Genomic DNA, 72,089 nt, shown 5'->3' with positions numbered 1-72,089 from the left:
CCATATTGCTCTACTTTGGGTTTCCCTATCCCACAATTTGTCATGTTATCAAGAAACAATTTCTATATGACAAGCTTTGAAATAAATTAAAAAAAGAACATACCAATAAATAAGCCACAGCACAGAGATTTATTGCACTACTAGTAATACCATTGACTGTTTTTAATGAAGGTTCTGGTAGGGCATCATATAATATAAACAACTGCCTACAATATAATATTAACATAATGTTACATATTATTTAGGTAAGAGTGGCTGTAACAACAACATATAATTGAAGTTACGAAAGCACAGGCCGAGGTGAAAATTCAGCTACATCAACGTGATTTTTATAAAATAATGAAATTAAATTATAAAGGAATATTAATTACATATTAAAAAATTCTGAAATAATAGAGTATATATATAAATGTGAATGAAGTTCATCGTTTTCTGTTTCTTTAGGATATGTGTGTAAAAATATATAAAGGCCTTACTCAGTGTAAATTAGTAGTTTGCAAGCAAAAACTGATATGAAGTAAAATGAATGAAATTTTACTGCCTACTTTTCTGCATCTTTTAGGCTAATATAGACAGACCAAGCTTTTTCGATTTCCAATTGTCTTGGGATCTTTAACCTGCACAGTCTGTAGCACATAGAGCCTGGTTTATTGTCTCATCCTATACACTTTTTTCATGTCAGCAAAATAGAGAAACAAAACTATATATATCGCATATACAGCATATATCGGCAGCTTACTTACGTTTGACAACCGAATGAAAATGAAAAAATAGGCAAAGTTTCAAACAGTCCATCTGCTTTCCAAAAATGAACTTTAGGATACCAGGCACCAGTTAATAAATTAGGGGCAGATAAACCCAATACCTGAAATATTACAAGAATAGTAAAATATTTATAAAGGAAATATCTATGACTAGTCATATCAAGATTGTCAAAGTGACTTGAAAATCCAATATTTGGCTCAATCACATGGAAACAGGTGATTCTTGTTAAAGTGATTCTTCAAAACAAATTCTTCTCCTACACCAGTTGGCCACACCCCTGACACCCTAGCCCCACACCCCCCAAGGGAGTGAAAACACCCCAGGTTGGGAACCAGGGCTTTATAATAAGTGCCCATCATTATGTTCTTAAGGACTACTGGAAAAACACATCAAATTGCATCAAACAAGTGTTTGTTACAATTTCACTTGTCACTCTACTGAACATTTGAAGTCACTGTGTGACTGGATTTGTTGAGTCAAAAGTTCCTTTCTGAGGGTCCATGTTTTATTTGTATTATTCATTTCAATTTATTTTTTGAATAAGTAAATAAGTACTTACATATAAGATAAATACAACATAAAAACACACACAAATAGTACTGGCTCGGCTAACAGCTCTTAAATCTTTTAATAATCCTAGAGGTAATCCTACCCCTAAACATAGAAACATTATTAATCCGGTACGCAGATTACTAGAACTCTACAATACAAAATTAAACGAGTTTTACATCTTACTTTCTGCATCTTATCAATAGGCTTATCAAGTCTATATAAGAAAATTTGATAATTTAATACATACAAAAAACAACATATATTCAATACAAGGGTTGCTTCTTTCAGGACTTGACATTTTGCAAACAGGACATCTCAATCTCAATCTTGAATCGATTTTCTAACTGTCTAGGGATCTGTAACGTACACAGACTGTAGCACTCTCAGCTTTGGGTTATTGTCCCATCAAAACAATTTAATGCTTTTTCCATGAAGGCCCCTTCAATAAGCATTACTGTCAGGGGGAAACCAATTTAAAAAACCAAGGTATTATCTTGAGCTTCGGGTTAGGGAGCATGCGTCTAACTCTCTGAGTCACCATGGCTTCCCCAAAATATGATGAGGGAATTCACAAAAGTCATAATGTCTCAAATTTCAATGATAGAAGATGTAGGATGAACTTACAGGAATTCCAAATATCTTGGCTAATATAATTGGTCCAAAATCTCCAATAACAACAATTTGAGCTATTAATGTACCTATCTGTAAACCTATCATACTGAAAAAGAGAAGAGGTAATACAAATAACTTAAAGCAAATAATATGGATTTTTCATTTCATGTCTTTTCTACAGATGACTCTACTTGCCATCCATGATCTGACAAGACTTTCCTTTAGATTGTGTTCAGACCAAAACTTTCTAAAACCCCTCTTTTTTGTATTATTATAAAGTGCTACATAGTGAGCAAACCAGTGTATTTTAGTCAATAACTCACCCTAATTCAACAGCCAGTTTACCAGACACACCGTAAGTATAATACGCTAAAAATCCATACGAGCTCCTTCTGGAGGTAACTCCTGCCTTCATTAAAATCTGACATGATACCAGTGTTAACCATGTACTTAATAATAACAGTAAAATACCTAGTAGAATTCCACACTGAAATAACAGAGAGAAAATGTCAAAAGATCAAGAATTTTGGAGATGAAGTCATACATACATTTACAAAACACTGGCATTGCAATTACAAATATATCTGATGAACAAGATCAGCTATGTGAACTCTCTGAAAGTTGAAAAGCCGAGTTATAAAGTGGCACCAGGTGCTCAGGAAGTTTGAGCATGCTTTGTTACCCTTACAGGACAAGAAATATCATTATCAAAATATAACGCGATTCTCTTTGGTCTCTCACTGGTCAATGAGTGCAGCAGAGTAGGACGTAAAACTATATTATTCATTTCATTTCATTTCACTGGTCAATGAACCTAAACTAATGCTGAATATCTTAAATACTGGTACAATAAATAGAACAAATACCTGTTTAAAACAAAATGGTGGTACAATAAATAACAGAAATACCTGTTTAAAACAAAATGGCATAGCCAGTGTAGAAATACCAATAATACTGTTACTAAGGTTGATGACATATGGCCAGTTTTGAGCCATTTTGATTGATTCTCTTGTCTCACTTTCTACATTACAATTTAAACATTTATAATTCTAATAGTGACAACCATCTGTTCTGACCCAGTTTCTAAAATTAGAAAAATTTTAATAGTTAAAGGTATTTGTCATTAGACGGATATCTCTGTCCCTTCTTGCTCTACCCACTTCCTAATAATTGTCAATATTTCACGATAAAAGAGATACGGTACCTAACATGATATGGGATAAATAGAAATAACACTTTATGCCCAGCTTTGTTTAGCATCAACACACGATGGGGCGAGGCAATACGAGGCGTATATTGTCGCATGTGGTATTGGGATGCATAGATTTACCAATATATCCTGTCAGCATTAGATTTACTAGGCCAACTAAGACATGAAAGATATCATCATTATTATAGTTCTATGATATCTACAATGTTAAGGCCCAGACATTTAATCTTTATTACAGAAGACAGTCCAGTTTTTGGTAGATAGATAGATAAGTTTGTCAAGGGCTTGAATGGTTAGAATGTCTTCAGATCGTACAATGCCAGAATAAACTTGTTTAACTTCCTTACACTTGGGCCTACGACGCACTTAGTTTGCGGCACTTTCTCCAAAGAACCTGCGCTGCACTACCAGGCTTTCTTTAATTCTCTCTCACATAAATCTTTGGCAGTGACACATGGTCACAGGTTGTGTGCAGCATCCATTGATTGTGTGAGTGTTAATACGCGTTTTAATTAATAACGGTATTTATTTACCTTATAACAGCTAATGGCAAGTTTATGCAGTGTATGTTTACGTTTATTTTGCAACGTGTCTATTATCTGTGGTTTCTAAATTGAAGAGTCAATAAAGGGACACAACTTTTGTAGACCACAGTTAATTCAAAATTTACTCAATCATCTTTCACCTTGAAATTTTCTCATTGAATAGAATAATCTTATACAAAATTTTAGCATAAGTTTTGAGCTAAAATATTTATGCACATCCAGGTCGATTTCAAATCATACACAAGAGCAGTCTATTCTGATTTTAGGTGAAATAAGTATTAAAAGTATATGTAACTCGCAATTTGTATTCATTTGATTTTGTGTTTGTTTTAAATCAAATCCAGGAGACAGGCAAAACAAAATACAAATCAGACTATAATAGCTGGATATAATTTGATGGATATCCCTAATCCTACAAATGAGCTCTTCCACACAGTTTCATACCCATAGAAGTATGCATGTCTGGAAGAGTTCAATAGAAAAATAAGGAGTGTCCGATACATGACTGGCACATCCATTCCAATTTATACTTTCCTCATCCTGATTGAGCATTAGTGTGGACATATGTTTCAGGTCACTTTAGTGTCTTGAAGCAGTGGCTGGTCAATGAGTATAACACATGCTCGCTAATCTGAATGTCAGCATTCTGTCCAAGCATGTGTTGTGATTCTGTATTTTTTTAACAAGTTTCCGCCTTGTCAGCAATGCAAGTCAAAGTGACGCAATGCAAGTCAAAGGGACGCAATGCAAGTCAAAGGGACCGACATTGAAAAGATGTCTTGTCATTGTTCAATGGAACAATATAACAAGGCTATGCATATTAAGCAAACCCCTAAATAGTAGGCCAGAGAAAAGTTCTCTCATTACACACTGCATAGCGTTGCTCCCAATTGGTCTAAACAAGGGCAGAAATGTGGGAAGTGTCTTGATCAACCTTGGTTTACAGACTAATTAAGGGACTGAGTTGGTGCAAGAAAAGTACTCTGGAGACAGACTAAAGATTTCTTCTCCAAAAATCTTGTGTTAGGACAGTACTCCTGTAAAATTTCACACTGGAGGAAAGGTCTTTTTAGACACACACTGGACCCTTTATAATCCTCTTAAGACTTTTAGAAGTATCACAGCACATTAAGAAACATCAGTTTTATGGATATAAACTTCTATTTATTTCTAAACACTTTTCATTATATAAAACACTTAATGTGATGATTTATCACTTGAGAATTTAACCTGTATGCGTAATGAAACATGCTTAAATATAAAATAAAAGTTTTTATCTATAAAACTGTTGTTTCTCAATGTACTGGATCCTTTTCTTATAAATTGAACAATTCCTTGGTGTATCAAGAATGTATTCCATATATACTCAAGAGGTAAGAGAGAAAAAAAACAAGACAAAAATTCCTCCAAATCAAATTTATTAAATAAGAATCAGAGGTCAGGGCAATCCATTTACTGAAAAGAAAAAATAAATTTTATTAGAAATGAATCATGTGTTCAAGAACATGGTCCAATTAGCAATAGTGAAGTCTGATATCTTTTTTTCTTAAGGTCCATAAGCAAATTCCAAACATTTTGTGATAGCTGTTTATTGAATGTATCAACATGTTATTAAATTGTATATTATCTTGCTTATATCTTGCTGTAGCTAGAGCAGACCAAGTTTTCAACATTCTGTAGCATAAAGCAGATTTTCTTAATCCAACATTCCATCAGTCAATATAGCACAGATCGACTGACAGGGACAACGGTAATATACTCCGCCATTCTCACGCAGGCGTATAAAAAACACTAATTAAATACTTAAAATAAATCAATTAACATGAGAATATCGGCCTACAATAGGCTAACAATTTCATTAAACATAAATCATTTAAATAGTCTCAAAGAATTCTATACGCTTTTACGATTCATTAAATAATTTCATTTTTCAAAAACAGCCTCCATACCTCCATGTTATGTCTTATTATTACTTTAAGTGTAATCTTTTTAAATTAATTAAAACAATGATGACTACAAAATGCAGAATAGAACTGTTGGGAATTATTTGAGACTATACAAATGAAATAATCAAATAATACAAATTGAATTTGAAAATTTTAACTCAGTTAACATATCAACAACGAATTTAGCCAGATGCTAAACTTTCATGAACAATTTGGCATACCTCTAATCTTTTTTCTGAATTTTGAATAAATGATTTAACATTATATCAACTTGTTGGCAATCAAGATTAATAATTTCAGAAAACCTTCAACAATTTTTAAATTCTTGGTTCCATAAATTGGTAACATTTGCATATACCAAAATATGAAACCAGCAAGACCATGGCAAGGCTGTACAAAGTGGTGCTAGTCATAGTGTATATTCAATCATGAAGCAAGGCAACAAAAATGAAACGGCCTTACAAAGGTCAAGGTCATAGTCAGGGTATCGACAGTAAGATGGAGAAGTCTATGAAACCAAACGACAGAAAAATACTAACTTTTTTATCTTTAGATGCTCCAACCTTTGCTTTAGCTGTACCTCGTACTTTCTTTTGTCTGTTTTTCCTTTCTTTACGCTGTTTTCTACCTGGTCTTTTAATTGCTGTAGCTCCTTGCTGCAAATCAAAACAAGCAATATATATATATAGAGTCTTTAAGCTTGGAGAATCTATAACACTTCAAAAGCATCATGTGCTAGAAGTAGAGTACTCTTGATAGCTCTCGAAGGATGGGGTTTGCCTCTTTGAAAGACATCAGTTCTTTCCATGCTCAAGAAATATTTAGTGATCACTTTCTCACCAAAATATTTACATAATCGCATTCATCATTCATTTAATTTTTGTACAAATCACAATATCAACTCTAGTGTACAGAGAATCTTAGTTTATCTTTGGGATCAACTCAATATGCATGCTATACTAATGCAGTTCCAAGAAAAAAAAACAAGGTTCTTACCCTAACTAATCTGTATTTAGGTTCAAATTTTTTGGCTACATTCATATTATCATAGATAAGGGCAAACCCAGATGTTTTGCCACCTCCGAATTTCGTTTTGAACCCGAAGCAGGTAATTACATCTGGGGTAGTTTTAAACATTCTTGCTAATTTTTCTCGGACTTCTGTTTTGGGTACAGTGGCCTTACCAGGATGAATGATATCTACAACCTGCAAATAAAAAGAAAACGAAAAGAAGGTTACATCTTAATTTTCTACATCTGATTGCAGTGTTTTAACAGGAAAATAGCATTAGCTTACCCTTTTTTTATTCTTTTTGTCCAATCCAAATAGGTATTAATGGTAATCTATCAGTATCAAACTGTTCTGTTTTTTTCAAGAAATGAATTGGGAGTAACAGCAAAAGGAATATAATTCTGATACAATAATCCTGCTTATGACCAGGACTTCAAGTCATAACTTGAACATTACCATTTCAGTGTTTAATGTGAAATTTTGTCAGGGGAATTGACAAGAGTTCACCAGATTCTACAAATGCTTCAGCTGCCTGTCATAAAAGGACCTGGAATACCAGTAATATCAGACATTTACATACCATTTGTTTTCTGCATAGTAATCGGTTGGTCAAATATTTCCTTGTTCGGATTGTGGCAGACGTGGTCTCACTCTGCAAAACAAAATTTACAAAGAATAGTTAAGTAAATGTCTCATTTTTTGTCTGCACCTTATCAGCTAATGAAGACAGACATCGCAATGAGGGAAATTTTGCCAGGACAGCAGCATTAGCCTTCAATTTCCAACTGTAGAGGAATCTTTAACATGAACAGCCTTTAGCGTATGAGGCTTTAGTTAGTTTGTTGTCTCACCAGAACGACTAGATGTCTTTTCCATGTCAGCCCCTCAGACCTTCATCACCGACAGGGGGAAACCGGGTTGAAAAATCCAAAGGTATTATCTCAACCTATGCCAGGATTTAATCCTGGATCTTCAGATTAGCAAGCAAGCGTCTAACTTCACTGAGCCACCACTGCACATCACACTGAGGTGTGGAAATTGAAAATGGGACAAACCACTACATGCTGGGTATTGGAAGTGCTGAAAGTGCCCTCCCTCCAAGACGGTTTAGTCGATTAGATAGTTTTCTGACTGAAAGTAAGGGAATAGCATGCAGAAGGGGGCACTGGTTAGATTGAAACTGTATTGAATTTGACAATTAATCTCACTCACGACTGATACAAGCAACAAGCCTCTGATAAATTCTTATTTTTGATTTGTTTACATCTCGTGAAGACATCAACCCAGTCCATGTGAAATGAATTCATGTCGCAATTACTTAGTAAATGTTTTGAGGACGTTCATTAAATAATACAGATAGATAGTAAAATAACTCAAGAGTGTTATAGAACAGCATATGTTAATGGATTCATTAGTCCATTAGAGATTTTAGGGGATTATTATGACCACTGATACTTTACCATTTTGCTTGTGATGTAGATCCACCGGAAAAGAATTTCAGATCGAGGCTTGATACCGGAAGTTTACATTGACAAGCTATAGCCTATGCCTGAACAGAAATAATTCTTTTTAAGAAAATTGCACAATATCATGAAAAGCTCGGTAAATCTGATTGATTTTAACATATTTATGGTGTTCATGCGTAGCATTTAGCTGCCTGGCTATTCAGACATATTATTGATTTGCATTGTCGAAAGAATTCAATCTCAGTTTATGAAACGAAAACTAGGTTTACTTTTACTTTCAATTTAGCAAACTAGCCCAATGATATTTCCTGTCACTTTCACATAATTTTCTGATATCTTTGTGTCCGTTATTTTCCACGTATCTGTAACAACAGAGCAGTATCAGAAGTTGAAAGAAAGGACTTACATAAATAACTAACTGGACAAAAGACAAAAAAGTTAGCACTTTATCAATGAAAAAAAAAATGGTTTTTTTTGATGATCTAGGAACTGGAATAATGTCAAGTATATTGAAATTTGAAGTAAAATCATGTCTGATAAGAAAAGAAAACTCTTAAAACAGACATCATTAGACAACTATATGTGTGGTGCAATTCAATCTAAAAATAAAAGACTGAAAACAGGTAGATTTGTTATGTTTTGTTAGTCTCAGCCATGTTATTTTTATTCTGATTATAATAAGTGTGAAAATTTACGTGTCAAAAATTTCTGTTGGGTACAATATGTTTGATTATTAGATATGGGTCAGGTATTTTACTAAAACTGTGTCAGATTCATTTTTAACTTCCCTGTTTCTAAAAACTGCCTATTTTCTGTTTCATAATGTTGAAATATACATGGTTATGGTTACCCTTTTTTTTTGTGAAAGTTCATAATGTTGTCTTAATTTGCCAGTGACAGTTTGATTGATTGCGACAGGATCATAAGAAATAAAGACATCTTGGCATTTACCTATTCTGAAATATATATTTTTGATATGCCAAAATATGAATAAAGTATGCATGGGTCACTTGATCTAGCTGACCTGGTGGTTTTTCTAAGTTTTATTTTGATTTTATTTGTACATGGATATAATTGTTTTCTTTCCATATTTGACAATTTTTATAATAATGATTCAGACATGAATAATGAAGAGAAAGCGACTGTTTTAAAAGCTACAGAGAAAAGAGTGTAAGTTGAACCCAATTTTCAATAAAGCTGTCCTTATCAGAGCTGGTTTTCCAAAACATAATGAGATGAGCTCTGGTCAGTTTCAATTTGTGATTTAGAAATTATAGACATGCCTTCTCTATAAATAGTTGTGTAGTGATTTCCATAGTTATTGATTATTTTTACAAAAAACATTTGGAGAACCATTCCTGGGGTAAATTTGTGATGTGATGTTCACATCACAATATCCCATATCTTACACCCAGAGTTAAGGTGGAATAGCTCAGTGGGTAGCGAGTTTGATTGTTGTATGATAAGTCATTAGGTGCTGTGGGTTCAAATCCTCGGCAAGGTGTCTGTACCAGTGCTTATCACCCTAATACTGTATATTAAGTGATATTGAATTTTCAGAAGGTTAATAAACTTCACCACCCTCTAATTTGGTATTGGGCTCATTTCTACATTCCTTATTTATTTTTTATTTTATGCAGGACCTGAATTATCTTTTTTTGCAGGCTTAGGAATCAGACGTGCAGTAATGAGACTGATAAGAATAGTCGTTAGTATTCTCTTCATGATTTTATGTTTGATTTCTGTCATCCTAAAGCTTTAAACATTGTGCCTGTCTTCATAAGACTAATCAAGATCAGAAAATTAGTATGTATGAGTATGAGAAAATGTACGAAAATCGCATAATTCCTTTGAAAATATCTCATACTTCGAATTTTTCAGCGTCTCAAAAAAAAGACAACACACTTTCTAACACAGATAATTCTGGACATTTTGACCGTGAGCTGTGAACACTATTACTGATTGGCTGTCTGTATGGATGCTTGCTATTACAAAAGAGACGGAAGTAATAAATTTTGATAAAACCTGATGTATTTTGTATTTTTTTTTTGTCTAGTATCCTCAACCAGTGAACAAAACATTTCAGAGCATGATGTGAAAAATAAAAACACAAAATATAAAGACAAATCATCAGCTAATGATAAAGAGGATGAGTAAGTAGAGTTTTTGTGGACTATGATCTTGTTGGAGAACACCCTTCAACTTTGTTTTTGCAAACTGATCCATTTTAACAAATGGACATCGATTTAAAGACCGGATTAATGTAAAAAACACAAATTTGGTCACAAATCTTTATTGATGGGTAAAAACTCCACTTTCTGTGCACTTTTTTCAGTGGTATTTCTATATCATTCTACACTTGATGTGTTGAGCACTATTTTAACAGTGGTATTGCTATATCATTCTACAATTGATGTATTGAGCACTTTTTTCAGTGGTATTTCTATATTGCTCTATAATTGATGTATTGAGCACTATTTTAACAGTGGTATTTCTATATTGCTCTATAATTGATGTATTGAGCACTATTTTAACAGTGGTATTTCTATATCATTCTACAATTGATGTATTGAGCACTATTTTAACAGTGGTATTTCTATATTGCTCTATAATTGATGTATTGAGCACTATTTTAACAGTGGTATTTCTATGTCATTCTACAATTGATGTATTGAGCACTATTTTAACAGTGGTATTTCTATATTGCTCTATAATTGATGTATTGAGCACTATTTTAACAGTGGTATTTCTATATCATTCTACAATTGATGTATTGAGCACTATTTTAACAGTGTTATTTCTATATCGCTCTACAATTGTTGTATTGAGCACTATTTTAACAGTGTTATTTCTATATCGCTCTACAATTGTTGTATTGAGCACTATTTTAACAGTGTTATTTCTATATCGCTCTACAATTGATGTATTGAGCACTATTTTAACAATGGTAATCTATATCACTCTATAATTGATGTATTGAGCACTATTTTAACAGTGGTATTTCTATATCGCTCTACAATTGATGTATTGAGCACTATTTTAACAGTAGAATTTCTATATTGCTCTACAATTGATGTATTGAGCACTATTTTAACAATGGTAATCTATATCACTCTACAATTGATATTATAACAGTGAGGATATTGGAATTCTATTTTCAGGAATGATATCAACTCTAAACCAAGTAAAACCGATCAACAGAGTAAATCATTTAGGGTAAGATTTAAATTGTTATTGACGTCTTGTAGACCAGAGAGCAAAAGGGGAAAGGGAGATCACTACAAATCACAACAAGAAAATGAACTTCTCTCAACATACGCAATACGCCTTCTGGTGTACAGTAAGAAATTCAAATTTGACTAACAACAAAGTATTGATCTAAATTTTATGGATTACTAAAAAGAATTTTAGCTTGAACAATTTTTTTGTGTTTTTGATATTTCATTCCCCGTTTCAGTATTATAAGAGCCAACATGATTAAAAATTGGATAACAATTTCATTTGGTCATTTTTTATTTTTCTCCATTGTAGTCTTAAAAGGTTTATACCAATATCAAGTTGAAATAGTCTAATTTTGATTGAATTGTATAAGAGCATACAGAATTATTTATTGAACTTAATGAACCCTCTATTAGACTCTTTACACAACTTTTTGGACTAAAAATAGTACAGCCTTAGAATTTGAAACATAAAAATGCTGCATTTCTTCATATACAAATAACCATGACAAGCTTGACACAGTGGCAGTTTTCTGTGGTCCAAAAGTCTTAGTACTTCGATATTTTTTAAATTGAAGATGTCATTGTGCTTCTTTCTTAGCCAAGTAAAGTACAGCATGGGCATAATTCTTAAAAAAATACCGATTTTAAGACATACAGTAATCTGATTGGACAAAAGTATTAAATCTCAAAAGGGTTTAGTAATTTAAGATTTGAACGACATATAGAAGCGAGGAGCACATATAACAAAACACAAGACAATATTATGGAATATAAAACACTTCTTTAATAAGGTTAGGTACATAACGTTTCAACACAATATACACGTGTCATCATCAAATGTAATGNCAAGAGAATATTTGGTATATATTTTGTTATGTTTTATTCTCTTGCCACTCTCATAAAAGCTGCTGATGTTATCGAAATGATAACAGATTGCATACAAAACTTTCTCAATGTACCCTTTGAGATTTACCACAAGATCAAAGATGATGGATGATGTAGTTGACGATATTGTGTCCAATTAGCAAGAAACACATATAAAGCATTTTGTGATCAGACTAGATTAGTCAAGAATGTAAATAATTTCAGAATGGGACAGAGTTAATGAGAAGATGGAGGTTGATTGAAGATGCCTACAAAGATACAATAATACCAGGTCCTTTTGAATTAGAGGTAAGGGTCCCTTCCCGAGTTTATTAAGATCTGACATGTTAAATGTTTCATAACTGACTCCATAATATCACATAATGTCATATAACTTAATGACCCTCACACTCTGATGCTATTCTTGTTGAAATAACATTAATAGTTGTTGACAGGATATCATGTCTTAGCTTTGTTCTATTTCTATAAGGAGTTTTGTCTTTATATCAGATTTCAAATCTTGTTAATTCACATGAGTTCATGTGAAAAACGTATCCGATGTCATATTTTGATCTGATTTCGAGACGAAATTGCAGAATCAGTAGGAGTATAATGTCAATGTATATCATTTGAAGTTTTCTATAAATCAAAATTTTCTGTTTTTGAAGTGTATTTCTTGTGACATATTGTATTTGATATTTCTAAAACTAGATTTTTGATCTTTTCATTTATTTTTGATATTTTTTCTGTTGTTTTTTTTTCAGGAAGCCATTTTATCGTATAATCAGCGTTATAGAGATAGATGGGATTTTGTAGCTTTTCGTAAATTTTTTCTGGATGTAAGATTTTGATATATTTCATCTTCAAAATTATATTATATATATATTAATGATATATTTGAATTTCGTATTGTAAAGATTTCATATATATGATATAGAACTGTTTTTTTTATATTCAAAACTTTTTGCCTTTTTCTAAATTATCCCTAATGCAAAAACATAATAAATCTCTATATCTTTCTAAGAGATATCTAAATATGGTTCCATTTCAAATCCTTTTCTTTTCAGTTTCTTCCAATACAAGAAAAAGAAGATTTTTTTGAATATACTTTACCAGAAATAATAAGATTAGCTTTATTATTGCCCTCATTATGTACACAGGTATGGAGTATTTCTTATATAATTTTAGATTATTAAAATGCATACTGCATTGTGCTGCCAGTCTGTTTAAAGAGATTGTCAAGAGGTTTTCTAACTTTTTTATGTGTATCGGGAACACTGATAGCATCAATTCTCACCAATTTTCAATCAGATGTCTGTTGTTCCTGAAATTGCACTAAAACTAAGTGTTTGATGATATAAATATGCTTTATCACATTAGGACTGTTAATTAGTGATGTCATAAAACGCTTAGTTTTAGTAGTATTGCAAGAACCCTAGAGGTTTGATAGAAAATTGGAATGGTACAAATTGATGCTATCAGTGTTCGCGATACACATGAAAAATTTAGAAAATTTAGCAAACCTTTTTACAATCTCTTTAAGTTTGTTGTAAATAATGGCCTTCCCCTCTAGCTATTGTAATAATTGTAGTAGACTCATATTTCAGGCTTATAAACTGTAGAGTTTAAAGTTAATGGTTGAAGAGTATATTTAGGGAGACAAAAGCCTTGAATAAATCACTGTTATTAAATAGTATATAGGGAATTCTTTTTAGGCAGAAATTCTAAGCACCCTAACAGTTTGTGTCTATCTATTCCTATGATATCTATAACTGTGTTTCCACTAAGGGAAAAAGCTGGCTTTGAGCTATCTTTCATGTCTTTCCATTAGGCAAATTGCCGAATTGTTACGGTTCAGGAACCTTTTTTTGCGTTCGGAAGTTTATTGTAATGATAGCTAGATTAAAGTCAGCTTACACTTTACTCAGTGGAATTCAAATATTTACCTTTATCTCATTTGGCAGTTGGGGGGTACTGGTCTTTCCGGTCTATCCCATTTAAGGCTAAAATTTTCAGGAACCAGTTAAACACAGTGTAAACGCAACACAATCAGCAACAAAGCTTTACTTTACAATTCTCATTTAAATATGCGGTTTATAACTTTGTCACTTCAGCCAATACCATTATTAAAAAAATTTGTCAACCACAGTGTGTCCCTGAGTCAGCAGCAGATAGCCTGTTTATTAGCTAATGCATTCCTTTGTACCTTTCCTAGAAGAAATTCTCGTCACAAAGGTTCTGAATATTCTAATTATCCTGATATCAACCTAAATGGGTAAATATTACTCTTTTTGATGGTAGAAAATAAATATTGAAAGAATTTGCAGTACAAATATCACAGTTTCTTGTATGAAAAGAGTAAAGTTAATGAACAATGAAAAGAGTTTGGGAATCTATGACATGAAGGTCTACTGGCTTATGTCTAATATTAAGATCTTGGATAAGTTCTGCTTTCAACATTTTTTTGACTATTTCCAAAATTTGATTATAAATGTAATACTTAGAAGAGGCTATACAGGATTATCTGATTTCTTTTTATACTTTTCTTTCAAGCCAATTTTCATTCAAAATGTCTTACAACTCTTTTTCCGTTTTATTTTTCTACAAAATTCATGTCAATGATATAATTTTTCCAATTTCAGCCTTTTTTCGAAATTCTATTATAATTTTTTGGGCTCAGATGTTGAAAAATTGTTAAAAATTCTGCTCATAATGCATTATTGTGATTTTTTTTTTAGCCTGTTTCAGGGAGGTGGAAAAAGAAAGAAATTTGAAAAGCTGAAATGCATAATTCATTATTTTGAAAGAGTTACCACAAAAAGTAAGTTGGAAAAATTGTTTTTATATTATATATTAAAATTATGAACTTGATTTTGTCTTCAACTCATTTTTAGCTTCAGGATCTCTGCAAATTGATTTTGAAGGGAAACTTTCTACAATCATATGTCCAATTAAGTTGTCAAATTAGATCAAAACTATATAAATGTGTCCAGATCAACAAGTGATTCGGCCAGAACAAGTTTGGCAACGTTGCCACCAATATTGTACACAATGTGACCTAAAATGGGTATCTCCTGATCAATGACAGAATAGAATAGATATTCAAAATTCCAACCTCAACTGAATCAGTTGTATGGATTATTTGGCTTCACTAGATCTTTGAATCAAAGAGCTTAACCCTTTGAACCCTGCATTTGAGTGTGAATGAAATAAGGTCATATACCCGGAACTCCATGTAATATGACTCTGAGCTTATGCAGTTAAAATTATGTGAGGTCACATGGGAACAGCTTTACCTTCAGATCCGGTGTATACCATATGGTAGAGCGGCAGTTTTCATGTCCCATCGCTTGCTAATAGCTCTTTTACCATCCGCCCAGATATCTACATGATTTATTGGCCCATAGAGCTGCAACTTGTATTGAAAGGGTTAAAGCTAGCAACATATATTAATGTTGTATCAACAAAGGGATAATAACTTTCCTTGAGAACGCACTTGATCTGGTGTGTATTTCCCAATCCATTCTTTGTGAAGATACCCACAGACTACCGCCCTAGTATGCTGTCTTTTAATATATTCATGTTTTGTTGTTTACAGTGCCCTGTGGTGTTGTAACGTTTACTAGGCAATATATAGACAATACACCCATCTGGGATGATTTTAAGCTTTTGGTGCCTGAACAAATACATGTTTCATCACAAGGTACTATCGAAGATGATGGCTTCGGCCTTTTACAGGTATGATAATAAAATATAATGATACTGCACTATTAAACCAACAGTTAGAATCTTTTAATATGTTACTCCTGGCTATTCTCGAAACGATCTTAGCGCTAGGATGTCCTATTCTAACATTGATTCGCTAAGATCGTTTCGAGAATATGTGGCCTGTTTTCTGGCCTCATGCAGAACTAAAAGGGATTGTGAAGGGTTGTTTGAAACTTTTTTTGTTATTGGGGATGCTGATAGTATTGAAATTGTACCATTCCAAGTTTCAGTCAGACGTGTGTAGGACTTGCAATTCCACTAATTGAATTTGATGGAAAATTAGAATTAAAGTTTAAAAACTTCTTTACATCCTCTATAATTTCTGCCGCAATAGGTCCTGGTCATTTAGTTATATACGGTGAATTCCTGCTCATGCGATTACCTTCAACAAGCAATCATCTTCAATATGGGACCACAATAAAGTCCACTTTACAAAGTTTCAATATAATTAACGATTGATAAGCGACCACCTTCATTACGGGACCAACAACCATGTATTTACACTCCCATAGAATCAAAACGAACGACCATAACAGTTATCATTATCTCCATTGTATAAATATCCCACGGTTTCACCTGATTGACCACCTCCATGAAGAGACTGTCTTGGATTTTTTCCTTGAGTGGTCTCTTAGTACAGTTTCTACTGACATATAACTTGCTATTTTAAATTGAATAATTCAGGTTGATTTTGCCAATAAATTCATTGGTGGAGGAGTGTTAGGACATGGTTGTGTTCAAGAAGAAATCAGATTTGTAATCTGCCCTGAAATGTTGATCTCCAGGCTGTTCACAGAAGCCTTAGATGATAAAGAATCTCTGATTATGAAAGGTACCTGAAAATTTCTACTCTTGATTTAGCGGTTAATAATTTGTAATTCAAAATCACAATTTAAATGTTTTTGGTAAAAGATTGTTATTCTGTTACCTTTTGATTTATTTTGGAAATGAGAAAATTGGGTCATTGCTCTGAGTTGCCTGATATTATAGAAAAGATCATGTAAAGTAATGGTTATATTACACCAACTTGTTCTTACCAGTTTTGGATTTTGATGGATTTTATACTTAATATCCAAACAGACCCTTGTCAACATTACAGTTATATCTGTTATAAACTGTTAAATGTACAGAATTTTGTGCCTTTACACATGACAGTGTAACAATATGCCCATATGAAACTTGTATGTGTGCTACTTAGGTGTTATCATAGAACTATGATATATGGAATGCCAACTCATCACTCCGTACACGACTTCATCGAAAAATGTTCTGCAGCGCATGCATGAAAACTTAGAGGAAGTGTTTATTGTCAGTCGCTTGTCAAACAGCAAGATGGCAGATATATATATATATATTAAGTGCTCTTAAAAGCAAAAACAATATCATGGTTTGTCTTAAGTACATGAACTCTTATTATTAAACATTCGTGTTTTAGGTTGTGAGAGATTCAGTAATTATCATGGCTATGCAGATAGTTTTGTTTGGGATGGAGATCATATTGATAATGGATTCAGGTAAACTTTCTGTGAATGTTTAGATAGTACTTACATAGTGTCCCAAGTTGCCATTCCCAGATAGGCTGATAAAAATGCAACAATTTGAGTTGTCTGCTACTAGTCAAATACAATTTGTAAAAAAAAAAATGACTCTTTTGATAAAAAAAAAATCTTTGAGAACTGGCTGATGTTAGAAGCCTACAACATAAATGTTACATAAATAAATACAACTAAAATTGATAAAATTCAGACTAATGTAAAGGCAAACTAAAATAAAAATTCACACAGATATTGTGGAGCCCCAAGCAAACATGACTGGTATTGTGACTTCAGTTCAGAGCTTTCGATATAAATGTTCGAATAAAATGAACAGCATGGCATGTTTATTCATCAACTACAGATCTAGAAGTGATGTCTGATACCTTGGGCGGAAGTCCACGATCCCAGACGCCTTTATATCACATGATCAACTTTGTTTCGCTTTAAAGAGACGTGTGCTATTTTGGGGGATTGATTTGAGTCTTGAAAATATGTCAGTAGTCTTCAGAAGTACTTGAAATGTACGAAAATCTTATAATTCCTTTAAAAATATCTCAAACTAGGAATTACTCACTCTTTCTGTATATGTTTTTTCTATATATCACAGAGTATCAGTCGTCATTTTAACATTAAAACGTTGATAATTATGGACATACATGGATTTGAAGGCTCAGATTTCGATGGTGCTGTGGACACTATTACTGAAATATTTCTGTTTCTGAGACTAAGGTATGCTTGGTTAAAAAGAATGGCACACCTGTCTCTTTAACCGTTTATTTACACATACTTGTATAATTTATTTGATGTTAATTGTATTCTAACAGAGATGTCAATGGAAGGTTGAATACAGATGTAGTGGGTATTGATGCTCTTGTTATACATTATCCCAGTGATCAGTTTAAATCTAGAATGGTTAAAAGAGAATTGACAAAGGTTTGGACATATTTCTTTTTCTTTTTTAATTTTCTTCCATATTATTGATATGAAATTTTTCTCAATAGATGTTGTCCACCTTGACATTGACTCAGTGAGTTCAAACCTTGCCTGGGTCAAGCAAATACCTTCTGATTTTTCACCAAGGTATCCCCATATCAGTGATGTAGGTGAGAGAGGCTGACACAGACAAAAGTGTCAAGTAGTTTAAATAGGGCAATAAATTGAGGCCTTGTGTGCTACAGGTTGAGCACATTAAATATCCCTTGACAATGGAAGATCAAAATAGAAATGCTAATGCCACTTTCCTGGAAAAATTTCTCTATGACACACTGCATGACATTGTCCGCTTGTGATTACCATCTTAGATGCAGAAAAGTGGGATATAGAATTTCATATCATTTTTAACCACACAAATTTCATATGCATTGTTATTGTAGGCATATGCTGGATTTGAAGTAGTAAATGATAAAAGTAAAAACCCCAGTAGACCTGCTGTCTGTACTGGAAACTGGGGATGTGGGGTATTCAAAGGTGATAAACAATTAAAAGGTGAATTAATTTTCAATTAAGTTTAATCAAAACAAACTCAATGTTGAATTCAATGTGATTTGCAATTGTGTTAAATAGTACTGTATATATTTTGTATAATTATGGATGTAATACACACTTTTTCTTACCCATTTATTACAAGAATTACATCTGTCTTACTGAAAAGTGGAATGATGCAAATAGGTTATATCAGTGTCCCCAATACCTCCTTTCCCTTTAAGTTATATAAATCTGGTTTCAATTATTATGTCTTCAACCAAAATTTGATGAACTGCTTGTATCTATGGCATAGTTTAAATTGTCCAATTTCTTTGCTCCTTTATGCAATATAGTGGTGATTGTTCCGATTTAATATTCCTCTAGTAGACCACCTTCATTATGAGACCATTTAGATTGTTACCTTGAGTAGTGTCCGAATACTTAATGTTTTTCTATATTTTACCATAGCTTTAATCCAGCTAATGGCCGCCTCTGCAGCTAAACGTGATGTGTGTTATTTTACATTTGGAGATGATAAATTAACAGAAGATATTTATGATATTCACAAATTCTTGAGAGAATCTGAAATTGAAATAGGTAACTTGATTTGTCTTCCATGTATAATAGGGGTTATGAAATTAGTTGAAATTGTGTAATGTAATAGATGATGTACGGTGCAGTTTTTGAGGTCGGCTTGAGAGTTCGTTCTTTACATGACTACATTTGTTTATGTGGAACAAGTGGTGAGCTTTCCTCATTATTTTAGTTAAACCAGCTGTAAATGGGTGAGGATATTGCGGGATTGGCCAAGGACCAGCTGTTAGAAACGATCCTTAACTGTGAACCTTAATTGTTATCCTTGTGAAATATAGTTGTTGCTGTCTTTTAAAGTAGTCCATGCATAGTTTGGTATTGATGATTAGGATGATTAGCCTAATCAGTTTAGGAAAACTTTCTCACAAATGTATCGATTAGCCTAAACTTCCTGGCTCAGAAATGCACAAAATAGCTTATCTATCAAATTGAATTGGCCTACAAAAACGCCTTCTGTCATCTTTATTCAGGTTTATCACTTTTCTCTCAAGAGAGATAATTCTTCACACAGACTTGATATCTTAAGACCACAATACATTAATTTGACCATAAGCTTACTATTGATTGTTTCATGTATTACAGGTGTATTAATGTTAAATATAGAAGGGTATTATCAAAATGTCTGTCAGTCATACAGAAAGCCTAAGAAGAAAATCGGCCTATTTCAGTTTATAGTTGAATCATATGAAGGCATCAATCATTCGGAATCAGAGGAGGAATTTGAAGAACTCAAAGCAGAAGATGAAAATAATAGTCATGACGTCCATGACTCCAGTCGGGAAAACAGTATTGACCTAACTGTGGATCAGATGGAAGAAATTAATGCTGCTGCTTCAAACGACGTCAAATTAACTTCAAAAGAAGGAAAATCTGAGGAGCATTTTGATACAAATGACCCTAGTTCAACAAATGCTAAGAAATCGTCCAGTAATGATTCTTCGCTAAATGATGGTTATATAAGTGATAAGAATTCACCTACTGACAGACCATCAACACCGGACAAATTGCCCATGGACAGTTCATTGGGTTCATCACCTCCATAAAACAAGAACCCCTAATAAGTCTCATACTGACAAATAGTAAATAAATATATAAATTGTTTAAGTCAGGGGTTTTCAACCTGGGAGTGATTACGCCCAAGGGGGGTAATTTTGACATTTTTAGGGGGTAATGAGTTGCATAAAAATATTTGGACAATTATAATTTAAGTTGTTCTATACAGTATGTTCTATACTATATTCTCTGACATGAAAAAGCTATAGTAAGGATTTATAGGGAGTGGGGAGTAATAATAAGGATTTATAGGGAGTGGGGAGTAATAATAAGGATTTATAGGGAGTGGGGAGTAATAGTAAGGATCATAGGGAGTGGGGGTAATAATAAGGATTTATAGGGACTGGGCGTAATAGTAAGTATTTATAGGGAGTGGGGAGTAATAATAAGGATTTATAGGGAGTGGGGAGTAATAATAAGGATTTATAGGGAGTGGGGAGTAATAGTAAGGATTTATAGGGAGTGGGGAGTAATAGTAAGGATTTATAGGGAGTGGGGGTAATAGTAAGGATTTATAGAGGGAAGAGAGGTAATAATAAGGATTTATAGGGAGTGGGGAGTAATAGTAAGGATTTATAGGGAGTGGGGGTAATAGTAAGGATTTATAGAGGGAAGAGAGGTAATAATAAGGATTTATAGGGAGTGGGGAGTAATAGTAAGGATTTATAGAGGGAAGAGAGGTAATAATAAGGATTTATAGGGAGTGGGGAGTAATAGTAAGGATTTATAGGGAGTGGGGGTAATAGTAAGGATTTATAGGGAGTGGGGAGTAATAATAAGGACTTATAGGGAGTGGGGAACACGACGTCGCAATATGATAGGGGTATCGTGGCATTTCGTATCGTGATACATCAATTCACCAATATATCGTGCCAGCACTATCTCCTAGATAATAACGATTTCTCATTATTCTGTTCTTTCTACTGAAATATGTTGTAGATTTGCAAAAACTTGTTCATTAATGCAAACTACTGAAGGCAAGCCTGATATCTGACTTTCATTCTGAAAAGTAATGTAATCTTTTGTAATGGAATACAATATCCTTGTCCTACATATTATTTGCACACTTTCTTACAAAGAAAAATGACTAATACAATTATACAGCACATTTAGCTGGTCCATAAAAAATGAGATGTCTGTATATGTCTTTTAATAATGTAATTTTAATGTAATCACTGTAATAATCTATTTATTAATTCAAACAAATTTTTAATGAAAGATATATCATTGAAACTGTTGTTTTTTTTTTATTATTTTGTGATAGATATTTACAAAACGTTTTTGATCAGGGGTTTTCAAACTACGGTAATTACCCCCAACTGGGTAATTTTGACATTTTTGGGAGGTAATGAGTCGCTTTGCATTCAAGCATAAAATTCGAGGGCAATTATGATTTCAAGTTGTTCTATTCAGGCCTATATTCTATGACATGAAAAAGATTGCAGTGAAAACCTAAGAGAAAATCTGGTAATAGTAAGGATTTATAGGAAGTGGGGGGTAATAGTAAGGATTTATAGGGGAAAGGGGGGTATGCAAACGATCTAGGATTCTGAAAGGGGTTATAGAAAGAAAAAGGTTGAAAACCCCCGGTTTAGACAGTTTGGGTCAAGAAACTAACTGAAAGATGATTTTAGTTAAAATCTTTTGATGATTTAAGGAACACATTTCTCTAGATTCTGGTCCATAGTTTCTCCAAGCACCTAAGTTTTCCATCCCCCTAACAAATCAGACTTTCTCGTATCGTAACTTTTCGATGTCTTTAGTCAAAATTATTACTTCTCTGAAATCAAGCAATCAATGTTCTTACAGGGACAGGTGGGCCATTTTGGGGGGTTGATTTGAATCTTGAAAATATGTAAATACTCTTCAGAAGAACTATAAATGTAGGAAAATCGCATAATTCCTTCAAAAATATTTCAAACTATGAATTTTACTCACTATTTCTATATATGTCTATTTGATATATCACAAAGTATCTGTGATATCACCATTCTAATCAATATACAGTAGAGTATAGATCTGTGACATCACCAGTCTAGTCAATATACAGTAGAGTATAGATCTGTGACATCACCATTCTAGTCAATATACAGTAGAGTACAGATCTGTGATATCACCAGTCTAATCAATATACAATAGAGTATAGACCTGTGATATCACCATTCTAGTCAATATACAATAGAGTATAGATCTGTGATATCACCATTCTAGTCAATATACAGTAGAGTATAGATCTGTGATATCACCATTCTAGTCAATATACAATAGAGTACAGATCTGTGATATCACCAGTCTAATCAATATACAATAGAGTATAGACCTGTGATATCACCATTCTAGTCAATATACAATAGAGTATAGATCTGTGATATCACCATTCTAGTCAATATACAGTAGAGTATAGATCTGTGATATCACCATTCTAGTCAATATACAATAGAGTATAGATCTGTGACATCACCAGTCTAGTCAATATACAGTAGAGTATAGACCTGTGATATCACCATTCTAGTCAATATACAGTAGAGTATAGATCTGTGCTATCACCATTCTAGTCAATATACAGTAGAGTATAGACCTGTGATATCACCATTCTAGTCAATATACAGTAGAGTATAGATCTGTGACATAACCAGTCTAGTCAATATACAGTAGAGTATAGACCTGTGATATCACCATTCTACTCAATATACAATAGAGTATAGATCTGTGATATCACCACTCTAATCTATATACAGTAGAGTATAGATCTGTGATATCACCATTCTAGTCAATATACAGTAGAGTATAGATCTGTGACATCACCACTCTAATCAATATACAATAGAGTATAGATCTGTGATATCACCATTCTAGTCAATATACAGTAGAGTATAGATCTGTGATATCACCATTCTAGTCAATATACAGTAGAGTATAGATCTGTGACATCACCACTCTAATCAATATACAGTAGAGTATAGATCTGTGATATCACCATTCTAGTCAATATACAGTAGAGTATAGATCTGTGATATCACCATTCTAATCAATATACAATAGAGTATAGATCTGTGACATCACCATTCTAGTCAATATACAGTAGAGTATAGATCTGTGATATCACCATTCTAGTCAATATACAGTAGAGTATAGATCTGTGATATAACCATTCTAATCTATATACAGTAGAGTATAGATCTGTGATATCACCATTCTAATCAATATACAGTAGAGTATAGATCTGTGATATCACCACTCTAATCAATATACAGTAGAGTATAGATCTGTGATATCACCATTCTAGTCAATATACAGTAGAGTATAGATCTGTGATATCACCATTCTACTCAATATACAGTAGAGTACAGATCTGTGATATCACCATTCTAGTCAATATACAGTAGAGTATAGATCTGTGACATCACCATTCTAGTCAATATACAGTAGAGTATAGATCTGTGACATCACCATTCTAGTCAATATACAGTAGAGTACAGATCTGTGATATCACCATTCTAGTCAATATACAGTAGAGTATAGATCTGTGATATCACCATTATAGTCAATATACAATAGAGTACAGATCTGTGATATCACCATTCTAGTCAATATACAGTAGAGTATAGATCTGTGACATCACCATTCTAGTCAATATACAGTAGAGTATAGACCTGTGATATCACCATTCTAGTCAATATACAATAGAGTATAGACCTGTGATATCACCATTCTAGTCAATATACAATAGAGTATAGATCTGTGACATCACCATTCTAGTCAATATACAGTAGAGTATAGATCTGTGATATCACCATTCTAATCAATATACAGTAGAGTATAGACCTGTGATATCACCATTCTAGTCAATATACAGTAGAGTATAGATCTGTGATATCACCATTCTAGTCAATATACAGTAGAGTATAGATCTGTGATATCACCATTCTAGTCAATATACAGTAGAGTATAGATCTGTGACATCACCATTCTAGTCAATATACAGTAGAGTATAGACCTGTGATATCACCATTCTAGTCAATATACAATAGAGTATAGACCTGTGATATCACCATTCTAGTCAATATACAATAGAGTATAGATCTGTGACATCACCATTCTAGTCAATATACAGTAGAGTATAGATCTGTGATATCACCATTCTAATCAATATACAGTAGAGTATAGACCTGTGATATCACCATTCTAGTCAATATACAGTAGAGTATAGATCTGTGATATCACCATTCTAGTCAATATACAGTAGAGTATAGATCTGTGACATCACCATTCTAGTCAATATACAATAGAGTATAGATCTGTGACATCACCATTCTAGTCAATATACAGTAGAGTACAGATCTGTGATATCACCATTATAGTAAATATACAATAGAGTATAGATCTGTGACATCACCATTCTAGTCAATATACAGTAGAGTATAGACCTGTGATATCACCATTCTAGTCAATATACAGTAGAGTATAGATCTGTGATATCACCATTCTAGTCAATATACAATAGAGTACAGATCTGTGATATCACCATTCTAATCAATATACAGTAGAGTATAGACCTGTGATATCACCATTCTAGTCAATATACAATAGAGTACAGATCTGTGATATCACTATTCTAGTCAATATACAGTAGAGTATAGACCTGTGATATCACCATTCTAGTCAATATACAGTAGAGTATAGATCTGTGATATCACCATTCTAGTCAATATACAATAGAGTACAGATCTGTGATATCACCATTCTAGTCAATATACAGTAGAGTATAGACCTGTGATATCACCATTCTAGTCAATATACAGTAGAGTACAGATCTGTGATATCACCATTCTAGTCAATATACAGTAGAGTATAGATCTGTGATATCACCACTCTAATCAATATACAGTAGAGTATAGATCTGTGACATCACCATTCTAGTCAATATACAATAGAGTATAGATCTGTGATATCACCATTCTAGTCAATATACAGTAGAGTACAGATCTGTGATATCACCATTCTAGTCAATATACAGTAGAGTATAGATCTGTGACATCACCATTCTAGTCAATATACAGTAGAGTATAGACCTGTGATATCACCATTCTAGTCAATATACAGTAGAGTATAGATCTGTGATATCACCACTCTAATCAATATACAATAGAGTATAGATCTGTGATATCACCATTCTAGTCAATATACAGTAGAGTACAGATCTGTGATATCACCATTTTAGTCAATATACAGTAGAGTATAGATCTGTGATATCACCATTCTAGTCAATATACAGTAGAGTATAGATCTGTGATATCACCATTTTAGTCAATATACAGTAGAGTATAGATCTGTGATATCACCATTCTAGTCAATATACAGTAGAGTACAGATCTGTGATATCACCATTTTAGTCAATATACAGTAGAGTATAGATCTGTGATATCACCATTCTAGTCAATATACAGTAGAGTACAGATCTGTGATATCACCATTATAGTCAATATACAATAGAGTACAGATCTGTGACATCACCATTCTAGTCAATATACAATGAAGTCAACTAGGTTATATCTCAGTGTTGCCACGACATTGATATAGGTTTTTTCGAATTTGAACAATATTTCGGATAGCAAAATTCTATATGAGTTCTTATCAGCAGATTGAAGAAATGTATTTGTAAAGCTGAAAGATTGCATGCAGCGCTGACAGTCTACGAGCAGATGTCCATATATAGAAGTACACGCACACCAGGATCTGAGAAAATGTCACATCATGCTTGTCATTCTGTGGGAAAAAACATTTCTTATTTTTAAGACCGATGTAATATATAATGCCGCCCCCATAGCGGTCGGCATATAAAACAGAATATAAGAGAATATTAGATTGTCATTTACCAATGAATTTTGTGTAAAGATATATGTGGGATCTTCTAAGAATGTATTTAGTTGTAGGACTATTCCTAGGTGAGTTTCAAAACGTTTTTCAGTTTGATTTTATCATAGAGTTCGCCTCTAATTCATTTTCTTGGAAAGCAATTTATCAACCACAAAACTATTTTCTGTGGAAAAAACCTTTTCTGGCACTTACTTGTTTACCGAGATATATGTGCTAAGGAAAATAGGTTACGGCTCTGCATATGGTGCACGTCAAGATCCAAACCGGTGCCTAAAATGTTTGATTTTGTTTTTTGCGAAATTTTGACTGTGCATGTGATTCTACTTGATTTTAGTATTTTCAATTCACCATTTCTCGCTTGCAAGAGGTCTATAGCTATCGTAGACAAAATTATTCAAAATAACTTAATCGCATTTTCTTTTTATATAACTCGTACATAACTAAGGTTTTTTAGTACTATTTAGGAAAACTCATATAGTTGTTAACAATTAGGCTACTTCAAAACTTTATTACTAGGCCTATGTAATGAATAATGAATCCGATGAATTAACTATATTATACTAAGAAATTATTGAAAACTTAAGCGTTTTTCAATAGCTATATACATTCTTCTTAGCCTACGTCTTATGGATAAGTTGATAATTTAAATTTTATGATCAAGAGGTAGTATTCCTTTCAAGATGGGTTTCCTTATTTTCATTTCTTCATCCTTTTTCTATATATTTAATTGAATCCTATGTATTATAGGAGTGGTTTATAACTTAAACGGAAATAGCATTGTCTGCTAATCGCGCGCAAAAAGTCATGTGGTCAGTCGTGTCTTCTGCCATCTTGCTACTACTTTGCCGTTCACTTTATCAAGGGTTTCACCCTTCCATTATTCATTATTCAATTATGTAATTTTCACATTCACATTGTGTAGTCCCCTAGTGCCAAATAAAGTTTATATAGTAGTGTTTTGTTATAAATACTTATATGAATAGGAAGTAGAGGTGTTCTTATGATTGGGTAAATACCACAATTAACTCGTAATTACTTAATTACGAATTGATTCTCGTGATCAATCGGTCACTTAATAAATACAGGTAGTAAATTTCTTCTTTTCAGTATCATCATTATCCAAATTTACGTTTCTGAATAACAAACAACGCGGAATAGAGATGTCCAATAGTCCTGGTGTGTATATGAATCTTGGTCAATTTAACAGAACGACAACCCAGGCTTCAAGAGATGACAGACGTGAAATTTCCCTCCAACAAATTCAAGATGAAGATAGAGGGATGTATCGAAATAAAGATAATGTATACCACTTTTCTAACGGTAACCATATTTTTCATAGCATGCAGTAGCCTACTTTCACAATTAAATCCACAATGAAAATGAAATTTTACGCTCTTCTAGTATTCTAGTAAATGAGAACAATATTTAATTTAATCATTTCTTTGTACAGGGTTTGTAAATGTTTTTGAAACTTGTTATATTAAGCGTTTAATGACGTCACTATCACAAAGGACCTTAATGTAATATATATGAATAGTGACGTAACTAATTTTAATTGGGGAATTGCAGGAACTACAGGCGTCTGATTGAAAATTGGAATGGTGTAAATTGATTCTATCAGAGTCCCCGATACACATACTTGTTTTAGAAAACCTCTTTACAATCCCTTTAATTTATTAACATTTTACCAATTTTCGGACAATTTTTGGATTCATAGCTCTGATTTCTAGGCTTCATAGCTCTTATCTACCTTACACAGCTCTTATATCTACGTTTCATAGCTCTTATATCTTTCCAGTTGTAAGAATGATGGCACACGCCACAAGAAATGATAGAAATAAAGTTTCAATACAACAAATTGAAGAAGACGCAAGGCGGATGGATAGAAATAAAAACAATGTCTTGGATTTTCCAGATGGTATGTACAATTTAAAGCTTTCTGCATTAAAGGTAGTCCGAAACATCTGCCTCTATTCCAACCTCTGGTAGATATTTTGACAGTTATCCGCTGGAGAAGAATCAGAAAAACTAGACCGTTTTATGAAGATTTTCCACTCCTCCGAAGATGTGTTTTTTTCTCTACACCAACCGACAACTTTCACAATAGCTATTAGAGACTGGTATAGCAGGGTATCCTAGTCATTTGTAATTGATAGTCTTTTGTAATTGATAGTCATTTGTCATTGATAGTCATTTGTTATTGAAAGTCATTTGTAATTGATAGTCATTTGTAATTGACAGTCATTTGTAATTGAAAATAGAAACAGAAACGTTTTTATTGATATGACTTTATTTAAAATATCTATTCGCTTTTACTTCAGAATTTGTGAGTAATATTCCGTCAAATAGAACACAAGATTGATAGAGCTTTCTATTGGTACGTACAAACAACTTAATCTATCTTAGTCCATATTTGATATAGTCTTTGGGTCAAGTCCTTAAAAATCCCAATGATACAAATTGCTTAAACCTTTTTATATTGTTTTGCAAGATTTTGAGTTGACTGTGGTATCACAATACGTGTCAGAGACGGGTCGTGGACTAAGCGGAGAAGAGGGAGAGAAGTGTGGATGTGGGTGGGTGGGGTCATTGCTGTTTTCATTATTGTGTGTGTGTGGGGGGGGGGGGGGAGGCATACGATCGCCCCGACATACCTTTGCAGATATTTGAGGGTACTAGGTGGGAAGATCAGAGAGCCTCTCCCTGGAAGATTTTGTTATGTCAGAAGCCGGAGGATACATCTTACACGATTTTGGATTTTTCATTTTTAAAGACCCGAGAGGGGGCCGTGGCCCAAAAGTTACTGCCTAAATACGCCACTGCTATCGAAAATATATTTTGTCCAACTTCCCTTTGCATAGCTAATGACTTGTTAACCATAATTCGCTATAGAATATTTTCGACACTCGAATAATCCTATCACTATATATGGTGGCTGATTTCAGCATCTTCGCATTACTGATTTCACTATTTAAACTGGTCGCTTCTGGCTACCATACCTCTGATTTTTGATGTTTTTGCTAAACTCAATGCTTTGTATCTTATAGATTACAGGGACCTATGAAAAATTTCATGATAAACATCTATAATATTGAGTTATTTATAACCAATTAAAGTATGAAAGTTATTTTGTATATCAATCAAATAAAATTTATAACTTATTTATTTATTTGTTCATTTTAAGTTACTTCGTGGAAATTCTGGATATTGTGTGTCTAACATCTACTTGACACCCCTTAATTTTTTATTGAACTCTCCCATACATGCGTACTTTCTTTAACTTTGGTCTATAATTGTGTATATGATTGGATGAGCTCATTTTTTTAATTAGGGGTGTTTATTTGTCGTCAAATTTAAGCCAGAACTTCATGAATTCTTTACTTGATAGCGGTTGTCCAAGACATTATAGAAGTATCGTATCCACCCATATACCCACGCCTTCTAGCAAAATTCCGGTTTCTGTTGTCAGAATTATCCGAGAAATTCTGATCATATTCTAAGACAGATGATTTTGATTGCGAAACAAATTAGCTATACAAACTGTTCAATTCATTGCAGCCCGTGGAAAGTGTAATGGTACCTCGTAGACCGAAACATCTGCCTCTCTTCCAGCCTTTAATAAATAAAAGTTGAGGCTATCTATCAGAGGCTTGAATAAACGCAGATGTTTCGGACTAGGTGCCTTGGACAGAATGATCAGTTTATACAGTTTACGTAAAAAAATATCAGATGTAGATAGCTGGTTGCATGAACCAGTTCCACATGCAGTACAGTTCCTAGATGTCCCACTTTTTCACATAATATATTTATAGCCAATGAAAGATTTGGCCAGTAGGCCTATAAGAAAGACAAGTGAGTGAGTTGTCATCTGTTATGAGGCGATTCTCCGTTTGCGGTAACTAGAGTTATCGTTCGTTGCCGCAGTTATCTTTCCTTGTTATCAGGTGCCGTGCGTGGGTCTAAACCCTGCTTCAGGTTATGATTTTTGCAAACCAATCAAAACAATGTCAAACTTATGGGTTTATATATCACTCTTTAGAGTAGGCAATTTTAAACGACCGGTGCACATACCTAGATGTGCTAGCCTTAAAGGAATTGTAACGAGGTTTTCTTTAAAAAAAAATTATGTGTATCGTTGGCACTGATAGCATCAATTTGTACCATTACTTGTAAAAAGTATAAATCACCTCCTCTATACAATACAATATTTTAGCGATTTTTTAATAATGTCGATACCGTGGTGATAATAGTTCATCCAGGATATGTGCTTTCTGGATAGTTATCTGGGAGCGTAAAACGAGTTCTAAAGTACAAGGGAAATAACTCAATTAAACCATTCGGACTGCACAAATTCAAATAGGGTATTTTTTCCATTTTAATCTTTCGTTTAGAAATTTATATTAAGGCGAATTTAAATACTTAATATCTTGTCAAAACTATATACTATGCCCTTTTTGTAAAGAGAAAAGAGAAGAGAAGGGGATTAGGCAACTGCAGTACATAAATATATTCTTGGCCTGAGACTCTTGACCACTCACCCCCCACCCTCCCCCGTCACCTGATCTAAAATTCTCGCTGCTCTTGGTACATTCGATTCCGCGATCAGATCTTTCCACGTCCTTAGCCAGACTTGATTATTCGGAGAGGCAAATAATATATCCGGAGGAGAATTTGTGTATGGTGTTTAGTTGCAGTAACGGAACTGGTCGGCTGTCAGAGGGGGGGGGCAATAATTTTTTCCCTGCAATGTCCCCTTGCCCCCTGTATCTACGGGCCTGGATCTTTCCTTCATTAGAGTTTACAAGAAAATGCTGACCCCTACATGGATATTTAGCCTTTCTCAAAATGAATTAAATTTCCGTTTGTAGATGCATAATTTCTTATCTATGTAGCCCTATATTAGACGTTTAAAGGGGCGATTTCGGAAGGGGTGGGAGGGGTGGGGGGGGGGGGGGTGGTTGAGGATTGAGACATGGAAAGGGAAGGAAGACATCGGGTGATGTATTTATATCTTTTCGACTTAAACTTAAAATGATATAAAAATCACAAATCTTTAAAATTAAGGAAATTGACAAATTTATTTTTAAGTCTCAAAAAATGCACACTTAAAATGACAGCAAAATTTATTAACCACTTTCGGTTCTGTTTGCAGGCCCAGTTATTTATTATGATCACAATTTTTAACCAATCAAAATCGTTCTCCTTGTGGAAAACGACAAATTGTTTTATCAATCAAACATTCGTCATAAAACGTATTATTATTTTTGAGAAAAATATCAAAATATATCTTAATAGAAGGTAAAACATGAATAGTACTTCCATAATAATTCCATGTAACTAAATAAGTATTGATTTACACCCAAAAGCGCTTGTATTGTTTTTAAATCAGAGGAAATTGCAAAAATATAAATCATGACGTAGTATCAAATTCTCCCTACCAGCTATAAGGCGGCCATATTGGATTATGGTTATAATCACAAACGGCTGAGCTGATACTGATTTCAATTTTAACGGAAAAACCAGTGTAAGTTTTTAAATTATACCTTTGCTGTTTTGAAAAGGGCAATTCGGCGACAATTTTAGTATTTTATTTGAATTTTATACCTTTTGGAGAATGCTATAATTCTTGCTTTAATCTCAGAAATCTTTCCGTAATCATCAAAAATTATGAAAAAATCAACAATTTTTAGACGAAGAATAAAGCCGTTTTGGTTTATATTTAGATTTCTTTACACGGATAATTATGACTTTTGGTGTTTCCTTGAAATATAGAATACATTTTCTTACTATGTTTCGGTCTTGATTGGAAGTAAAATTTGAAAATAAAATGACCCTCTTTCAACGGGTTTATTGTCCGCCATTTTGACATGAAATCAAAGAAAAACAAAGTCGCCATTTTAATTTTTTGAATTAAGAAAGGAATCAGTATTTTGTCATTGACTGTTCATTTGATTAAACCATTCAGTAGAGACAAATGTTTATGAATGTAAATCTTTGTTCTCAAGAAAGTTTTAAATTGATTGTATCCAATTTTGAAAATATCTGCCTCACGCAATGTCGTAAGGCAATGAAATGTTGATATTGTGTTGTTATTGTTGGCCAGTTTACAGTTATGGTTGAGAATAATTACAGAAATTTTCACATCACAGAAATTTTTAGATGAAATATAAGATGAGCACCACATGATTGATATGCTCCATGGTTATATAATAAGTTAATCATTAAAGTTGCCAAGCATTAAATGAAAAACTGTGAAGTATTTCTATAAGATTAGTCATTTGTGACATAGGCCTACAAATCTATGTATTCTTAATCACTTATCAGTCAGTAAATCAAATAGGCTTAAGAGTATTAAATTGCAAATGAAAATTTACCAATTGAACGCTTGAGCTAAATCTAATTGAGCTTAATGGTGAAAATAAACTCAAATAACACAGTAGAGTATAGCAGTTAGCCTATATGATTATTTTGTTACGTTGCATTTTCTGCGCAGTAGAAAAATTGTTGACTCAAATCACTGATATCTTTTCATCCATACCTACTTTGCGTCTATGTTTCACCTTCCCCTCAGTCCAAATTTTGGAATTATAATTTTTGGTGATGTACCAGTATTCTAATATGATCAACAAATTTGTTTTCCAGGTGTTGCTAAATGTCCATTAGATTGAAAAATGGAGCAGATGAGAAAATATTTGTTATCAGAAGAAGAAATGATATCAATTCATACATGTAATATACTGAAATAAAGAAACTTTGAGATCTAGAGGACCAAAATAATTTGTTCCTTCCCATTGTATCAAAATGGTGAAGGAAAAACATAGTGATCAAATGGATAGAAGTGCCAATATGGAGACTAGTTTTCAGACCAAGTTTCTGCTAGAAGCTATCAGAAAAATAAAACACCAAAAACAAAGACCTAGTCTTGATCGTATTTGCAATGCGGTGAAACACAATTCCAAGTTTAGTAGAGAGGAAATTGAAAAACAACTGGATGTAGCTGTTAATAATGGAGAAATTTTGAAAGTGCTGAATAAGGGAATCGTCTCTTACAAAGATCCATGTCGAGTGTCTCAATTGAGTACAAGGTTATTAAAAATCAGCAAGAAATCAGACTTGACGAAAATAATTTTGCGATCAGTTCGTGAATTGGGAGAACACCAAGGATCCACTCTTAAATCTGTGGCCAAATTTGTGGAAGCTAGTTATAACATTGACTTGCAAGGGGATGCTGAACTCTACAGCCAATTGGAGTCCTCACTAGCCAAAGCATTAGAAAAAGGGGTGGTATCGAAAGAGGGACGGTATATCAAGTTAGTCTTAAATACAACGTTTAGTGAAACAGATTCTAATAACAGTAGTTTACAGGCTAGTTTTGAAGAAGATATTGATGATATAGATATTATTCTTCCTTTTGAAAGAAATAAGGTAAATAACTCCACCCTAATCTCTATCTAAGCATCAAATGTTTTTCTATATTGTCTGTTCTATGCAATGTTTTCCTATGAACAGGTCAGGCTATATATGTATTCTATGTTTTCATTGTACATAAATTAGTTATTGTACATGTAGGGCTACCACATAAGCGATAAGCTTATAAACTGAAATCATATCGTACTCATTTGTGTTGCTATTTGGCATGAGTAGATTATGAAAATCTTTCTGTATGAAATTTAATGGAAATGTCATAAAATACTAAAATTTTATTAGGTTCTTGTTGCTGCAAGTATTTGCACTATTGTTCATTTCATTATCAGAACAACAATTGTGACATTCTTTTGATATTTTTTCCAGAAAAGAGTGAAGCCATTACCAATTTGTAGCTATTGTTATGGTACAGTAGAATCAAATAGAACAGGGGAGAAAGAGGATCTCATCTCATGTGCAGATTGTGGCAGTAGTGGTAATTATCTCCCTTTGATTTAAAAGAAAATTTCTGTTTATAATCATACTTGAACGTGAATAAGAACTGAGATTCAGAGGGTTTAATCTACTGTTCCCCAGATAAAAACTGCTGTTTTAAAGAAAAGTAGACTAAATATTAAGTCCCAAGGATCGAGTCCATCTGCTTGTTTTTACCAAATGATTAAAGACCCATTATACAATGATAACTGCTAAAGGTCTGGGATTGTTCATGGATAAATCGTTCAAACTGTTGTTTAATTCTTTTAGGTCATCCATCGTGTCTGAAATTCTCACCAGAGGTCACAGCTAGGGTTAAAAGGCTACGGTGGCAGTGTATCGAGTGTAAAAAATGTTCCCTTTGTGGCAAATCAGGAGTAGAGGTAAGTTTTCCATATTTTTCATCACAGAAGTTTTACACAGATGCCAGTTAAGAAGTGGAAAGAAACCATTCTTTTTTTTAAAGGAGAATGTAAGAATCGTATATCAGTGTGTTTTGTTTTGAATGGCAGAGATTTTTTTCATCCACCCTAGACGACTGGTGTTTGAGTTTTGAAGCCTCTTTCATTGCTTTGGACAGATACAGTGTTAACATCATTCATTAGTGTATAATTTGATATTTCAGACCAATATGTTGTTTTGTGATGAGTGTGATCGAGGTTTCCATATGAACTGTTGTGATCCACCATTGTCAAAACCACCAAAAGGTAAATATTTTTTACAATTTTTAATATTGAACATACAGTTACCTGTATCTCTAAATTTATTTTCTCTTGAACTAGGAATAATAAGATATTGTACTTTTAAGATTTAGTTACATTGCACACTGCTTGATGCAGGAAGCTTATAAAATCTTCAAGGTGCACAAAGCTAAGCATACACAAAAGCCATTATCTCAGACAGAAGTCAGTTTTGCAATTTTCCAGGAATGTGATTTGTAATCTCCCCTTACATTGAGGATTTTATTTTTATGACGCTGAGAATACAAGTTGGGTTGTTATTCTTTCTAACCTTATATGTTTTTCTGTCCTCAGGAAATTGGTCGTGTAACCTATGTGATCCAGACAGGGGCAACAAAACTGGTCGTCAGGTACTAGAGGCTGCCAAACTATACATGGCAAAATGTCGTAGTTTTGCTCATGATATGAAAAATATGAATAATTCAGCTTCTAGAATGAAGTAAGTATGATTTAGTAACTGATTTATTGTGGAATTTATTTAACCATTGTACCTTGAGTCTGAAGTCTTATTACAAGAACTATCAAGTGTTAAAGTGTTGTAGGCATTCAGCAATACTAATGTGGGTCCATTTAAAAAAGGTTAAAACTATGATGTTTTGAATTATTGTAGGTATCCATCAATTTTGATGTAAATGTGACTTAAATACAGTTTTCTCAAGAAAAATTAGCTTGTTCGTGTGAACTCTCTTTTTTTCAATGTCAATGACAATATTCACAATATTTTTTCATCCAAAAAGTATTTTATTTAAATTTTATTCAAATATGCATTATTAAAGGCTTAGACTGTATTAAACCTCTCCAAAAGTATTCACAATTTGATTTTTAAAGTTATTTAACTCACTTTCACACTATTAACTCATTCCTAATTCAACTTTCTTCTATTTCAGAAGTTCGACCCCAAAACTAGTTCAACATAAAAGACCTGGTAGACCCAGGAAAGAAAAAACTAACGATAAAATGAAAAATGGCCACAGTTCATCTAGTGATAGTGGGGAGAGTGATGATGATACTCTGCCATTTCAGACTGATGATTTAGGAGAGGATGGTCGACCAAAAGGATTAGTGGATGGACTTTCTCGATTCTTCACTCCTACAAACAAGCGTAAATCTCGTGTATCTCTTAGTGCTTTGGACACATTTCCAATGGTTGTGAAAAATGGACAGAGACAGAAAACTAGTAAATCTCAACGAGCAGCCAACAAGCTGTTAAAAAAATCGAGAATGTTACAAGTTCATAAACGTCGGAAAAGTTGCGGAGATTCTCCAGGTACCAACCAATTGAAGGGTCTCTTTGATGGCCTGTCTCATCTCTTTACTGCCCAAGGGGAGAGGAAACGCAATAATTCCCAATATTCCCCACCGTCAAATTTTCACAAATCAATTTGTATTTCAACACCGGTATTAGATAGCCCTAGTAGCAGTAATCTAGATATCAACGATGTTTATAATTTTGATTGTCTTGAAAGCCCAGAACCATTACCACCTTATTTTGGGATGGGCATTGGGCGGGGGAGGGGTTCTTTCAAAAAGCACAGTTTTAACAGCACCAGATTTCCACCATTTAAGAAGGATGTAGATGATGCTGACTATGAGCTAATGGACAGACCTAGTAAAGGCCATCGCGGTCGAGGCAGGGGAAAGACTAAGGGTAAGATATAATGGTCGGTTCAGGGTACCGTAGCTAGAAGTTAGTCTGCTATTTAGAGACCTTTATACCTACTAATTAACAAGACAGACTATATAGTGATTAATATATGACAATCAAATACACTGCCACAGCTAATATATCCTTTTGGTTTTTACTAATCTCCATAGATCTATTGTATCTTTCGTTCATATTGTCAATCAACAAATTTAAAATGTGATGATGTTTTTATCCGAAAGCTTTATTATTCAAAACTAAAAGAGAAGTCTTGAGATAAATATTTTCTAAAAGGTACCCATCATGGATTGACCATTTTTGGCATATTTTTGAGTCGAGTCACAATTGTGTAAGAAAATGATTGATAGATATCCTTTGAAGCTAAAAATGTCCATAATTTTGTATATTGAGCAACGAGTGAAGATTACAATAATACAAGATTTTTCTAAAATTTCAAATTTTCACATCTACACAAAGTTTTTAGAATTAAGGTTTAACTTGAATTCAGTAAAAAATATGATTGATATTAAACAAATGATATAATGATTAAATAGACCTATGGATGTAATATTGTTGTTGTATAAATTTGGTCTAGTTTTAAAATGATATTGTGTTTAGTTATATATTATTTTTGGCCAAATTGGACTAATTTTTTGTTTAATTTAGTTTTGTAGAATTATGTGGCATATTTATTTTATTGTTGTAATAACACTCTGAGTTTTTTTTTTCTTTTTTTTTCAAGCATGATACTTAAAATACATGGTCTTGGGAATTACTCAATCAGTTACTTAGCAATGCATGTTGATTTCATAATTTCATTTATTTTTAATGAATTATTTTCAATTATTCAATGTTTTTATTTATTAATTAAACACTATGTTAATTAATGTTAATTGGAGTAAGACTGTCATATTACTGTGTTTATCAAGTTGTATTCTATATTTTGTAGTTGAGAATATCAAGTCTGAAGTAGACAATGATGTTTATACACCAGGCGTTACTGATGATGATATTGAAATGTTCCAGAAGGCTAGAGATATGGCACAGGAGGCTTTAACTCAGGTATACTATTTTCTGTTGGTTAACTGCTCAGTTAGTTATTTCACGTTATGAGATATTATAATGTTGTTTGGTTGAGGACGTAATCTGTTTTTATTCAACGTACCAAACACTCGATACATTTGTCCATCGTTGCATCAGACGTAATTGGTCATAGGTTTCAGGGTTCCACCTTCTAATTTTTTCAACCCAGTTTCCCCCTGTCATAGATGCAGGTTGGAGGGACTAACTTGGAAAAAGCGTCTAGTCCACAATAAACCAAAGCCCTGTGTACTACACAATCTGTGCATGTTAACAATCCTTTGACAGTTGGAAATCGATTTGATTGATTGCTTTTTGTTGAGTTTTAAGTAAAATTAATTCCTGGTTTTGCCTGTCTTGCATGAGAATGATAACATTATTTCATGTAATCTAAAATACAACTGATACATTCTTTCAGATTGTTTCAAAGTTTTATTTTTGACTATTTTAGGCAGCATCAAGCTCTGATGATCCCCCACCAACTGAACCTCAGACACGATTTCCACCTTGTATAGAATTTGGTAAATATGACATACAAACATGGTATTCATCACCTTATCCTCAGGAATATGCTGGGTAAGACAGAATAAGACATAATTAGAATAATGATCGCCCAATTTTGTCAAAGTCATAATTGACACACACCTCTACTCTTTATTATATTTTTTTGTTCATTTCAATCAATATGATTTACTGTAATGTTTGTTTAACAAGTTTACAAGTGAAGGCTTTGTGGTTCTAAAAATGGCTATTCTTTCATGAGATTGTCAATTTGAAACACTATAACATTACAAAACAGCATGATAAATCTGTCCCCCTTTTAGATTAAACTTGAATTGTCTCTGTCAGGTTCATAATTTTGATTTCTATATTCTATTTTAGGCTACCAAAACTTTTTATCTGTGAATATTGCCTGAAATTCATGAAATCTAAAAGACTGCTGAAACGTCATATGGTAAGTTTTTTGGAATATGACCTCAGCATATTTCTCTCTAGTTTACTAAGTTTACAAGTCTTGTCCTGGCTGCGTATTCTCAAAACAATCTTAGTGCTAGGATGTTCTTAATATCTTACACAGTTTCTAGGATATCCCAGCTAAAATCATTTCGAGAATATGTCGCCAGAATACTAAGTTAAGATGAATAAATTTTGTAATGATGAAAAAAATTAAATCATATTCCTTAAATCTGCGTGCACATCCATTGCTAAATGTGTTAGAGGCTGACCTTAAAGATGACTAGAAGCCAATTTTCAAAGACAAAAGAGATATTTTTGTTTCCTGTACCAATAAAGGTAAATTCCATTTGGAAACATGATTACTAAACAATTTTATCTCCCACTTTAGTATTGTGGGATTTGAAATGAACGGTAAAAATTTAATTTTCCTTTGGTTATTCTCTTTTCAGACAAAATGCCCATTAAATCATCCACCAGCCAATGAAATTTACCGTAATGGCGATATCTCAGTATTTGAAGTTGACGGAAACGTCAGTAAAATTTACTGTCAGAATCTGTGTTTATTAGCTAAGTTATTTCTGGATCATAAAACTCTGTACTATGATGTTGAACCATTCCTGTTTTATGTTTTAACTCATAATGATAGTGAAGGATGCCATTTAGTTGGCTATTTTTCTAAGGTGAGTTTCAATTTCTGTTTCCAAAGATTTCTGTTATTTTTGACTATGTGCTCTGTGTAGAAGCCATTGCTGTGAACCCTGCTCTATGAAAGATTTTTCTTCAGTTAGAAGTAGAGATTAGAATATGTGGCATTGTCCTAGCATAAATTCTCGTTCTTATGATGGAGGAAGATGAGGACGATTGCACCATTCCAATTTTCAATCAGGCTCGTGTGGTTCCTCTTAATATCTTTTGGCCTTGACGTTATTGAGATCATTAAACTCTTAGTTTTAGAAAACCTCTTTACAAACCTTTTAATTACATTGAGAATAAGAAAATATATTATCAGTCTATATCATATCATGTATTACCATAACGTGTATAAATTTATATTATTTACAGGAGAAACACTGTCAACAGAAATATAATGTATCTTGTATCTTATCAATGCCTCAACATCAACGTAAAGGTTATGGTAGATTTCTCATTGAATTCAGTAAGTAACATAAGTCATTAACCATCATTAGAATACTTATTGAAATACATATATAAATCGTGATAAATTGGTATAATTAAGTCAAACAAATTGTGGAAGATTAGCGACCTTGAATAAATAATCTATTCTCATACTTCCAGTCGATCTAGCCGTAAATTGGTAAGGATAATCTGGAAAAGATTATTGCCAAGGAACTGCTGATAGACTGGATTCTAGTGAAACTTAGTTGTTTTACTTCTAAACTCTCTGGAAGCAGAAGTGACATTTCTAGTCTGTATTTTCAGGTTATTTATTATCACGTATCGAAGGTCAACCTGGTTCTCCAGAAAAACCCTTATCAGATCTGGGGAAAGTATCATATCTAGCTTATTGGAAGAGTATAGTATTGGATTATTTATCTAAATTTACAGATAGTAAACTCAGTATCAAAGGTTAGTAATATTTTTACTTTCAAAGATATTTCCGATCAACTCAGAATTTCTGACATCAGACCTATCAAAGGCAACTGTATGTGAAAACATACATTCAAAATTTATCGAGAGTCAAACAAAATGAATTTTAGAAACAGTATTCACATTAAGTATTATGAGAAAAGGAGACCTTACGTCAAGTTGGATGAATGTGTGAAAGAGATCCTGTGAAAGATAACATGCCTCATTCTTATCACCTAGTATGAGTAACTTCCTCATGTACTAGTATCTGTATGAAATAGGATAATAATGTGCTTTTCTGATTTGATCTCTCTATTTATTTGAATGTTATGATTATTTTTTAGCAATAAGTAAAAGTACTGGTATATGTGCCTGTGATATAGCTCTCACTCTACAGAATCTCAACTTAATCTCAAAGAAAGATGGAAAGTAAGTCATTTCTTCTATTGTTCAGGGAACAGGGCACTCTAATGTGCATGTAGAAGAAAAGTTCTACTTCCATTTTATATCAGTGTTATGTTGGCACTCTTTGTTGCATAAGACTCTAAAGAGACCTAATTGATATACAATGTAATTTGCAAGTCCATCATAGAAAATGCACTGTGTTTCATTAAAACATGATCTAGAAAGCCTGCTTTTTTATTAAGGTGCCTTATAGTTATTAAAAATTAATCCACTGTTATTTACATTCCAATGACAGTTAAATATTTGTATGATTCCTCCTATGACACACTGCATGGTATTGACCTATAACTAATTTCATTTACAGAGTTGTCATTGTTAAAAATGACAAGATGATAGAAGAATATCTAGAAAAAAGTAAAAAGGTTAAAAGATTAGAAATAGACAGTGAATGTTTACGTTGGACTCCATTAATTACTACTCATCAGTTACAAGAAGAAGAGGAAAAGGTTGAAAATGAGGTTATTTAGCATGGCTGCTTTAGTTTCTTTCTTTTTATTTTTTTTTATTCATTGAAAACCCATCACATTGCTCATTATTTTCACCTGTATCTTTCCCGGTGTGTGTACTAGTGTCTTTGTATTTGAATCATTTTGCATGGCGTGGATTGTTTAGGAAAGGTGTCATATATAGTATTTTATTAATGAGCACAGCATGAGAGATGCAGGGAAAACTAGGTTTGGAAGAGCTTGTATGAGCTTACACCTATTTTAGATTTTATCATGTGGGAGAAAGAAAGTGGAGATCAAGTTGCTTTGTATGACAAAGGCCACCATTTTGATACAAATTGTCTGCATGACTGACTTCACTGACCATAGTGAATGTACATTTTCATGTATTTTGTTGTTATGCTAAATTGTAGTGTGTTAGAGGCATTAATGTTGATTTAAATCCCCTCCACTACAAGAAACCCTGAGAACCTTCACACAATCCTTTGAAAATCCCTTTAAAATCTCATTTATCAGACCATATCAGTCACAATCATTCATTAGAACCATGTTTTCTGTACTGGCTATTTCATGCTTGCCGCTTTATTTTATACTAAACATACTCAATTTGGTTGTTGTAAGGGTAGAGGAATTGTAAGACACAGGCATTTGTTTCTATTTCCAAGTACTTTAGGCTATTTTGACTGTGATTATGCTTACTCTGCTTGAAGGATAAACAAATGCCTGTGTATGAATGGGTAATCTGTTAATGAAATACTTGTTTCGAAGTGTCTCTGATTGTACACTTTTCTTTCCATAACTCTGGAATTTTCACATTTTGTTGGTTTCATTCAGCAAAATTCTCAACCATTTAGTAATTATTAGTTTAAGTCAGCTATATACAATGCAAATATGACTGTCCATTACTTAAACTTGTCACTTAAAACGAGTGACAAATAAATCAGTGACATATATTTCATTAACAGATCATTCAGACATTTCTATTTGAATGTATTGTGAACAATATGACCTCTATTATACAACAACACCTATCAATAAGCCTGTATAAATAATGACCCTATTTATATGTAAGATGTTTTCTCTAATCACAGTTAAAGAAAGTCAATGAAGAAGTTGATGGTATTTGTGAAGATAGTAAAGATGATAGTCCAGTTAAAGTCAGGAGTCCTACACCACCTCCTGTTCTTAAGAAAAAGGTAAAACTTTTCTTAGATTTTTTTGTCTGTTACATTGGCCCCTTAGTCAATGATCCAGGGTTCAATCCTGGCATAGGTCGTATTTATAAACCTGGTTGGGACAATCAAACATAGTTCCAAGCTGTGAGACAGGCTGTGCATGTTAAAGATCCCTTGAATGTTGGAAATCAAAGATGATTACTCTAAAGCTGCTTTCCTGGCAAAATTTCCCTCGTTGTACACTGCAAGACAGCTGGCTTCATGAACCTAACCAGTGCAGTAAAACTCATGAAAAAGACTGTCTGGCTGTAGCACAGTTTTTTAGAGCTACGAAATCTTTACATGAAGTACAACTTTTGTTACAACAAAAAACTGGTTGTCATGAGTTTTAATCTCAGCCGGCATGTGGATTTCTGGTGACCGTGAATAATTGTGTGATGTTCAAGACTAATTGATCCATGTCATCTTTTCCAGCCTGGAAGAAAACCTGGAAGAAAGAGACTAAACAGTTCATTAGATACTTCTAATAATAATTCAAGTGAACCTGACGCAAAGAGAAGACGTAAAAATGGTGTTGGAGATATCAGAGATTATTTCATGACAGGTTCGTTAATAATCCTTTCATCATAACCGCTTCTCTTCAGGCCTTCAAATATGTCATTGGTTGCTGAAGAGATTGTGTTTAACTCCCTTCAACACTAGTTACCACTCTTCCAGCTATATCGTTTTGTGATAAACAAAGCATTTTCCTTTCTTTATTGACCTTTACAAACGGCTATATTACTTTGTAGCAATGGTGAAGCTGCTTTTAGCAATGTCTTAAAGAAATATTGGAGTTCAGGGTACATGAAGGTTTACATCCAATGTTCAAAAGGTTTTTTAATGAAATAATGTCTTTTTCTATGAAACAGAAAAATGGTCTTAGAGAATTTTGTTACACCAGCTGAGTCAAATATACTGCTCTAAAATATTTATATTGATTATTATTTTGTAGATAAACCTCTGACAAATGGAGTCAATAAATCTGCAGTAGGAGTCAACAATGGAACCCCAGTGAAGAGAGGACCTGGCAGACCAAAGAAAGAGAGACTCCCCATTCTTGATAATGATTTAATCATGGTAGAGGATAAATCAAATTCATCTCAGGCCCCAGAGCCCCCTATAGAGAAAAAGAAGTCAGGGTGGCCAAAAGGAAGACCAAGAGGGCCTAGGAAGAAAACACAGAAGAGATTGATCCGATCACCAAAGGCAAGCATAATTGTGGTTACTTTTTCTTTAAATCTGTTACATTATTATATTTAGCCCTTTAGCTTAGTGAATGTTCTGATATTCACAATATTATGATGCTTTACAACCACATGGACTTTGAAATGGCCATTAAAAATGAGGTTATGTAAAGTTAAAGTCTGATGATTGGTCTTTTTGAGGAGATGAGTAGAGTAATGGTGCTGTCCTAGCTAGAATTACCCTCGTTGCATACTGCTTCAAGGAGCCTGTCTTCTTTAGTCCAATGAGGTGCATGATGGTAGGACATAAAACAAAAAACTTTCAGAGCCAAAATGAAATGTCTTGCTTTTCTGCACCTGATTCAGAGCCTTAAGTTATCTCAAGATATTTTTTGAAATTATAAATTTTCAAAAAGAAATCTTTAATAAAGTTTTATATCCCTTCACCTTTGTAAGACATTATTAAATTTCCAAACCTGACACGTTAATTGTCCTTTTCTTTCAGCATTGGAAGAAAAAGTTAACAAATGGAGTCAAGAATTCCAATAATAATAATAATAATAGCAGTAGAAATCATTCTCTATCTAACGGTGTAAAATCAGACAGGAAACTGAGTGATAATAGTGATAAAGACACTGATAAAAATGACAGTGATGACAATTCTCAAAATGATGAGGAGGAGGAGACAACTAGATCTGAAACAACGGAAATTGCAGATCGTGAAGAGGAGGAAGTTGAAACTCAGAATGAATTACCCATGATTCATTGTGATGAGCTGGACGGTGATACAGCATGTGACGGTGATGATGAGAAACAGTCTGATGATGACGATGATGATGATAGTGATTCTTCTTCATCATCTTCATCATCATCATCATCTTCATCTGATGAAGAAGAGGAAGAGGTATATGAAGGAGTTGATCCAGATATTTCTGCAAATCTGGATGAAGATACGAAAATATCTGACTCTGCATGTAAGTCTATTGAAATGGCAATTGAAGACGATGAAGAAATTCAAAATGTTATTGAACCTCGACCAGAAATCAAATCAAATGAGGCTCCGTTACTTAAAGAAACCAACAGCCCACTAAGTGTAGAGGATGTTACGGAGCCTGTATTGAGCGTGTCATCCAGTGTGCCGGAGCCTAGTCCAGTAATTGAAGTTCCTGATTCTTCACCTCAACCCGACAGTGATAGTCAGCCTGCTCCCTTATCACCTCAAGTGCCCACTCCGGAATCTGTACGTGCTCCTCTTTCCCCTCCAGCGCCTCTCTCGCCTTCTGCTCCTTTATCACCCCCAGCCCCACCTTCAGCGCCTTCTCCACAATCAAAATCAGAAGATGAAGATTTAGATGATGAACCTGAGGAAGAAGAAAAGATAACTCCACCAATTGTTAATGAACTAGACAACAATAAACCCAGTCCAAATGTGGAAGAAATAATTGATAACAGTGTACACAGTGTTCATAGTATACAAAGTGTTCATAGCGTTCATAGTGTACATAGTGTTCATAGTGACAGTGGTGGTGGTGTTCCTAGTGTTAACAGTGAACAGGGTGTTCGGACTATGGAAGAAAATGTGAACACCACATCACCCATTAAACATTCTACAGAGCATCATAGTCCATCATTGCCGTCGCGTGATAATCTGATGACAGCTAATAACTATAAAAATACCTTCTCTAATGAACTCCAGCAAAATATAGAACAAATAGACGATAGTAGGACAACTAACTTAGTGAGTGAACAACTAGCTACAGCATCAGAGACATTGAATATTCATAATCCACGATCAAACGAGGCTCCGCCCCCTCCAATACAACATCAACAGCAGCAGCAACAACAAGCTCCTCCCCATCAACCTCCACCTCAACAACAACAACCGAATTTAACCCCAACACGCACACCAAGTTGCCCACCAAATCTTTCCCCCTATAACAGCAATGTTAAAAATGTGTTCTCTCCTCAATCTGCTCCTATTAACAATATGCCAAGTTCTAATGCGGGTATGACAAACACAAACTATAGTGAAATAGACGTCACACAGCTGGGACTGGAATCGCCAGCCTCTATAAGTAGTAGTGAAATGGCCAATAATTCAGTAGGAAGTGTTGAAAATGCTCCAATCATGTCAATGAGCTATTCAGACTGTGCTATGCAACAAATTCAGCATATGCAACAATATTGCAATAATTCGCGACCAACTAGATTTATGGACACAGTGAATCCAATGGGTCAGGTACCCATGCCAGTTAGCAGCACACCAAATCCACATTATATGCCAACTGCATCGAACACTAACAATTATGGATCACCTGTTCAAAATCGATACAGTCCTACAATCTTGCCACCACCGCAAAGCACCCAAAGACTAATGCATAGTAATACACCATGTGCTATGTTGGGACGCCAACAATCACAAACCCCTACATATACCCCTAATAATATAGGTGGTAGTCTCGCTAAACTTCAACAAATGACTAATCATATTGACAATATCATGCCAGAAACTATGCCAACCCCTCCCCCTAATTTAACTCCGCCTCCTCCAGTGAACATGACTCCTCCCCCTGGCATGATCCGTATGACAACTCCACCCATTCCTAATTTACAACCCCCACCTCAGTTATCGGCTTCTACGTTAATGGCACAGCAATGTAGTAAATATCAACGAAGACAATCTTCGTCATCATCATCATCTTCAGCCTCCGTCAGAAAGAGTCCTAGTGTAACGCCCAATGTGACAGTGAATCCAAATATGACATTTACACCAAATGTTACCATCCAACCAGGATCTGGAATGTTGCCGCGGTATAATAACATGTTCAATGGCTATCCAATGCAAAATACCATGATAAACCCTGGCTATCTGACAGCTAATCATGGTTTCTTCAATCAACAGCAAATTCCCATGCAAATGCAAATGATGAACATGAATATGCACATGCAACCTCAACGATTTCAACAACAGATTCAGCAAATGCAGCATGGTCAACCCAATAACCCTATGTATGGATATGGGTATGGGTTGCCAATGAATGGAGTCATGAGAAGATGAACTTATTCTGAGTTTAGTGATTAACCTTTTGAAAACTGAGATAAACTGTTATCAGGGGGAGCTCCTGATACTGAAGCATAAGACTCGAACATTTGATAATGGCAGCTTCTATGGCAATTATGTGGCTGGTAGAGAGGTGTTAATTCCAGTTGATATCAGTTGTTTTTCAGTGCTCAAAAAGAGGTCAGTGGTTATCGTGTGGAGTTCAAGGATGTTAACTGTAGTGCTTAAAGTGCCAAGTCATTTTGACTCTACATGTAGAGAATTTGGACCCAATTTGTAACCATTTGACTACATGTAGCCAATTTGACTCTACATGTAGCCAATTTGAACCCAATTTGTAACCACTTGACTACATGTAAACATTTTTACTCTACATGTAACGATTAGTACTATACACTCAAGTCAATTCGGACTCTACATGTAGCCAATTTAACTCTACATGTTGTCAATTTGGGGACTCTACTTTGGTCATGACCTAATGTGAAGTATGAGTTATTTATTGTTTACTCAGAATGTTATGATATATTTTGTTATAGTGTGCTATATAGACTGGTTTGTAAGATACAAATCTAAATTATTTCATTTGAATTACCAATATTGTCTTAGGCATAGGAACTTGGGATAGTGGGAAGAAGATTTGTCCTCTCCAATCCTTTTGCCATGGAAATAACCAATGTTGTCTGAATTTTTCAATTTGTTTCTCAAAACTTAAAACTTGGAGTACCCTGCTCATTCCAGTCCTTATGCCTTTGATTATTGCATATTGTTTCATGAAGTACCTTTTTTACATTTTGATCCTTGGACAGAGGTTGTGTCCAATTAAATCTAAACTCAAACCTTGGCTATTCCTTAATTGTAAAGATGGTGGCACAAGGACTGGATGTATCCCATCAATTATAAACTTTAAAGGCGGTGACACACTAGGTCATTATCGCTGATGAACCGGAGAGATTTGTCTTATGTGTCCAATACATTGCTTTAAAAGGCTGACTTAATTCTCTGGAGTAAGAATTCTGTGATCATTGTACATATTCTATAAATAGTAAGCCTATAATCTACAGGGTAGTCCAAATACATTACATTCTTGTAAATAGCCCCGCTCACTTTCTCTTGGTACACTCTTTACCCCGTTTACTTCATCAAAATCCGGTGTTGAGACTGACAAAGGAATTATGTGAAGATTCTGCTTAAGTACAACCCTGGAAACGTATTCTCAAAACGATCTTAGCTCATCTGGAGAGGTCCCTGTTTCTCGACAAATTAAACATGAGAAAAATCTCTGCACCAAATTGTGCATAACATTGTGCTTCCTTTGTGAAAAGGCATTCAGAAAACCCAGATTTCATCTATAAGAGGTTAAAGATAGTCCAACAGATTTTGATGAAGTAAAGCCAATGTTGTCATTGTGTAGAATTGATTCCAGCTGATGTCTCAGGATTATTATTATTATAATTATAAAAAAAAGATACTGAAAATAGTAATTATTGTAAAATAATCGATTCTATTCTTCCTTCCACAAAGAGTCTATCTCATATTTTTATTTCTCTTTCATTTCAATAACTTGTACCTTGTGCAGTTTGAGATAATAAATTATTCAACAAGTTGATTTTATTTGGTATTAGTCTAAGGGATTAAGGGTTTTCTGGACTTTTTATGTCTATAAAGACCATTTATGGCTTCGATTTGCATCATTACAATTTTCCTTCAGATGTCTGTTTCTTGTAATCATAGATATGTTTAACCGGATACATAACTATGGTAAAATGTGCTCATAAATTACACGCTTAGTTTTTGTGGAATAACAAGAACTATAGACGTGATTGAAAATTTGAATGGTGCAAATTGATGCTATCAATGTCCCCAAAACACATAAAACAAGTTTAGAAAATATACATGTATGTCAATCTGTTAGGTGTTGATACTTGGGTCAAGTAACAAGCCTTACTAGCGTGAAGCCTGTGACGATGGGGCACAGAAACCTGGTGTACTGTGGGTTGGCAGGACAGAAACGGGGGGTTGACAGGATAGCAAACATGGAATACCCTGTGACGATGGTGGGACAGAAACCCGGGGTACCTGTGGCAGTGGGACTTAAATATATTTGTTGATAGTCTTCAGAAATACTAGAAAATCGCACAAGTCTTTCAAAAATATGTGATAGAGAAAGTCGTCCAATTTACCTAGGCTTCTCAAAGAATCAGAATGCGTCTTCATTAATTCTTCTTCGTATCCTAGAAAAATGTTTCTGGTCTCCGCGGTGTAAGAAAGGCTTCTGATAACGTGCTATTATTGGAAATATGACTTCACCTTTAATGAAAAGTATATTTTCAGATTTCTGGTACTACTAATGGGTGAATGCTTTGTCCCATCATACTCAAATGTATTCATGATTTCATGGCAGAATGGGAAAGAGAAGTATCTCTTCTTTGTCCATTACTCCCTCTCACCAACTTATGTATAAGTCCATCCTAAACCCACATTTCCAGGAGTAATTAAATCCCAAATATTACGGTTCCACCGAATTTGTACGCGGGAAGCGGACTTCAACGAGGCATGTGTCATGGTTTTTAAACAATTGCAATAACGATAAAAATTCAACCATTTGTGAACGTAAAGCCAAAAACATTGCCCCCATCGTATCACGAATACGGGATTCGCATGGTCTTATTAACCGAGGAAGTATGACGAATATGGGTGTGGTTTGGACACAATGCATTGCCAGTAACACGGGTCAACCTTGTTGGTGTCAGTTCAAAACCCTGTCTGAAATCTACATGTTCAGTCCTTGTTTCAACTCAACCACCTTCTTTTTCAATACTTCTAATAATGCCAAATTTCCCATAGAAGAAAACCTGACTTGTGGCAGCAGCAATATCATCTACCTCACATCCTGCACAATTTGCCAAAAACAAAATATATTGAAGAAATAAACAATAAATTGAGAAGTCGATTCAATGGCTGCAGTGCGCTTGGCAAACTTTCACAAACGGCCTTTCGTGAAAGTTTCCATACTAGACTCAGTCAGAAAGTATAGATATAATATAGACCCAAAGAGTTATAAATAAGAATTTAACTGAATGTATGTATGTATGAACCTTATCCTCTGATTCACCTTTAACATGGCAAACCGAAGAATAACGAATGGGTGGGGGCCGCTTGATCTGAAACTGAAACTAGGCTAGGAGGCGCCGCTTGATCTGAAACTGAACTAGACTAGGAGGTACCTACAAAGTAGCCATTTTAGCTTACTTGTGCGTAATTGGAGATTATTTGATATTTATCGATAACAATTAAACTTTTCTGCCGAAACAACGGACTAGTTTGGTCTACGTACATTCAAAGTTATTGATTAGCCTAACGATTCGTAACGAAAGAAACTTGTTTTTAACTTTTAAGTGATTTTATCGCCGGACCCCGAAGCGAAGGCGGAAGTGAAAAAGTCAAAATGAATGTAGACCCTCCTGTATTTTCTGATGGAAAAAGGTATGAACAGTATAAAAAAGAGCTGTTGGCATGGAAAGAAATCACCAATGTAGAGAAAATGGGCATTGTTGTAGCCTTAAGCTTGCCTGAGCAGGGAAAGCATGCCCTCATTCGCGAACGTGTATTTGAAGAATTGTCAAAAGATTGTCTAAAGGATTTGAATGGTTTCGAAGTCCTTCTAGCTTTTTTGGATAATCATTTGGGAATGGAGAATCTTGTTGGCTGTAGAGAAATATATGAGGACTTTGATGATTTTAAACGTGTGTATACTCAATCGATCAAAGAATATATTTCTGAATTTGACAAAAAGTATGAAAACATTTTGAAGAAAAATATGGCACTGTCTCCAGAAATGCTTGTGTTCAAGTTGTTGAAAGGTGCAAACTTAAAGAAGGAAGAACAAGATCTGGTGCTTAGTGGTATAAACTTTAAGAATAAAGCCAACCTTTATGAAAATGTTAAAACCTCTCTCAAAAAGTTTAAAGGTGCAGCTGGTATTCAACTTCAACATTCAAATGGAATCAGCAAGGTTGTCAAGACTGAACTTATGTGTCCTCCACCTGCTGAACTAATGGAGATGACCGAGCACGTTTATAGGACAACTCCACCTATTCTTGATAAGCAACTTCCACCTCATTTATCAGCATCTTCACCAAATGTGCCAGTGGATTCTAATAATCATCAGATAGCTTACCAACAACAAAACCCCATGATTAATCCTAACAGTCATCAGACAACTTACCATCAACAAAATCCCGTGATTAATCCTAACAGTCATCAGACAACTTACCATCAACAAAACCCCGTGATTAATCCTAACAGTCATCAGATAGCTTACCAACAACAAAACCCCGTGATTAATCCTTACAATCATCAGATAGCTTACCATCAACGAAACCCCATGATTAATCTTAACAGTCAACCCATTAACAACAATTGCTTCCCAGGACCAATGACAGCTAATCCTGGCGTCTTGTCTCAATACTTTCCTCTGCAACCTGGTCAACCCAACTTTTATCAATGGTAATGGACTTGGTTTTCCTATACCTATACCTATGTATATAGGGAAAATGAACATGACTTGATTGCTCATGAAATAGCTCCTGACTTTTAAAGGAGCATTCCACTTTTTTGTAAAAAATTATTATCAAACATTGTAACTTGTACCTAAAAATATTTCTAAAGTATTATGTTTGTATCTGAGTATCTACTTCAAGATCAAATTGAATTTGTTTAAAAAGGGTTATCTAAAAATGGAGAGTACTAATTGTTAATTAAGCAGTTTGACCTAGTTTTGGTGTTTGGCATGGAGACATATTTCTAATTAATCGTTTATTTTATTTGTAAAATCTGAAAAACTCATAAAACTAAGTAATTATTGAACAACACGTTTTTCAATACTTAATTGCATTTTGATAGATAATTACTTAGTTTTGGATTTATGGGATTATATAAGGATCATGTTATGTTATTTTTGACACCAGGTATATCTACTGATGAATATATGCTCTTATTGGCCAAGTTTAAATTGTTATATTTTATGTTCATTCTAAGAGTAGTATTCCTGTAAGTCCGAACAGTAGCCTACTTCTCTAACAATTTCAAAAAAGGCTTTAAAAAATTAATGGTTGAAACACAATTCTATAGATTTTGGTGTACAGTTTTAACAAATTTGAGCAGAAAATTTTTTTGACCTACAAAAACAATCTGAGTATACACAATATAATCATTCACTATTCCTTTTGATTTTAGATGGTGATTTAACTCTTTGCATTTTAATTTGTTTTATCTTTTGATTATTGGTAATGGGTTTTTTTTATTTGCACTCTACTTACTTATTTGCTTTTTGTACCTTAATAATTTAATAATTAATTCAATAAATTGATTATATTTTAGTATTAGTCTATGGAATTAAAGGTTTTCTGAACTTAATGTGTATCAGAGCCATTTATGGCTTAAATTTGCATCATTACAATTTTCCTTCAGATATCTGTTTCTTGTAATCATAGAAATGTTTAACCAGACATATGATATAACTATGGTAAAAGCTGCTTATATATTATAAATGATGAGTTGAATTACAAGAACTATAGGCGTCTGACTGAAAATTAGAATGGTGCAAATCAATGCTATCAGTGTCCACAATATGCATACATGTAAATATTTAGAAAAATGTCAATCTGTTCAAAGTTGTTGAGATCCGGGTCAAGCTGCAAATCTAGGGGTGTGAAGTCTGAAAAAAAGGGCTACTTGACTCTCAAATGAGTGAACATTATTTCAGATGCTTATAAAAGTTGCACTTTTGAAGAAAAACAATTGAAGATGGACAAATCAACAATTTCTGATCACTTTATTTATATCTGAAGATTATTTAATACATACAATATTTACATAGAGCACTATATTTACATAGCATTTGAACTAAATAATTAAATCAAAGCAGTACAGTTCAATTCATTTCCATAGTTTTATTCGTCCATTCTGGAGCAGTCGTTGATATTTTCTCTATGATATTATTCACTTGAAAACACAGACTCTGTATCTGTTTATCCCAAGTTGGTAATGTCTCACGAGCTGAAATTAATAATTAAATATTAGAACAATTCCCTTAACTTATAGGGGCAAAACGGTTCAATGGATGAGCACTTTTAGGGTAAATGGCATGAATCAAAAGTAATATGCAATCACAATGTTTAACTTTTGAGTTTGTAGTATTACTTTATTAAATCCCCCTTCCTGTATAATGATATATATATATTCGGATTGCCGCACAAAATATAGATTTGGTGATTGATATATATACAGTTTGGTAGAGAAAATCGAGAGATTAGATTGAGGCTTTTGTGAGTGCAGACGATTGTAGCCTGATATTAACCCTGATTTATTATGTAGTGTTGTAACATACTGTGTTCGAGACTTGTTTTATGATATAATAAAAGATATATCAACATTACTATATGATGATAGAGAAGTAAAGATCATCATTACACCTGTGATATACTTGTCAAAATCCATGAGAAGACATTTACCTTCAAAATGTACTATAGAATCTATCTGATCAATATAACCATTCATTCTTCCTTCAGTTATCATCTGAGATGCTATCTTCTCTGCCTTAAATTAAACAAAAAACCAGAAGTAAATATACAAAAGTAAAATGTTAACCAGGAAAGACAGCCTTCATAAATATGTGACACATTAAGATATTCAGATGAGTGGTAGTGAACTCGGTCTACATCTTCACAATGTCAAGCTATCACAAACTTTGCCTTATACCTTGACTGCAATTGTCATCTTTCTTGTATCATGGAATGCAACGATTTGATCGGATTGTAGGCCGGCGAATACAGCCAACCATAACCCTTGACATACAGACTGGTTATTGTTTTCTGTCGAAGGAAGGGTACTTAATGTCTGTATTCGCTAACCAAATTTCTATATTATAAACGTCCGTGATAAAAGAAAAATAGAAGAAAAACGGCTATTGCAGTCATAGTATAAGACGAATAACATAATAGCTGACATTGTGAAGATGTAGACCGATAGGTTTGCTAGGTTTTAAGCATAGGATATTTACCCAAGATGAGTTTCTACCAAGTTCACTACCACAGGATAGGGATAAAGCATAAAATATCTGACCAATCTTACCTTAGCGGGTTTAATCTCTAACAGTGATCCAAGTTCAGAAAATGAAATATTATTATACAGTTTACTGGCTGATAGTAAATTATGTTCTATAATTGCTCTATCCAATATTGTGGAACCTAGAAAGGAGGTAAGATTATGTTGAATTATTGCTCTATAAAATGAATATACCCCAGTACACGTATGGTAATTTTAGATATATATACAAAGGGCAGCTCTGAGTCTTCAAGCCTACAGGTTTCCAAGGGGCCCCAATGTTAATGCCTAAAAGGTCTCTCCCAGCTTGTTCTTTGTTGTCACCCTTCTTATACTCAATTTTCTCATCTTATTTAGGTTATTATATTTTTCAAAGAATTCAAAGAGGGAAAATATATTTAATTTTGTTTTGTATCAGAGTCGTGGGTTCTTCAGTTAAACAAATGGTGTTTAAAAAGTTGAAATTACCATCTGATGTAATAGCTTTCTGATGAGCTTGTAACAAAGATTCAAATTCTTGAAGATCACTGCCTCTAATTATTCTATCTAGGTACCTGTAACAAAAACAATAGCAATTAATATAGAATTTTAATCAGAATATAAATAGGCTTTCAAAACTTTTTAGGTGTATCAGGGACACTGATAGCATCGATTTGCAACATATCAATCTTCAGTCATACGTCTGTGGGTTTTGTAATTTCACTTATCTAAACGTTTTATGATGTACCTAGAAAAAAGACCATTACAAATTATTAGCTGCTTTGCAATAGTGACGTACATCATTAAGCATTTTTATAACAGAATTCAGACATCTGGATGGAATTGGAATGATGCAAAAAAAAGCCATGAATGTCCCCGATGCACATAAAATAGCTAGAAAACCTTCTTTACCATCTGTTTAATATTACAGCCCATATCATCTGCTATTATAGGGCTGATAATTAAGATCAAGGGTGTCCTAAAGGAAAGTTCTCCTTTCTTTATTCATGACAAATTTCTTACATTTTTTCCAGGATATTAAAAGCTGGTAATTGTTGACATCTTTCATCTTTAAACAGAGTGGCCAACATTCTTGATCTTTGCTGTCCTAGAAAATATAATATACAAGTCTCAATGTTAGAATAGTTGACCCCATTTCTATACCATCTGTCCTGATGAGGATTTTATATCTAAAACACATGTCAGCAGCATGAATGATATCTTGTCCATTAATTTAGGACTATTTTATCATTTTTCAAAAGATTTCACAAGCACAGTTATTGTCAATTCTTCTTTTTTGCAATGAAATGTGATATTACAATGCACACAGTTCTCAATTGAAACAAAGTAAAAAGAAACCTACATTTCTATGCCTAAGAAATGTTTTGTTCAAGGGAAAGCTTCAGGGTTTCATTCCATTGCATTGTAAGATGGTGCACACAAAATCCTTTCAAAGTATAATCAAATGAAGATCAAAATGGCCAACCTGCAGAAGCCAAAACTGAACAAATTAAAGCATTCTTTAAAGCTGTCATTCTTTCTTCATCAGCAACAATGGCCTTGTATGATAATTCATTATATCGTTGAGCTGCTTCTATAAATTTCCGTCTATAATCTAATACTCTTGCATAACATGCCTGAAAAATAAGTAAAATTAACATATTAACTGTGTGGAAGAAAAGATGAGCCTTGACAGACCCCAATACTCTAGCATGTCTGTAATATTGAAATAGGGTAAATATGGCATTATTAACTTTATGGACTCTTAGAAAGAAAGAAAAGAAAGAAACAACTTTATTTTACACGGATAACAACATGGCTTCACAGTTAAGGATCCTTTCTACCATCTGGTCCGTGGCCATACATCTTGACATTGATCTTTCCCGGATTATCCATGCCCATTTACAACTGGGTGGACTGGAATTATGAGCGAAGATGACTTATTCAAGGTCATCAGACAATCATACGCCCATTCAGAATTGAATCCACAGAAGCAATTTGCTCGATGTAACCATGCAAATGATGTCATATCAAGAACCAATGCTCTAACCGACTGTGCTATAGAACTTCAAAGAAAGGAGGCAAAATGAGAGTCCCAAATATCAAATTAACATTTCTTCGTGCCCTTCTGTGCTTGCTAGCGAAGTGAGTCACACTGTATCTTGTATCAGAGCTCAAATTGAAGGACATTCTTCACTACCAGAAAATATGGCCAAAATTCAAATTCTCACATTCTAATTTTTTTCTAATTAGTCTCATTATCATCTTGTTTTGAAATGTATTACAGCCATCAAGTTGTAAAAAAGAAAAATATTAATCAATACCTTATAATGAATTTGTAATTCTTCATTTTGAGAATCAGCCTGTAATATGGATGCTCTGTTGATAAACGCCTCGGCTAATACTGGATCATCATCTTCTAAATATAATCTAGCTATCTTTAAATATGTTTGTAATTTATAATCTGTGGTATACTGCCTGAAATAATGTTGATATTGTGAAAAGCTACGATGCCTGACATGTAAATTTTGTAGGTTTATCAATGTTTCCACCCAATAGTACAAAGCATTAAAAAGTATCATCATTTCACTAAAATTGTTCCTAATCGTACATATATCGTAAATTTAACCTCCAATATCAAACAAATTATAATGATGATTAAAATCATATGTCCAGACCAAAAGAAAAGATGAAGGCACTTACTTCTGTCCTGTTTCTAATGGAATTCCAACTAAAACACCAGCAGCCTCCTTCCAGCTTTGTTCATGTTCATAAATATCAGCTAAATGTTGTCTTATGGCTGCAACCTGATAAGTTGAATTAAGTATTAAATTCAAAGGATTTTCTTCCACCAAGGTGGTTGTAAATTCTGAGTTTTAAAAGGGGATCACGACTGCCCACGGGGGTCACAAAATTAGCCATAACTGGGTCGTTGGCAGGGGTAAGAGATAAAAATTGGCTATGCGACCAGTTATCCCCGATTATCATTGACTAGTTTCGTTTGTGTTTGAACTCTTCAGACTGATTAGACTCACCTTGCAGGGTTCTATTTATACTGTTCAGGGACCTCGGTGGAAGGTTTCCGGGGTGTGGGTTTTACCGGGATTGCTGGGGTTCATAATTATTGGGGTTACCAGGGTGGATTTTTACCGAGGTTGAAATTCTCCGAATCCAAAGCTAAGATTTTTTCACACATATTTCTACAGTGCAGTAAGTGTATTTAATGAAAACTGTATTAAAAAAATTGACCCTGTTAAATCAATCAATGGTTTTGAGCTTTTCAGCTTCAGAATTTCATAGTACCTTTATATAATATATGATCAGTATTCATGGACTATTCTTCAGAGGTTCATTTTCTCTCAAATTGATAACTGTTTACCAATCAAGTGATAATTTTATATCTTTAATTCTATAAACATTAGCCATACCTGCTCTTCAAATGATATAACTCTAGAATGTATTTTCTCCAGAGTGAAATGAGACACTTGTTTAGCTATATTATCTGGTAGTTTGGTCAGCTGAGTTGTAAATTCTGTCAATATCTGTCGAGATATCACTAAACTAACATTTTCATTGATCACTGAAATATTGAAAAGAAATTCTTTATCCCATGCCAGTGTCAGAAAATTATCACTTCTTTTATTTTTGATCTTCTGCTCTTCTCAATAAAAGTAGTGCTTCAGTTGGTTGAAAAGTTACTGAAAAAGTAAATAACAAGGCACTGACAATATTATATTCACTAACGAATGAGCCATCTTTCTTTTCAATAAAAGTTGTATATCAGATTCCCAGTCAACTCATCTACATGTCAAAATTTTGTTGGTTAACTCACCTACTAAAGTTAAATTGATTTGATTTCACCTACCTATCGGAGTCAATGATTGATCATTAATTTTATATTAAGCATTTAATGTTTTATATTATGTTAATTGTTATGTACAATTTGACCTCATTATGGAGCTTTTGAGAGGATCATGGTGCATGAAGTACAATAAAGTTTTTATCCTTTTATCCTTATTAATAGAGCCTTAAGAAAAATCATACTTACATGCTTCCACAAAGACTTGTAATGATGGGATAAGCTCAGTACCTCCAGTTTTCATTATTGTTTCTAGAATACTCTTATACCTAAATGAAAATATTGAAGAAAACACATTTAGATCCTCAATATAAGAAAAGACATTTTCATCAAAACTCCTAAATTGGCTAAAATTCTGGGTTTGACATGTCAAGAGGGGTGGGATCTTAGCCTACTCGGTACCGGTACATTTCTAAACTCATTCTGTCTGGACCTTTCAGACAGTGACTATCGTGCCCACAGACACTGTACTTGCCAAGAAGAAGCTTGTATACTTAGTAGAGAACTTAGTTTTTGGAACTAGAACTTGGTAAACAAGCGAGAGTAAAACTTAAAGTGTCAAATGAGTGGAGATCATGATGTTTACATGTAGATCTAAGCTTAGAGAAACGAGGAGAGAGCTTTCCTATCTTCAGAAATACAAAAAAGATTGACGTACTTTTCTGTTACATCTTTGTGCGAGCCACCTGAATGAGAAAGCCCAGCAAGCTGAGAAAGTTGATTTCTTATGGAAGCTGCCATCTTGATTTCTGTCAAGGTGCATTCGAAACTCATACCAGATATGTGTCGGCGTGCGTTCGATAACTTCTTCCAGATCGGTTCCTCAGAACGGAACACGGCTATAGTATCCACTTGGGACAAATAAAATTGCTTAAAGATAGCTTCAATGTGTAAAATATCATTTTCAATAAATATGTTAATGTCTACAAAGAAACGATACAACAATAAAATTCAAGAATAAAATGTTTATTTCAAATTAAGAAGATTTCAGCCCATTAGCCTAGCTTCCAGCCAAATGAATTAACCTAATAAGCCTAGGAAAAGTTGGACTTAAATATTTCAAATGTCTGGAGTTTTTGTTCAACTTATTTAACCCCCTGTTTTTCATTTATTCAAAATGAGCAAAATCCTGTCAAGGTCAAGGAAAGAAATGACCGTCAGTTAGGATAACAATAAAAATATGTAAGACGACTAGCTAGCCGTCTATATTTACGCAAAATGGAAACAGTAGACCTTTTTTTTTTCTTTTTTTTTTCATTGATTGGTCTAGGCTTTCGCAGTCTCATGAAAAACCAAAAAAGAAAATGGTAGTAAGCCGACAGCCCATCATCTTAATCAATTACCGCTATTTTAATCGTTAATTTAATTTTGACTCTCCTAATCTCCCCATTAGGTAAGTGTTGATTGAATCAGGATTGAGTCGAGTGAGGAAATCGTTCGCCGGCGTTATTGTGTTAATTTTCTTTTCATTTCTTGTAATTCGTGATCTTATTAGGAAATAATGCGTAAAAGCACTGCAAATAACTTTGGTCTGACATTGCTTATAAAAGAGTACCCTCCCCTTAAACAAATATAATTGTCTCTTGTGCAATCCGAAACAAAAGGGATGAACAAATTGTTCGGAATATCATCAAGATGAAAATGGATAAAGGCTATAAAACAAAAGCTGTGCTCAATTAACACCCTTAATCTCTTATATTGGCGCTATTTTCATTATTATCTACATGCAGACAATAAACAAAGAATCTCATTCAGCCAAGTGAATATTCCCATTCGATTGGTCAATACTATCACGTGACATACTATAACTGACGCTGTATTTTGGCGGAGTAGGTCATTGAGCAGAATAGTATTTGACAGTGTATCAAGATGGTAAGTAAATCGCTTTTAAATCGTTCAAATTTATGTCCATCCGAATATAAATTCTCGTAATTTTGATACAGGAATATTTTTTCCGCCCGGATTGATGATTTTTGCGTTTGTAGGTCACTGAGATGGAATTTTTTTGGTCAATGTTTGTAAACAATCTTCTTGTTTATTATAGGCAGGAGGAAAAGCCGGTAAAGATTCAGGAAAAGCGAAAGCAAAGGCCGTGTCCCGATCAGCAAGGGCGGGACTACAGGTTAGTATGGTTTATTTGTTTTCCTTATTCATCTTTCATTGCGGAAAAAACAAAATATTTCAAATTACTTTCAATTTTAATTAAACTTTTTGCAGTTTCCAGTTGGTCGTATTCACAGACATTTGAAGAACAGAACCACAAGCCATGGGCGAGTTGGAGCGACCGCAGCAGTGTACAGTGCTGCAATTTTGGAATATCTTACTGCTGAGGTAAGAAACTAAGATTTTGCTAATGCATACTCTGTGAAAATAATGACAAATGATGTGAATTTGCACCTGACTTTACAGTATTTTTATACGAACTTCAAGCTTCGATAAAATGACTTTCCAGTAGAGTTTCGATGTAACAGGCTGCTTTTTGGAATTCTTGCATCATTTGGCAATGATATGCAACAATTTTGATCAAAATATCTCCCAAATCGAAAAAGTTATGCCACTTTAAAAATTGACATGTCAAAATTCGCGGGTAGAAAAATGGCGCGGTCAGCCATCATTTTGAAGCGGAACCGGAAGTAGGGAATTCTGTGTTGCAACAATGGATTTGATTGGTTGTGTTCATTTACATTATATAAATTTATTAAGATAATTTACCAAAAAAATGATCTTACTTACCATACAAATTATTGGTACATAGAATTGAGATGATCTCAGTTTAAAAGTACAGAGTGGGTCATAAATGTTTCACAGAAGTTCAGTGTAATAGTTGCAAAACATAATAATGAATCTCCACTAGGGCGGTCAGCTAGGCTGTTAGAAAGCTGTTCCTAATTCCTCTTTCTAGCAAACATAACGAAATTCTTAAAACATAAAAATGTCATAGCTCCTTACTATAATTCTGTCGTATCCATGGCTGCTAAACCCAAATTGAAATAATGTTTTATTTCAGGTGCTTGAGTTGGCAGGTAATGCCAGTAAAGATTTAAAAGTAAAACGTATCACACCAAGACATTTACAATTAGCTATCAGAGGAGATGAGGAATTAGATTCTCTTATCAAAGCAACAATTGCTGGCGGTGGTAAGTGTCTCTTTGTAACACCAATGGAATATCAAGCTACTGCAGAGCAGTGCATACTTCTGTTTCCATTTGTCAATGATACTGATCTAAGGAAAAGATGGATTTAATGATTTATTGCATTCTGCACTAGTCTGCATATCAACAATTTATCTGTATGACGTTTCGCCTTGTATTATGACTAACTTGAAACTAGTCTGGAAAGTGATAATGGGGATTGACAATTTGTAAAATTACTAAAGCTGTTGAATCAGACCTGAAGTTGTCGGGTTCTGAGTGTGCAAAAATCCGATTGCTTCTCTTTTTTCTCTGTAGGATAGCTTTATGTTCTGCTTTATTTAATACATCACTCTCGAAATGTAGAGCCAATTTCTATTAACCCATGAAATGTCTTAAAATCATTCTAATATATTTTACTTTTATCTTTTCAGGTGTTATACCTCATATTCACAAGTCTCTCATTGGAAAGAAGGGTTCTCAAAAAGCAGCATAATCTTAGTGTATGTTGTGCTGGATTTTAGACTAGCTGACTGTCCAAATCATCATTTCATTTCATCATCGTCATCTTTATTATAGTATCATTTTATTTCATCTCATCACTCATTGTAGCTAATTTTTAACGTGTTTTAAACTTGTATTCATATTATTTGTGTCAACAAAATGACCTACAAACACAATCCTTGGTTTTTTTACTACTACAAACAGACAATGAGAATTTGGAACTAATATTGGAAATGGAATGTTTTAGTGCACCTACTACATCAAGAACGAATAGGGGGAAAATTGTAGAGCTGGGTTCTCAGCTCCATTGGGCATTGATTTATTTTTGGAAAGACATTGCATTTTGTTTCTTGAATAATATAAATTTCAAAACAGTTTCATTGTTATTTATCAGTTACCTCCCTTGGACTATTTGAATTAGTTGTGAACTCTAAAAAGCAGGTAAAATCTTGTAGTATGCTTAAAGAATAAGTTTGCTTTATGTCACTTTATGTTAATTGGTGACTTATCTCTGTATATTCATTGAATTCTCGATTGTGTACATATCATTTGGTTTATTGTCATGTCCAACTTCCATGATGTCCCTTGTGACACTCAAAAGGCCCATTCATGCCAAAACAAGTGAAGATGTGAGAGCGATCATATGAATTGGACAGCAGAATGGGAAATGATGAAACTTTTAAGTGAGCTTGGGAACAACTCATTTCTCGGATTACTATTTATATGGGAAAGCTATAGTTATACATTATCATTTTGAAGACTAAAAGGAGAAGTCCTAACTTTCAAGCAAGATTCAGAACCATTTAAGCATATGAATCTTTCAAATCTTTTTCCATTTCCCAAATGATAGTTACCGTCTAGTCTTCTCAAGAAATTCACCAACTGGCTCAGGACATGAGACCAAAATTTCTAGTCTGTCTCTTTCCACCATGTCGATAATTATGTGCCTCGCATGCTACTGAAAGGAAAATGAGTCTGATTGGATCGTCTTTTGACGATATAACTATCAGAGAATGTTATCTAAATCATGTCTGGGATACAATAATCCGGTCCTGAAACATATTATACCAGACTTTAATCAGCAACAAAAATCTCCAATCAAGATCACTCATGTGCCCACACCATTAAAATACTTTCCAAATTTAAACCCACATTCAGCGCTGTCCAGAAAATCAACCAATAAAAAAGTAACCCATTTACTAAATATTTTGTTGATACTAGATTAAAGTAACAGCACCTTATTAACAGTGAATAATAAAACAACAAATAAAATACTTGTCTAAATATTTATTCATTTAAACAGTTATAAACCTAACGCTGGAATTTCACAAAATTCATTTGAAATAAGAGGATTATTGCACACTTTGTCCAAATGTGAAATGAATAAGCTGAGGACGGACTAGAATTTGTTTAAAATTCAATAAATTAGATGAACTAAGTTGTTCCTTCTCTAGCACTTGGAATTGAAGAGGATTTAACAGTTGACCATCATAATGCTGGTCTTGTCATGAATAACAACTGTCGTAGGCCTACATTGGGCTGTATATGGAATGCTCATGGGTACAAATTATAAGAGTTGTGTCCCTTTTACTGATATAAGATACTTTATCAAAAGGAACAGAAATTTTTATAAAAAAAAACTAATAAGGAGTTCTACCCGGTTGATCAACTTGGACTAAGGAGCGTTCTGTCCCTCAGAGTTATGTCCCTCTGACCAATAAAGACTGCTGTAACAACCAATGAGGGAATGTTTCGTGTAAGTTGAAGTATCTATCACAGTTGAAAATTGAAACATTAAAAATATGAGATGATGCACTATTACAAACTAATAAAAACGATTAAGTATTAAAAAGTCAACTAACACAAGTTCAATGATTGGTGCGATAGAGTTTTTTCTTCTCCAATATGAAACCAGAACAAAGGATTTTTGGCATACTCTTCCATTTGGAGTTTTTAAAGCACCCTTTCAAAGTAAGATAAATTTTTTCCAACATGCACCATCCTCTAGTGTCTTCTTTCAATGTTAAATAAAGCTCAAAAGTGGCCACAGTTGTAGGGTCCATTTCAACGCAGGCAACTTTTCGACACACGTTTTTTTCTTCCAAATTCACATAAAGTACACAACCACGCAGACCATAAGGTTCTTGACTAGACATTCGTAATACATCTTGAGCGATTTTCGATGTAGTACCACAAGGAAAAAGTACTTCACATTTAAACTTGGTATCACGAGCATTTCGTAACGATTCTTCTAATTTCGATTTAACAGTTTTATATTGTTGCATTTCGCTTGCATCCAGAAATGTACCGTAACTATTCAATCCAGGCATATGACAATCTAAAATTAGAAAATTTAAAAATATTGTAATTGTTTAAATACTTCAAATAAGATATGTTAAGATATCAAAATTTGATTCTGCATACGATTTTTCAAGAAAACTGCAATGATAAGAATTCTGACTGGCTAATGCTGTCACTTTTTTAGGGCCTGGGATTGATTTGCATTCATATTTGTTCCTATGTGTAAAAATTTACAAGATAAAAATCCAACAATTCAATTTCATTCCACTGTGAACACTAGATTTAATCACTGAATTGAATGCGAAAAGCATTTCAATGACTTTTTATTAGGCCTTTTTTTAATGAGCTAAAAATAAATACAATTGACTGGTGTCTTGACAGTGACTAAACAAGCCCTAAAGCCTAATTGAGTGTGGGACTTGATCTAGTCTAGATTTAAACTGTTACTCTTTACAAGTCTTTGTCATCATATAATTATAGATTATAAGTAATATTGAAATATACGATGTTTAATTGATCAATTTTAACCACATCCTGAGGTTTTGGGTACAAATTTCTTATTCATCATTGAGAAAGGTGTGTCATGCTACAGTGTGACTGTGACAGGGATGAAAATTCTATCCTTTGTTATTCTATGTCTCATCAACCAACATTTTATAAGATTGTTCCTAATTGACAAAATTTTTCTCATTCTGCCTCAATCAAAAGCAAAATAATCATTTTTATGATAAAATAAGCTTATAGGATAACGGTTTAGTTACAGGCCCTTTTACTGTTAATTTACCAACTTCTTGGGAGTTAAAAGAAATATTTTTGATAAATGATTTTCAAAGAACATGAACATCATTTTCTAGAGTAAAACTTAAGCTAAAAGTAGTAAAAGTGGTCATTTCAACTCACCTTCGATGTCCTGTTTGCTGGTTGATCGATTTTTTTGCTGTTTTCCTTCAATGAAGTCATTTTCAATCACTAAAGAATATCCCTTATTCTTACTATTTTTTCTCGATAATGTTCCAAAAATATCCTTGATTTTAAAAAGCACTTTGTCGATATCAAAAGCAGGTGAATTATCTTTGTATTCCATGTTCAAAACTGATGCGTCTGTCGTCGATGACATTTTGACAGCAACTGAGCTCAATCTCGTGACACTGACAGACGAACGAAGTCGTATTAGAAGTAGGCCGGCTGACCGTTTGCGTTGATGAGTTTTGCTCAACTGATCTTCTCGTTTTAACAGTTTTGACTTCACCTCAGTTAGTCAACTAAGTGCACAAGTCAAAATGATGATTTTAAATGTTTCATACGAAGCTGACCTCCTGCATCGGAGACAGTTGGAAGTCAGTTTCCAAGCCGGGAGAAAATCAGCTGTTTTTATCCAGTGACTTATGTCATTGCATAAATTATTCCAAATAAGGTCAAATAAGCCACGCCTACTTCAGACATCGACCAATCAGATGTGTGCGGAATTTTCCATTTCTGTTCTTAACAGCTCGAGAGTTTAAAGGTCATGTCAAAGGTGAACCGATCAGCTGTGAATTTGAAGCCGGTGGGTAAACAAAGAAAATTGAGTATACAGTTCTTAGTGTTCTTTGTCCTATACTTATTATCATTCACCGGTCTTACCTGTATTAGCCGATTATTTACACAAGAAGGCTTCAATTAATCATTTTGGTCGAAAACAGGTACTCTCAGTCTGCCTTATAGTGGCCACTTTCAACCCCCAAGAATTTTGACTCCATAACAAGGACAGTTGCATTAACAAAGTGCAATGCAATAATAAATGCATTAAGCTGTAGAGTGCAAAATTTCTGATAATGCCACATCTAAGACCTTAAAATGAATTTGCAGTAATAAAGTGGAATGTTATATGAAGTGCATTATGCTATGATGGTGGAATCAATTGTGTGATAGAAAATTTAGTTGCAAGAACAGTTACTATTATAATAAGCTTACAATAAATGACTTTATATTTGCACAGTATGTGCTATCAAACTACTGTCAGGGGCTCTGATCTTGAAATTTAGCTTTGAGTGTTGCAAATCATGCCTGTATAACTATGCCATTGTCATTTGGTATGCAAAGTTCAATATATGCACTTTTACAATGTGCATTTAACATTGAGAGCATTTGAGCCAATAGACTTGAACAATTGATAAAGTTGCATTTATATTATATTGTCACCATCCAGCTACTTTTAAATATGTCTTAATTAAATTCCTTTATCTTTAGAAGTATGTGCAACATGTAAGTTACCTTTTAATTTTGTTGACAAGGGACTGTCTAAAATGGCTCATTAAGGATGACAGGTTCCTTTAATCATGTAGAGAATGGTGGGGAAAGGTGGTCAGCTGGGGGCACCTGCTTTCTGTTTCATTCTGCCTAATTTATCACGCCTATTAATTAACAGGTAAGACATCAATTAAAACATTGTTAGAAGATTCAGTATGGCTTTATACAGTTAGCTGTAATTTTAAATAAAACTATTAAAAAGGTGCAGATATTAAGGGAATGCCCCTAATGAGGCTTAATTATCTTTCCTAATTATGTTAATCTCTTTTTTTTTTAATCTCCTTTAGTGTCGGCAGGTGGTAACATCACTTAACAAAAATTCTTATTTTCCGATTCTGGCTTAGGGCTTGCCTAGTGCAATTATTAAGATTTTGTACCAGGATTTGACAATACATTATATTTTTGGAGTATTTTACTGGATATAGGATGCAATGGAAAAAGTTTCAACCAATCTAAGATGACATCAGATGTGCCATAAGGATGAGTATGCCCTGCTTGGAGTGCTAGCATTAAATTTATAACTTTATGTTTATTGGTCTACTTGCTGATATTAACTGATCCATATTTTTTGTGTGAGACTATAATCAATGTTTATGGATCTTTAAATTGAGAATCTATTACAAAATCAGGTCCTCTTTCCTGTTTTATGAACTTCATTTATTAATAACTTCCACCATAATGTCCAGTATTGAGGGTAACACATAGATATTTCAATATATAACAAGTAAAAATTGGCACATACACCCACTTAAAGTGTTATACAAAGCAAATAGGGTATTGACTGGAGAATTGCCGGCATTAGAAATGGTCATTGGCCGAGCAGTGACCTGATTAGAATTAACTTTTACTGGCCATTGCTCTACTTTTTCTAGACAAGATGTTCTACTAACATTAAGTGATATTGAAGGACATGTTAATAGATAAATATCCATATCAAATTATCCATAGCAAGGCTGAAGTAGAAACTAGACACATCCTTTCAAATGCAAAATTGTTTCTAACATAGGTTATATAATGTTGGAAACCCCATCAGACCAGCAGTTCTTCCAAATATTATCTGGAGGATCTCCAGCAATAATAAGTATCAGAGGCCTGGTAACAAGTCAGAAGTAAATGCGGTATGTGTATTATAGTATATTTTACCGAAATTGGTATAAAACTGTAGATTCTTCAGCATTTAAAAGATAGACAGACGAACGGATGAATATGCACATAGAGACGTGAGGATATGCAAGTGAAGAACTTTACCCAAGTTCCTTGGTTATGGCATTACTCTAAATTGTATTACTCTAGGGGTCTTTGAACTACAAGTACAAATTTCCATTTTAACCTTAACATTCATGAACATTGCTTTAACCCTGTGCCAGTGCCTTCTGTTGGATAGTAACTTGTTACCTTTCAACCACCCTAATCTCTAAGTCGGCTGATTGTAAAGGGTATACTAGGGTTAATGATAAAAAGAAAACCCAGAAATTTGTTATTGAAATGTCAGTTTTATTCCAGTATTAACAGTAACAATACGATGATTAGTCTGTATAAAATATATCATAGACATATATCATCAAATATCTAACAAATATACAGTACAAAGATAAGGCAAAACTGAGGTATTAATAAACGGCTACCAATATACAGAAAGGCAAAGAAACAGAACATATCTGAAGGTACTGATAAAACTGAACATACACTGGCTGTTACATAAACTCATTAATAGAACTACTGCTTCTTTTGTTACCTTGAGTACATTTCACACCACGTTCCCACAGCAACAGTAGGATGATTATCCACATCTAGTCTCCAAAGGATCATGATTTCACACTTTCTCCAATGTCTTAAAGATGGTTTTCCTTTTTTTTTAGTGTCAAATTAAGCAAACTATTTGATTAATTGGTGTTTCTAATGAATTATCATGTATTTTTAATCATATCATTATGTTCTTATTGCATATAATTTAGAGTTTAAAAATGTCCATGTATTTACAGTCTGGATAAGCAAAAAAAAAAGACTTTTTGACCTTTTTTGATTGGTCACTCATTGGAATTCTGCTGGTAATTCTCTTCTAATGTAGCTAATTATGAACTAATTATGGACATGTGAGACAAACTGGTATTTTTCTAAATCATTAGAACACCTCTACTTTCTATCCATATAAGTGTTTGCATTTTCATTTTCATTTTGATAAATGAAAATAAGAGAAACCATCTTTAACTTACAATGTATAAGCATTTACAAATAAAGATATATATGATACAGCAACATGACGTTTCTTTTGCCTTTCAATATATATTACATACAATTACAATACTACAAAATATTATTAAATGAGAAATCTTATTTTTTGGGGCACCAAATTTTGCAGATACAGATTAACCCACAAAGTTAAAATAAGGCAAAAGGGGAACTTCAGGGCTTTAAATGTATAATTGAAAAAGAAACCCCAAAAAACTAAAGTTTGATTGTTGTTTCAAAAGTGAGTCATTTGCTCTGTTCATCTCCATTACGCTACAGCTTTGTGGGGATATAATTTGTAATTATTTGTAACTATTTGTAACTATTCCTATCTTATCAAATCTTTTAAGATATTTTTCTAAGGGTGTGAAAGAAGTGGTTTGGATTATTAGGAAAATTGAGGTCTCATGAATAATAATGATTTCTTATTGCTTGTTGCTAAGATGTAACAGCTAAATTCATAGTTTGACAGGTATATGGGCAATATCCTGCACAAAATGAAAATCACTCATTATCAGCTTCTAAATGCATATGATGTCTATTGAGTACAGGTCAATTAGCAGAATTCAGTCATATATTGCCATTATTTCAAATGAAGGAAGCCGAATCTTGAAAATCATTGGCGATTCGTTTGAGCTACATTTTGTTCTTACTTTATGTGTATTATGTTTGAGGGCCAATATCAAGTCCTTATTTCGACTGCAGGTAGCAAATTATTGACAGTGGATTGGGCTCCTATAGACTGACTGAAGATCCTAAATTATTATTCTACTCTTTGGGACATTTTGTATTGGGCACTGATTTTATCTTTAAGGACAATTTTTCATCAAAATCATAAAATTACTCAGTTGATCTTTTACTATTTTACTAGAAAATTTATTATAAAAATGCTCAAATGTCCGTCTATAGAAATTCAAGTAACAGCCCTGCTATACACTCACTAATCTCTACCGTAAAAATTAACCTATTTTTTTGTGGACAAATACAATATTTACTAAGGACAATGGTTACAACATCTATTGAAGGCATGACGTAAGAGGACATAACCTCTGATCTTATGACATTATTGACCGAATGCAGGTGTGATATCTGGAGTTTGAAGGGAAAAATAAATAAAATTAACAAATATCACTGGTTAAGTAATCATTAATCATATGAACACTGAAACACTGATGTTGTAAATGCCAACATTATGTTTGACAAGTTGCTAGGAAATTTGATTTTGAAATTTAATTATGTTAAAACAATATTGATGATATCTATATTATATAACCAGAGGCCCCTTGTCAGAAATATTGCAACTTGAATATAATTGATAGTATATATTGTTTAAAAGGCTTTAATTTGGTTTGCTGATATTATAGAGATTTGATTAAAATGTAGAAATTAATTAGATACAAGACTCATACATTACGAAGAGCCTGAGTTTAAAGGCTACTAGAAAATTTCATTGCTTCAAGAACAGTATTTCCATTGAAATTTTATATTTGATTGGCGCTACCTCATAGCAGGGGTTATGCTTTTGAAATGAAATAGAATACCTTATATGGTAAGTTTGCAAAATTGCAATAAATAACTTGCAATGTTTCGATAATGATACTCTCAGCTTTGCCAAGCAACAACAAGCCTAATACCATCCACATAAAGTTACAAGCCACTTATTCACATGTTTGTCCTGAATATTGTCCAGTTATGAAAAATTAAGGGTCAAAATGTGAAAATGAGGGAACACATGATATACAACATTGAAAAATCTCAGCACAAAACTGAGATCGGTGATAAATCTAAAAAATACACAAAATACTACGATACACAATATAATAAATTAGAACAAAATCTCTCTTTTCTTTTCAATATATATAAACTTATTTACAATGATACAAAATGTATTTAAGGAGATTGAACAGGCATTTTCATCTTCTGAAAATTTTATTAAGAATCTCCAAGACTAAGAAAACGTAAGTAATAGTTAAAAAACTTGCACAAAATTTTGAAAGAATCTTAGGTCAAGATTGAAGAAATACATCTACAGATGATTGGTTGATTAGACTAAATCTGATATCAATTTAACTTGCTAATAAATTAGCAAATTAAATGACTAAGTTTTGTGAAATGGGCTCTCAATGTGTAGTTAAGATCCATACAAGACTGGAAATAATTGACATGCTATGCAAAACACCCTTATTTTTTCAAATGAACTCTTCTATACATATATCACTGTATCATATTGCTACAAAATATGCATGTGTGGAAGAGTCAATACTATACCAAGGGGTGTCAAATAGATAAAATTGTCAAAATGTTACTATTCTGAACTAGCCTCAGAAAGTTTTTTTTTTTTTGATCATCAGCTTTTAATGAATATTCAAAAGTCATAAATATAATATTGCAAAATTTTGCAAGGTCAGTATACTTTATGATTAACTTGACCTTATTTGATTGATAGATTGATCATAATCAAGATGCCTTCAGGACAAACATATTTATTGCCCTTGAAAATTATTATTGCTTATTTTCAAAAATATGACATCTATTTATCTTCATTTTCATTTATCAGCTTTGATTATGAAAATTGCAATCAATTGAGTACATGTTGGTCTCAAGGTGCATTACAACCAAATCAGCATGTCAAATTGATATGGGACTTAATCTATTGTGCATAATGTGCAATGATATCAGTTTAAATATGCACTCTCTTTAGATCAAACTGCATACTGGCAAAAATCTATTACAGAATTTACACCTTTGTTGCATATTCAATTGCTAATTCTGAATTTAGACATAGAGAACAATAAATCAAATCAATTAAAATGAATAATACTTGTAAACTTCAACATTTCAAGGTTCACATAGAAGCATAATTGTGAGACTTTGTCTCCGAACTATGATATTCCATATGAATTGAAAATGCTGAAACTTATAATGACTTTCAAAATGATTTATTAAATATATCTGAGGTATTCAGATCACATAAAGAAGAGAGATTCTATATTTTCATTGGCATTTCTCAAAAACAGTTCATTTTGTAGTCTGAGCAAGGCTGGAAATGAGCTAATAGACAAGATTAAACACCCCTATTTTTGCAAATTAACTTTTCCCAACACACATACGGGTAATACTTTGATGAGTCCTAGTGACTTATGTCGTTAAAGGTTTACATCTTACACCTTGGTTTCAAGACAAATTTTGAAATGAACTGACAAAACCTCTTGACATAGACTTGAGATATGCATGTGCGGAAGAGTTCAAAATAAGTTGAGGGGTGTCAAATGTGTGACTTCCTATTTACAGCCTTGCACACAACCACTACTTACAAGTTACAACCAACAACTATCACCCCCCTTGTTAAACATTATTATTATTATTACTATTATTATGCTATATTATTGTAAGTTAATTCTGGGAGTTATTTTATTATAAAAATTTAAAAAAATGTTTTTAATGATAAATACTCTATTATGATATATGAATAATGACATTCTCAAAAAATAACTTGTTCCGAACTCCAGCGTTCTGTCGTAAGATTCCATAAACTTCAGATATCTTATATGGGACTCCCCATTAGCTGTTTTATAACTGCTTCATTTTACCAAAGCTTTTGATATCCTCCTCGGGGACTCCTATGTTTTTAACTTCCAATGTCTATTTTCTAACTTCCATCTTGTTCTAAAACTGATATCTTATTGGAAGCTCCTTCATTTTTAACCAACCAACAAGTGGTAACCTTAGTCAGGGCAGTTCTATTTTGGCTCCAAACATTTTCACCTTCATCTGACACATAGTGGCATTAACAGGGGTTTCACAGCAGCCTCTAAAGTGCCTGAAAATGCATGTTGCTGCCATTTCAAAATTTTCTGAAAGAGTTATTGTTCTTACGTCAATGTTGGCACAAAGTGTCATTAAAGGTGAGCAATCCCATGAAAAGATTCCTA

General features: G+C 33.5%; 8 protein-coding genes across 8 annotated transcripts in view; 4 read left to right on the top strand and 4 right to left on the bottom strand.

Moving 5' to 3' along the window:
• Window positions 1-2,924, bottom strand: part of LOTGIDRAFT_109866 (hypothetical protein) — a gene marked incomplete at both ends in the record, with an annotated part of 6,192 nt that extends 3,268 nt beyond the window's left edge. Inside the window, 6 exons of the mRNA XM_009047264.1 lie at window positions 104-206; window positions 744-865; window positions 1,325-1,465; window positions 1,942-2,035; window positions 2,253-2,416; window positions 2,838-2,924. Coding sequence (XP_009045512.1) covers window positions 104-206; window positions 744-865; window positions 1,325-1,465; window positions 1,942-2,035; window positions 2,253-2,416; window positions 2,838-2,924 — 711 coding nt within the window. The remainder of the gene's footprint in view (window positions 1-103; window positions 207-743; window positions 866-1,324; window positions 1,466-1,941; window positions 2,036-2,252; window positions 2,417-2,837) is intronic.
• A 3,185-nt stretch (window positions 2,925-6,109) lies between these two features.
• LOTGIDRAFT_110080 (hypothetical protein) lies at window positions 6,110-7,281 on the bottom strand (the record flags this gene model as incomplete). The annotated part of the gene is made up of 3 exons (XM_009047263.1): window positions 6,110-6,286; window positions 6,627-6,836; window positions 7,222-7,281. Coding segments are annotated over 3 exons (447 nt in total), but the record flags the coding sequence as incomplete, so codon positions are not given.
• Window positions 7,282-12,953: 5,672 nt separating this feature from the next.
• Window positions 12,954-19,615, top strand: LOTGIDRAFT_110075 (hypothetical protein; the record flags this gene model as incomplete). The annotated part of the gene is made up of 11 exons (XM_009047262.1): window positions 12,954-13,031; window positions 13,260-13,352; window positions 13,908-13,931; window positions 14,307-14,467; window positions 14,931-15,013; window positions 15,791-15,930; window positions 16,645-16,792; window positions 17,396-17,474; window positions 18,320-18,428; window positions 18,869-18,980; window positions 19,428-19,615. Coding segments are annotated over 11 exons (1,215 nt in total), but the record flags the coding sequence as incomplete, so codon positions are not given.
• Window positions 19,616-33,329: 13,714 nt separating this feature from the next.
• Window positions 33,330-41,320, top strand: LOTGIDRAFT_110219 (hypothetical protein; the record flags this gene model as incomplete). The annotated part of the gene is made up of 15 exons (XM_009047261.1): window positions 33,330-33,908; window positions 34,275-34,383; window positions 34,653-34,759; window positions 35,008-35,089; window positions 35,417-35,561; window positions 35,673-35,701; window positions 36,030-36,362; window positions 37,759-37,840; window positions 38,307-38,420; window positions 38,727-38,799; window positions 39,251-39,481; window positions 39,864-39,957; window positions 40,242-40,388; window positions 40,733-40,817; window positions 41,158-41,320. 15 exons carry the CDS (start codon window positions 33,330-33,332, stop codon window positions 41,318-41,320), a joined length of 2,373 nt encoding a protein of 790 aa, XP_009045509.1.
• A 9,627-nt stretch (window positions 41,321-50,947) lies between these two features.
• On the top strand, window positions 50,948-51,190 carry LOTGIDRAFT_79888 (hypothetical protein; the record flags this gene model as incomplete). Its single annotated transcript, XM_009047260.1, has 1 exon — window positions 50,948-51,190. A coding segment is annotated over one exon (243 nt), but the record flags the coding sequence as incomplete, so codon positions are not given.
• Window positions 51,191-52,577: 1,387 nt separating this feature from the next.
• On the bottom strand, window positions 52,578-58,461 carry LOTGIDRAFT_203414 (hypothetical protein). Its single transcript, XM_009047259.1, has 11 exons — window positions 58,362-58,461; window positions 57,893-57,972; window positions 57,273-57,424; window positions 56,548-56,651; window positions 56,169-56,322; window positions 55,331-55,481; window positions 54,868-54,952; window positions 54,334-54,419; window positions 53,893-54,008; window positions 53,274-53,358; window positions 52,578-52,818 (listed from the first exon to the last, which is right to left on the bottom strand). Exons 1-11 carry the CDS (start codon window positions 58,442-58,444, stop codon window positions 52,694-52,696), a joined length of 1,221 nt encoding a protein of 406 aa, XP_009045507.1. The 5' UTR covers window positions 58,445-58,461; the 3' UTR covers window positions 52,578-52,693.
• Window positions 58,462-59,572: 1,111 nt separating this feature from the next.
• LOTGIDRAFT_156627 (hypothetical protein) lies at window positions 59,573-61,330 on the top strand (the record flags this gene model as incomplete). The annotated part of the gene is made up of 4 exons (XM_009047258.1): window positions 59,573-59,575; window positions 59,921-60,034; window positions 60,711-60,840; window positions 61,269-61,330. 4 exons carry the CDS (start codon window positions 59,573-59,575, stop codon window positions 61,328-61,330), a joined length of 309 nt encoding a protein of 102 aa, XP_009045506.1.
• A 1,876-nt stretch (window positions 61,331-63,206) lies between these two features.
• Window positions 63,207-63,623, bottom strand: LOTGIDRAFT_110160 (hypothetical protein; the record flags this gene model as incomplete). Its single annotated transcript, XM_009047257.1, has 1 exon — window positions 63,207-63,623. The coding sequence occupies one exon, from the start codon at window positions 63,621-63,623 to the stop codon at window positions 63,207-63,209; it is 417 nt and encodes a 138-aa protein (XP_009045505.1).
• Between the last annotated feature and the right edge of the window lie 8,466 nt (window positions 63,624-72,089).

This window comes from Lottia gigantea (assembly GCF_000327385.1).
Source record: "Lottia gigantea unplaced genomic scaffold LOTGIsca_11, whole genome shotgun sequence".
In the NCBI taxonomy this organism is placed as follows: domain Eukaryota; kingdom Metazoa; phylum Mollusca; class Gastropoda; family Lottiidae; genus Lottia; species Lottia gigantea.
This window is presented reverse-complemented; position numbering and strand designations above follow the sequence as displayed.

What these genes read in the sequence shown, in the direction of transcription:
- LOTGIDRAFT_203414 (XM_009047259.1), bottom strand. Translation starts at nt 58,444, where the DNA reads ATGGCAGCTTCCATAAGAAATCAACTTTCTCAGCTTGCTGGGCTTTCT. An exon ending in TTTAATATCCTGGAAAAAAT is followed by an intron (nt 54,420 to 54,867) that starts GTAAGAAATTTG and finishes TTTTTGTTACAG; the next exon opens with GTACCTAGATAGAATAATTA. An exon ending in GAAAGCTATTACATCAGATG is followed by an intron (nt 54,009 to 54,333) that starts GTAATTTCAACT and finishes CCTCCTTTCTAG; the next exon opens with GTTCCACAATATTGGATAGA.